This window comes from Dipodomys merriami, unplaced genomic scaffold, assembly GCF_024711535.1.
Source record: "Dipodomys merriami isolate MVZ:Mamm:240054 unplaced genomic scaffold, mDipMer1.0.p SCAF_11, whole genome shotgun sequence".
Classification (NCBI taxonomy): domain Eukaryota; kingdom Metazoa; phylum Chordata; class Mammalia; order Rodentia; family Heteromyidae; genus Dipodomys; species Dipodomys merriami.
This window is the reverse complement of record NW_027202382.1, coordinates 37,051,755-37,123,843: the sequence shown is the minus strand read 5'-3', so window position 1 is coordinate 37,123,843 and position 72,089 is coordinate 37,051,755. Positions and strand designations below refer to the sequence as shown.

Below are 72,089 nucleotides of genomic sequence, written 5' to 3'. Positions count from 1 at the left end.
ATCTTGAAAAAGGAAATCAACACAGAACTAAAAAAATGGCAAAGCCTCCCATGCTCCTGGATTGGAAAGATTAACATCGTGAAAATGGCAATACTTCCCAAGGCTATCTACAAATTCAACGCAATACCTATCAAAATTCCAACCTCATTCTTCAAAGAAATAGAAGAGGCAATCCAAAAATTCATATGGAACAATAAAAGACCCTGAATAGCAAAAACACTCCTCAACGGAAAGAACACTGCTGGAGGAATATCAATACCAAATTTCAAACTTTACTATAAAGCCATAGTAATCAAAACAGCTTGGTACTGGCATAAGAACAGACCTCAGGACCAATGGAATAGAATTGAAAACCCAGAAATGAACCTACAGTCCTCTAGCCATCTAATCTTCGATAAGGGAGCTAAAACAATAGAATGGAAGAAAGACAGCCTCTTCAGTAAATGGTGCTGGCAAAATTGGTTAACTACATGTAGAAAACTTAAGCTAGATCCTTATATATCACCCTGCACCAGAATCAACTCCAAATGGATCAAAGACCTTGAAGTCAAAGCAGACACTTTGAAAACATTACAGGATGGAATAGGAGAAACCCTAGGTCTCCTTGGCTTAGGCCGAAATTTTTTAAATAGAGACCCGGAAACACAACAAATCAAAGAAAGGTTGGACAAATGGGATTACATAAGGTTGCAGAGCTTTTGCATGGCAAAACAGATGGGGACTATCCTGGAACCCATGCAGCAAATGAGTCCAGCAGAGCTGAATTCAGGTGTATGTAGCTGACAGGTTTACTTCACATAAAGCTAAAGGGGTCCTGGGAAGAGGGAGACAAAGGATAGTCAAAAGGCATCTTTGAAGTCCAGTGCTGTGTAAAATGCAACCATTGCAGGGGTTAGAAAGCAGCATATAAGGGTTGGGCACAATCAGGTGTAAGGGATATTGGCAGCATTTACAAGGCAAAGGTCCTGCACAGGCCGAATGAGCCATTACTTTTAGAAGGGGGTATTCTAAGGAGTGCTAGTGGGACGTAACAACTCTTTTCAAACAGAATTTAACAACTGGTTATAGTCCCAGAAGACTGTGGCAAGGGAGGGAGTCCTGGGGTTGTGAAGGGAAGTGTTGGGGGTCCCTCAGGGAGATACAAATGGGAGGGTGGTGCTTCTCAATAGAGGGGTTGTGAGTACCCCAAACCTTGGGGTCACCTCAGAGGGTAGAAAAGGGAAATGCAAGGAGTCACTAGGTGAGCCTACTAAAGCAATCAACAAGGAGATTGTGGGGGAGGCTGAATCACTATCACATTGTGACAGCTGGGAAGGGCATATGTTCATAGAGCTCCAGATTTGGCCAAAAGCTCTCTGCCCAGCAGTGGAAGGGGACAGTGGGAATAACAAGGACAAGGGAAAAACACAAATGACAGGATGGGATTAGGGGTTTGTAAGCTGATATATTGCATGAGCACCTTAATCTGGACAAAGGAATTAAATTAGCTTATACTTGTATCTTTTTGTCCTCATATCCCATGTGACCCTCAGTTTTTCTTTGCTTGATCCTATTCTACGAGTTTGATGTTTTATTCACATTTTAGTGAAGCACTAGATGTGTTAAGAAATATTCATTTTTTTATTATTTTCAAAGTAATTACAGATGGCTTTCAGTTACATGTTAGGTAGCAAGTAAATTCCTAATGAACATTGTTATCCCATCCCTCAAATTTCTCCCAATTTCCTTCCTTCCAACACCCCTCCCCCAAGTTGTGCAGATAGTGTACAACATATTGTCTTGTGTAGATGGCTGTTGCAGTGGTTACATTATGTCGAAAAATGAACTTTAAAACTTTGGCTAGAGCGCAGGGATGAGAAAGGGGGGAGGGAGTGGGGTAGTGGGGTGGGGTGATGGAAAGGGATGGGAAGGGATGGGAAGGGGAAACAAAGGAGGAGGCAACAACGCTTGATAAGAAATGTACTCAATATCTTGCCCATGTAATTGTAACCTTTCTGTATGGTATTTTCACAATTTAAAAAAAAGAGAGAGAAAAAGAAAAAAAATTAGTATTCAAGTCAAAGAAAAAAAAAGATGGGCCTTGGATGCACCAATTCTTACCCTACCCTTTTTAGCAGTGTGCCACTTCCTCCCAGGCAGGATCCTGTTCAGCTCCTTTGGCTATAGGTTAACATATACAAATAGGCATGGACCATGGTCTCTCAGGAGATGCTGACCAAGTCCAAGAGAGTGAGCAGGCCAGAGCCAGGGCCCCATTGCCTCCTACCATTCAGGCCTCCACTGGGATGGAGGCTGCACTGGTGGCGGACACAACCTGCAGCCTTGTCCCACTCCCCTGAGGCTCTGAGCAAAGCCCAGGAAGGCACATTCTCCCAATGACAGCCCCTCGCACTTGTGGCCAGGAGAGCACTGAGCGTGATGGAATGTCATGGGCACTACAGAGGAAACATGAGCAAAGAGAGGCTACAAATGACTCCTGCTCCCTTGAGGACTTGGAAGAGCAAAGAGGCTTCTCCTGAACTGGGCCAGTTCACTTGTGGGAAGATTCTGCTCTTTTCTGGTTGCATACCACCCAGAATCCTACCATCCTGACTAACTCCAAGTAGATAGGATATGTGAAGCACTGAGAGAGTCCCTGGAGGGCAGGTCAGTGTCTGCAGTGGCAGGCATCATTGTGATACTAGTAGAAAACTGAGGATACATGATCCTTAGTGTTTTCCTGAGTACATTGCAATTGTCATTCTCCTAGTAGCAGAAGGTTTGAGAGGAAGGATTATGAATATGATCAGAATGTGGATTCATGGCAAGGTGACTTGTGGCCTGGGCAACATTACCACTGCCATGTGGACCTGAGAGGGGATTTGTAGATGCATATCTGATAAAAGTTTATTGCCTGGACCACAGAGTCAATTTCATCCTGACATCAGGAGGAGATTGTGCAGAAGAGATTCTGAGTGGTTTCAGGATTAGAAGTCACTGGAGGGTAGGGTGTAACCTGGGCCACTGTAGTCTGGGTGTTCTTTAGCCCCTCACCACCCAGACCAAGGGGAGGCATATTAAGTGTTTTGTCTCTTTCTCTTCCTGGAAAGAAGGGTGAAGCCAGCTCCACACTTGATCTAGCCGTCTTGGGGGGAGTTCCCCTTCTGGTGTTCAAACTTTTATTTTACCACAGAGATCATACTAGAAAACACATTAATGTTACCACGCATCCTCAGCTTTGGTGGAAGAGGGACAGAGGACTGAGTCAGCAGTACTGATGGGGACTAGGAGGCACCATACTTGAGAAGCTGCTACAATTTGAGCCAGCATGCTGCTATGCTAACACGACCAGCAAGGGCCTGGGACCCCCTGCTTGGGAACTGAATCTGTGCAAATCTATTTTGTCTTGCTTAGAAAAGAACTTGGGACCACAACTCAGACCTGCCCTGCCTAGTTGTAACCCAAGAGATTCCCATCCTGTCCTCACTGCTGCCTTGATGATCAGGACCTCCGGGCACAGCTTGCTTTCCAGCATGCACAGAAGCTCCAGGATCACTGTCCTACTGAGAACATAGAGGACTCACTCCATGCTGTACAACAGCGCAGGCCTGGACCCAGGCCCCCTGCATAGCATGTATTTCAGGGGCCTCAAACCTACGGAGCCCAACACTCAGGAAGATTTCCTTCCTGCCGGCTCTTTTTTCTCCCCAGGTTCCTCTGGCCGAGTCTACTGCCAACTAAGTCTAGACTGCACTCAACTCCTGCTCATATTCTGGCTGCTCATTCCTATTCAGAAGCCTCCATAGCCTCTGACTTCCTTTCCTGGGAGAAGGGAACCCAGGCCACCTACAAATAAGAAGAGTGCAGGAAGCTAGCAAGGCTTGATGACAGGCAAGGGGCAGTCAATGCTGATCCTTCAGGCAAAGCACCTGATTAGGTCTTCAACTCAGCATATAGACAAAAGAGCAGTGACACCATGCACACCTTGTGGTCCCAAATCACACGATTTCTCTCTCTGTATATGTCTGTCTGTCTCTGTCTCTCTATCCTTCTGTCCATATCTATGAGTTTCTCTCTCTCTTTCTCTCTCTTTGTCTCTGTTTCTCTCTGTCTCTGTTTCTCTCTGTCTCTCTGTCTCTCTGTCTCTGACTCTCTGTCTCTGTCTCTCTGTCTCTCTCTGTCTCTCTCTGTCTCTCTCTGTCTCTGTCTCTCTCTGTCTCTGTCTCTCTGTCTCTCTCTCTCTCTCTCTCTCTCTCTCTCTCTCTCTCTCTCTCTCTCTCTCTCTCTCTCTCTCTCTCTCTCTCTCTCTCTCTCTCTCTCTCTCTCTCTCTCTCTCTCTCTCTCTCTGTATGTCTCAGAATCCATGTATGTCTCTGTCTGGTCTGTCATCCCCCTAAGATGTTAGGTACTCTCCACTAATTGTGAGGAGGCGCACACTGGCAGCAAAGAGGTGGTCTCTGTGATCTCTCTAGCTCTATCTGGGCCTGCACCTAGACTTGTTTCTGTTCTGAATCTTCTTTCCACAACATTGTCTCTGCTCCCAGAAGTGTGCTTTTGCTGACAATGGCATGGATGAATCCTAATACCACTGGTGGACTTGGAATAGATTCTTGAGCACTGAAGGGGCATCTTCTTTCAGTTGTCTGGAGAAAAATCAAGGGTTTCCTGTAAGTTATGCAATTCTTTTTCCATTGATCTATACCCCAGTGTGAGATTCTCACAGAAGTCTTGCTTCTCATTGGAGTAAGACAAAGTGTCTTCTAGTGAGGGCTATTGCCACCCAGCAGCTGCATCCTTTGCCCTCCAAAGTGATGGTGTCTCTGCACTGCCTCTTGCCTCTTCAGACAGACCATGTAGGGCAAGGCTGGACAGTGCAAGGTCAGGCATGTCCAGCAGCTGATTGGACAGTGGTGGGACTGGAGTATGCAGTGCCCACTTGGGGCTCAGTACCCAGTGTCCACCCTTCTGCTGCTGTCTTTCCACATGGGGTGGTGAGCATACCCACCTACCCTCTTCTGCCATTTCCCTGACTGTCTGCTTCTGACTCACTTTGATCCTTTGATATGATCTGCATGAGCTCCCAGGCTTCTGGCTTCTCCCCTTGGAGCAAGTGTTTGCTCATGGTCTTGAGGTTTCATGTCTTGTCCTCACTGGGCACCTGGGTCAGAAGAGGAGAGAAACCACTGGACCTAAGGTACAGTGTGTCACCTTCCCACCAGCTAGTGACTAAGGAACCTCTGGAGCCTCTCAGTGCTCAGCAGAGGAATCATCCATGGTGCAAAGGGGGTGTTTCAACTCTTTCTTCCTGAGCATGGTCTCAGTAGATAAAACTGGGCCTTGGAGAACACAATGTCTACCTCATCCTTGCTAGCAGTGTGCCACTTCCTCCCAGGCAGGATCCTGATCAGCTCCTGTGCCTATAGGTTAACAGAAGCAAGTAGTCATGAAACTAGTTCTCTCAGGAGATGCTTGCCCAAGCCCAAGAGAGGGAGCAGGCCCAGAGCCAGGGCCCTATTGCCTCCTACTACTCAGGCCTCCACAGGGCTGGAGGCTGCAATGGTGGAGGAAACACCTGCATCCATTTCACGCTCCCCTGAGGCTCTGAGCAGAGCAAGACACATTCTCCCAGATGGCTGCTAATGACAGCCACTCCCTCTTGTGGCCAGGAGAGGACTGAGCATGATGGAATGTCATGGACTCTCCAAGAGGAAGCATGAGGAGGCAGAGCCTACAAATGACTCCTGCTCCCTTGAGGACTTGGAAGGAGACACAGGCTTCTCCTGAACTGGGTCAGTTCACTTGTTAGATTTTACTCTTTTCGGGTTGTGCATCACTCAGAATCCCACCATCGGACTGACTACAAGCCCACTAGGTGGCTTTTGCCTGGCTTGGCCATCCACAGTTTCTTTAGGATTGCAGCCTCCTAAGCAGGCCCTCCCTGTGTCTGAGACAGCCAGTGCTCTCATTCTTGGGAAATCCTCTTGATTCTGAAGCCCCCTCATCCAAACAACAGGCTCTGCACCTTCCTTCCTCTAAGGAAAGTCAGGAAGGTCAGTGTTGGACTCTGCATTATACAGTCAAGGACTTCATCTCCTTTATCCCTGTTTCCTCTTTCTTGACTCCTCAGGGGTCTTGGGATTTTATGATTCACGCCAGTGGCTGGTATCCCCATTGCCTTCCTCCTTACTGTCAGATCTGGCCATGAGCCCTGCCACTGCATTTCATCACTCCATACAAGAGGATCAATTTCAGGAGGGAAGTGAATGGACATGGAGGGAACCACAAGCCTAGGTCCAGGCTTGTTGAAGAGAGCAGGGGAATGCCAGATGGCCCCACTCACTGTGATGCTTTTGTAGACATTTGCTGTGTGCTCAGGCAGGCTCACCCTGATGACACCGGAATCTCGCACCTGCTGTTATACAGAGGCACACGGGAGCTGTTCCTGCATACAACGTTATCCCAGCTCAGGCTGTGGCTTGTGTTGGCCTCAGTGTGCTGGACTCTGAAGGGAAGGCTGTTCTCCTGGAATTCAGGGTCAACCCGGATGCCCCTGGAGTTGAGGAGGAGTCGCAGGACCTGACCTGGAGGGACAGCAACATGAGGAGAGGCCTGGACACAGATGGATGCCCCAGCCTGAGAAGATGGTCTAGGGCCTTCCAAAGACTCTGTGTGTGTGCAGGAGCTGGGCTTCCTGAGCCCCTCGGCTGCTCCTCCAGTGGATGAGGTAGGGATGACATAGGGTGTCAGTTTTCCTTTTTTGAGGAGATTCTCCTTTGAGGCTCCTGTTGAGGTCGAGCTGGGAGCTGGTCACTCCAGGGCACAGAGGGCCACTGTATGAGGGCCCTTCCATAGTGTCCCTGCTGATGCTGTCAGGGCCACGCTGGAGCTGCTACTTTGATGTGGGCTGGGAGCTGCCACTGCCACTGATGTCAGTGTTGTGAGTATGGCGGCTTCAATCAGGGGATGGCTTACTTGAGGGAACTTCCCAGCACACCCGTAGATCCTGCTCTCCAATACCCTGCTAGCATGCCACTCCAGTCTAGAATCTTGGACAATCTCCGATCTTCCAACTCGAATCTCTACCTGAGCGATGAATCCCAGATACAAACAAAGGGAGGAAACTTAAGCCCAGAAAGCTGAGGCCTCTGAGCCCAGAATCAGGGATGCTGTCAGTGTAGAGAAATCAGCGTCAGCCTCAGGCATCCCTGGTCCCAGCTCACCATCTTCCATGGCCCTTGCCAGCCAGTGCCCATCCAGTTTCTTCTTTCCTGTCTTTACAATGCCTGAGAGGTTCTTGCTAGAAAGGCTTGTGCTGTCAGTCTGCCTCTGGGACTCCCACTGCACAGACAGCTCACAGCTAGGACAAGGGGTGGCAGTGAGGTTACCAAGTGCCATGCCTGTTGATTGCCAAAGTAGCCTGGGACTTCAGAGCCTGGGGCCCTCATTAGTCTGTCCAGAGACTCTGTTGCCATTCACCCAGGAACAAACCTCAGGCCCTGTGGACTGCATTCTGGAGGTTTCCCCGCTCATTCAGCTAGTATCTGCCAACAAACCTGACATCTTCACTGAGCTGCTCCAGGCCTCCGAATTGGGCCAGAAAAATTTCTTCTGGTTTGATGTTATAACAGCTGCAAGTGTGTTGTAGATGTTTCAAGTGTTCAATTCTCTCATTTTCCTGAGAAAGCACAAGGGCAGTGACAGGGCAGGGCTGGCCCGGGCTGGGCTCTGCTGGCTGGGGAGGGACCCATCTCCTCTACCAGCTCTGCCCACCAACACTTCACTGAGTTGCCCAGACCTCTGTGGAGTCTCACAGCTGTGTCCTCACACTCAGTCCTGGGGGCTCTTCTAGATGTCCTCTCACACCTCACCCTGACTGAGGGTGAGACCTCTCTTTCCTCCATTGTACCCATGTAGACATCACAGGTGGTCAGGCCTGACTGGACCATCTATTTGGACCTTGCGGGTCCCAACCCATCCTGTCTCATCTGGACATCTGACACTCACCTTAATCCATTTCATCATTTGTGTTTTTCCCTTGAAGACAGGGGGCAATGGAGTTCGATTGGGGCCCCTCTTCTCTCAGGATCTCCAACCAGGCCTTCCTCTAGCCTAGGCAATGCACAGGAATAGGGCCAGAGTTCAGAGGAGGTGTGGGCACCTGGCATCAGGTCAGGATCAGGGATGGTGTCGTGTCACACCTGTGATGCTGGAGAGAGACTGCAACATCAGGTGACAAGGCCTTGCTGGGCCAGAAGTTGCTTATCTTAGGAAAGCTTGGCTTCAGTTGGGCCACACTGCCCTCCCTTGAGGAACCTGAAATCCCAGCTGGCCTATGTGCACACAGCTCAGTGTTCAGGCAGCTGTGGCCAGCAGCTGGTCAGAGGGTCATAGGACTGAGCTGTTAAGATGTCCTTGAGGCTGTGAGGAGTGCCAGAGCTCAGTACTCCCAGAGGACTTTGTTCTCCAGTTTCTAAGCCCTCAGCTAGACCCTGGCTACTCATAATCTGGACATTCTGATAGGCAGAGTCTATCTTCATTTTGTCTGTTCCATGTCACCTGTGGAGTGTCTTCTAACAATCTCTGGAAGTGGCAGCTCAAACCAGGGTGCACCTGCATGAACATGCGTTCCAATCTCCTTCTCTGCCCTTCACTCAGGTCTGAGCCTTGACTCATTTGCAAACAACACCCAAACAATTTTGCCATACATACAATCCACCGTGTGCACTAGCTGCGCCTTTTGTGGATTGTGGTGTCTAGAAGGACCAGGGGGCTACGTCCTGTGAGCCATTGTGATGTCCTCTCTCTACAGCTCTTCACTTGAGCCCTTCTGACCATCCCCTCTCCAGAGTCCCCTGTTCATGTCTTGTACTGACATAGCCCTTGAGCACCATTGGCCAGGATGACTCGAATCCCCCAACACACAGTCCCCTAGGTAGACCTGGGGGCAGTGGCGACCACCTTCAAGGAGATCTATACATGTAGGTTCATATGCACACTTCTCCCCCACATCCAGATGTGACCTGCAGCTGACATTGTGTCTCTCTTGGGCTCCCAATCCCCTCAACCCCATTCCTTTAGAAAACCCCATTATTAGACAGTTATAAGCAAAGACTTAAGGGAATAGACCTTCTCAAATCCATTTCAAGGGTACATATTTTAATTAAGACTTATCTTTAGCTTCCAAAATAAGTGCCTAGAACCATATGTAATTCATCATAATTTTAGCTGCATTTCAACTTCATTATCTAACCACTCATATCTTGCCTGAGAACCCTCATCTGGACAAATGAATTAAATTAGCTCATACTTGTATCATTTTTCCCCATGTCCTTGATGACCCCCCTCTCTTTCTCTTCTTTTCATCCAGTGCTCGTGAGTCTGATGTTTTATTGGCATTTTAGTGGAAACACTGGATTTTGAACCTATTCTCCATGACCAGCAAAGACCAACAGTATGCTGAGACAATAGAATTCAATGTATCCCCTGAATGGTTCGTCTAAGGACGTATGAGTTAGAGAGTTTGGGTATCCTTTACTTCTGGGCACCCATACTTTCTCATCCTATAGGGAAGACATTGCTAGGATGTCTCTTTTCCACCTGTTTTATAGGAAATTCCAGAAAATGGAAGCACTAATGTTGCTCCCCCAGTTTCCCTGGCAGATAGAATATGTACCTCCCATTGCGAATCTCCAGAGATAAAGAATACATGGACGGTTATTCCTGGAGGTGGTGGTGCCCATCTTTCAGGTCTGTGAGGGCTGTGTCCAGGGATTGAATGTTCTTGGTGCTCATTGTTGTGAGAGCTCAGTTTTCAGTTCACAGATTTTGGAGAGTGCAAGCGTCTTCCTCATTCAGTGTCTGGGATGTGATGTGGACAGTGGCCCTGACTCAATGATTTTGTCCACTTTTTTTTGGTCTGTTCTCAATACTATGTAATTGACGAACTCCCTATGGCCATTTGCAAAATTCATTTCCTCTATGACTCAGCCAACCTTGATTTCTGCTGCTGATCTCTATAAACGCTGTGAACCAAAACTGTTGTTGTGGAAGTGCAGGCCCACAGACCATGGTGCTCGATTATAGTTCAGTGTATGCTGGCCTTTCATCCTTAGTTCATGTGGGTCCTATTTTGTTTTATAGCTTTGGTGTAAGAGGTATCCTAGGAGAGTGTCTGATGAGGAAATCCATGAGATGTACTTAATTTGGATATTTCTGGGACGTTCTAAAGGTGGAAGATATATGAGATTAAAAAAAAATGAAGAATCACGATTTCTGTAGACCAAGTGAATACCCAGAATCATAATTTTGAAGTCTTATCCAAAGAAGGAAGTGTATATTCTTCTCATCCATTTTCTGAAGGCCCCCTTTATATCACTATTCCTCAGGCTGTAGATGAAGGGATTCAGCATGGGTGTGACCACTGTGTACATGACTGTTACAATGCGACCCTTGGCCACTGAATAGCTGGAAAGGGGCCGGAAGTAGACCCAGGTAAGGGTTCCATAGAATATGGCCACTACGGTGAGGTGGGAGCCACAGGTAGAGAAGACTCTCCACTTGCCCCTGACCGAGGGGATAGAGAGGACTGCTGAGATGATACAAGCATAGGAGGCAATAATGAAGACCAGGGCTCCGTTGATGATAATCACACCTTCTGTATGAATCACCAAGGTGTTGAGGTGGGTGCTGGAGCAGGAGATCTTCATCAGAGGGTAGAGGTCACAGAAGAAGTGAGGGATCCTGTTGTCTGCACAGAAGGTCAGTCGGCCCATTAGAAGGGTGTGCAGCAAGGCATGAAGATGGGAGAGAACGTGGCACATGACAACCATCTGTGCACACAGCACTTTTGTCAGGATCATGGGGTAGCGCAGAGGATGGCAGATGGCCACATACCTGTCATAGGCCATCACTGCCAAGAGGAAGTTTTCCATGGCTGCCAAGCAAATGAAGAAATACGTCTGGGCTAGACAGCCCATGTAAGAAATGGTCTTTGTAGAGGAGAAAATATTCTGTAGCATCTTGGGGATAGTAGTAGAGGTAAAGCAGATGTCTGCCAGAGCCAGGTTACTAAGGAAGATGTACATGGGGGTGTGAAGGCGAGGAGAAGAGACAATTAGCATGATGATGGCAAAATTTCCAGAAATGTTGATGGCATACATGAGTAGGAAGAGAAGAAAGAGTGGGATTTGTTCTTCTGGGTGGGTAGAAATGCCCAAGAGAACAAACTGGGAAATTGTGGTCCGGTTGGTATTGTCCATCTGTTAACCATGAGAACCAAGAGGATTATTTTCATAGAGTCGGAAATATACTGTTGCATTCTGTTATAAACTACACATAGTGCTGATAATCAAAGTGCTTCACCATTTACCTTACATGATACAGATTTATTTTTCATTTTCATTGACATCATTACCTTCACCATAGCTAATTTACCTTGAACGAGGAACCATAGGTACACTGTCATATGTAAATCTATAATTATACCCCAGGAAGCAATTGTTGTTTTGTTACCTATTACAAATTAGAAAACTGGAGCATGGACAGTTTTATCTGATAAAGGTCAAATTTCAATTTCAAGCAAGTTATTAGGATCTAAAAGTTATGCTGTTAATCACTTCATAACATTACCCTTTCAACTAAACCAAAACATCTTATGTATGGTAGTAGACCTGTTGGTGAATGACACAGCCAAGGAATCTACCTGCTGAAGGGAACGTTAAAGTTCCTTTGGTTCCGCAATTTTCAGAGACTGCATACCTTACTGGCACCCAAAAGTTCCTCAAACCATCTACATTGTTTTAGGAGAATAAATGTCCAGATTCTTCATTTCCATATATCTCTTATCAAAGTTCCTCTTGTCTTTACCATGTCTCCTTGTGCATTATCCTGCTTTACCTGTAACAAATGAAAGAGAACTAGTAATAGAATTGATCCTGATTTCAGGCTTATTGTAGTAATTAATAGGATCAAGGAAAATGAATTGCCTTCTTTTTCATTTAGTCATCAGAATTTTTTTCTATAGGAGAAGCTAAAGTATGATTGGCCTTTCATTTCTGTCCACAAGGATGAATTTGGTCCTCTATCCATTGCTGGGCACTTGAACTACTTAGGAAAACATTCCATTAGATGCCTTTAAATACGCTTTCTAATATATTTCTTGTATATCTGTGACTTCATTTGTGGATCTAACCAATTGAGGAGTAAAAACACTTGAAAGCCAAGTATGAGCCACCACACCTAGTTACTCTGGAGGTAGAGACTAGGTGGATCATGGTTCAAGACCAGTCTGGGCTAAAAGTTTATGAGACTTTATTTCAACAGAGCAATATTGGATATGATAATAGTGGCTATCATCTCAGCTATGATTGGGAAACACAAAAAGAAGGATCATGACCCAGGCTAGCGCAGGACACAAAAGGAAATATCGCCTTAAAAAAAATCAGAGTAAGAAGGGCTGGAGATATAGCTTAAGCAGTAGAGCACCTGCTTAGAACATGCAAAGCTTTGAGTTCAAAACTCCAATACAAAAAAAAAAACATGAAAAAAATCAGAAATCTCAAAAGAAAAAAAAATCTACCCTTTACTGTGTGCTGAGTGCTATACTGAATTCCACACAGATAAAATGAGGTGTGAGCAATATATAAATAATCTAGAAGTGATCTTAAAATATGCAGGAGGTGGTTTGTAAGTTATATGGAAATACTATGTCATTTTATATAAGGGACTTTAGGCTCTAAAGCTACTTATTTCTACAGGGGATCCTAGAATTAATTTCCTGTGGATACTACAGAACAATTGTTTCCAAGTTTAATTATTATGTCAAATGTTTACATTACTATATGAAATCATTTATGTAGCTAACAATAAATGATAATGTCTAATTTCATATAGAAGCAAATAATTAATTTGGTCACTTGTTAATTTCACTAATAACTACAATAGTAATTCAATTGAGAGACTTTTTTTTAATTGGTTGTGGGGCTTAAACTCAAGGCCTGAGCACTGTGTCTGAGTTCTTTTTGCTCAAGGCTAGCACTCTACCACTTTGAGCTACAACTCCACTTCCAGTATTCTAGTGTTTTATTTGATATGAGTCTTACAGACTTGCCTGCCTGGACTGGCTTTGAACTGCGATCCTCACACCTCAGCCTCCTGAATACCTAAGATTACAGGCATGAGCTGCCAGTACCCAGTGCAATTGAGGTGACTTTTACCTGATTATTTTTAATACAAATTTTATGGCCATGAGAAATTTAAAATATCTTCAATTATATATTCTTTACTGTACAAAGTCAGAGATATCACTATAAAGGAGTTTCAGCATAGACTATATTGCAAGATAAAACATGTATAGGGCAGAATGAAAGTACATGTTTAAATTGAAAGGGGTGTTGTAAAACTTGTAGCTTTTGAGGATGACCTTTTGCTTGCATTTTAAAAATACAACGAACTCTAACAGTTAGCTGCCACTAGATATATTCTAAGAAATAGTATAAAGTTTGTGTTTTAAAAGTCTTACATGCCATATACTATATTACACTTCTGAAGAACAATTTTATTTGCCAGTTTGGAAAAGGGCATAGATTTTCATTGAGATATATAATGAACAAGAACAATAAAGACCCCAGATTTGCACAAATCTCTCAATTAGTGCTTTGTTTCCTTGTGTAGGATCATGGAAAGTGAATTGCCTTCTTTTTCCTTTAGTCTTCAGAATTTTTCTTCTATAGGAGAAGCTAAAGTTGGCCTTTCATTTCTGTCCATGAGGATAAATTTAGTCCTTTAGGATTTCACAGAACGAGCCCATTTTTCTCTAATATGTTGACATGGAAGCAGCACTTAAGATAGGACTGTGAAAATTCTGTCATCTTATGTATATTGTGGGGTTGATGAGTGGAGTTCTTGGAAGCAATCCTCTACAAAGACCAAAGGAAGACTGTGTATGTATGTGTAAAAAATATATATCCAACCGTTTGTGCATATGCATGTGTGCTTGTATATGATTTGCATAACATACACTCCATTGGCTATATTTACATAATTAAAATATGTTCTATGTTATTGGCTAAAAAGTGATGTAAAAAAGATGGGACTTGACAAATTGTACTTCTCATAGTTGTGACGGGTCCACCTGTATCCTTAAACGACTTCTTTTCCTCATCTCCACAAAGCATGTTCACAAAAACTAAAAATTAAAAATTAAAAAAAGATGGGACTGTGTACAGTAGTAAAAAGCCCAGCCTCAGTTTTCACAGTTATGATATGGGGTTATGAATGATATATTGTGTTATGATGATTAAATGAGAGTACCTGTTGCCTGGGAAATCTTCAGTAAATCCTGGTACTTTCTCTTGCCAAACTTCTAGTCTTTATTAAACAGAATCATCAGGTTTTTCTGCCATCCAGCTATCTCTTCTATGAACCTTTGTCATTGTCTTTAAAATGAAGTTTCCTAAATGAGCAAGACTGAAGCCTGGGATCACAGGACAATCTGGTTTTGTCTAGCACTAAAGAGCAAAGTCACCTTATGGAGGATGGAATCAGAGACAGTCCACAGCGAAGCTGTGTCCATGACAGGTCAGTGAATTCTTAGACTGTGCAGTTTGGCAGATGGGAAAGCCAGTGCAAACAATTAAAAACTGACGTGGTGTTAGGCATTTTTACCTCCACAATGTCACATGGTCCTTGTAGTAAGCCCAGATTCCTAGCTATGTGTTTTGGAAGCAATCACCTGCCTAGACTGTGTAGATGAGAAACAAAGGCTAAAAGACATGAAACATTTTGCTCATCCTAGCTTCTTGTTGTGTGGCATCTGAAGTTCACACTGATCTACGTATCTTAAGGGTTCACACTTGCCTGACTCCATATTTCATGCTCTTAGTTTCCTTTAGGTGGATTTACTTATTACTCCTGATCTGTTTCCAGGCCTCAAGATATAGAATGCCATCTTACTGCAACTCAAGAGGGGGCAGGGAACCTTAGGTTTGTCAGTGACAAGAATGTGACAACTCATAATTTGATATTGAAATACCTTGAGCATTTCTCAGGTATGGTATGAACAGCAAAAGTAGCAGCAAAAGTAGCAGCGACATTTATTGCAATGCTGTGATATAAGCACTGTCATCTCATGTATCAATAAAGACATTGAAGTTCAGAGGGGTTCTCTGGTGTGCCCAAAGACAGAGTTAGGAAGAGGAAGTGAAATGTGAATTCAGTTCATGGATCGTGCATTTTTAGCTACCATCTATGCCACTCCTGAATCTTTTCCCCACTATTTCAGTTTTTACTTTCCTGTTTCTTCTCCATTGTGCTACACTGTGCATTGACCAATGATAAGTGCTCATCGTATGTATCCAGGCAGTTTAATCCTAAGCATAAAATGAAAGAGTAGATATTATTGCTCTCATAGATGATGAAACTGGAGGCCAGAAGGATGTGTTAAGTTTCCTCAAAGTCACGGAAGGTAAGGTTGGAGTTAGGTTGGTGAATCCTCTAACTTAGAAGCAATCCTTTTTATAACCTACTCACCCATTTGAGATCCTTTCTCTTCCTGTTTCTCCCCCTTGTAATCCTGTTATTGTATTAGACACATCCAATGAGAATTCACAACTCCGTTCTCCTAATGGGCATCAGCTGATTGTGGGTTCATAGTTTATTTAGAAAATGCTAGCTATCTCACCTTGGGTGTTAGGGAAGGTATATGAAAAGAGGACACTTAGCTCAGAAGTTACTCATATCTGTCACTAAGGTTATTTCTGTGGTAAAGCTTCCTATTAGGCATGAGACAGCCTCGGAAATGGTCAGAGGGTGAGCTTCCTGGAAACTTGGAGTCTTCTTGTCTTCCTTGTGGTTGGCATAGACAATCCTACCTGACTCACAGTTTAGCACCCCAACAAATCAGCCACTTATAGGTGGAAGAGAACAATGTAGTATGGGTGAATAGGGAAGTAGAAAGTTCAAAATCTTGTTTTATAAAAGGCAGGACGTGGTCCAGGAAATCGAACATCTGAGCTTTGTCTCAGATTTTCCATAACATTTTTCTGGGAAATGAAAAGCAAATGTACCTGTTTCTTCATACAGAACCTTTATTTCAAAAACAACAACAGGTGTGGCTATCGACATAAAGATCCCTAAAATGTCCTCGGAAATAGTGAATCTGTTTTAAATTCCTCTAGGACTTGTGCTCTCAGTCCCTGAAGAGGGCCTGGTCATTACTGACAATATGATCCTCAAATGGCCCTTTGTAAAATATAGGAGCCATTTGTACAACACAACTAAGACTGTTCTCCAAGATTCCCTATTTCATCATTGGTCCTCTGAAGTAGAAAGAAAAGTGTCAACTTATTGTTTAAAACGTAGGCAATCACATTTGGGCATGATCTCTGGGTCACCTAACCCTTATTATTCTTTAAATACTCATTGTTCTTTGTCTCACCATTTTGTGATTCTACTTTCCTTCCCCAAATCAGATAAATGTTTATCCAAGACACTGGGTACCAAAAAAAAAAGTGACAACAGGGATAAACTAAAGGAAAAAAAAGGAAAAAGAAACAACTTCACATGGCATATTACACAGCAACAACAACAATAAAATACTTTCCCAACTGACTGAGGCATTCCAGAATTCCATTAGCTATTTCTCTAAGGGAGATTTTCTCTGAAAGGCATTCATTTTGACTACATAGGTCACTCATACTTCTTTTATGGGTAGATTTTATTTTATTTTTATTACTTTTTGTCTTTTCTTTATTGGTAATGGGGACTGGAGCAGGAAGATGACAATGATGGAAGGAAGGGATACTATGAAGGGAAAGGAGATGACAGAGGTGTTGTAAGAAGTCAATAACAAACTTCAGTACAAAGCATTAGTTTTTGGAAAGAGAGTCCTCCCTATAGAACTCACAGAGAGCCTATGGAGGAGTTGCCTAGTAAGTCCAGAACCTTTCCTGTGGTGGGGAGGGGAGGGCAGCTCTCTAAGAGTAGATACGCACCTTAGGGAAGAGTCTTACCTGGACTAGTATGGGCTGGGACTGGTGTCATCTCCCCTTGGGCACTGTGTGTTCTCAGTGACAACAGAAGAGAATCACCCACTCAAGAAAGACAGAGGGAGTTGCCCAGCATAGAAGAAAGACATGAAATAAGAGCTGAAGGGTGAACATACCAGACTTCTGTGGAGCTTTTGCTTGACAGGGGCTGGGCCATGACTGGGGAAAGCACTGTGCACTGAGGTTTTATCACATCGCCTCTGCATGGATTCCATGCTCCTCACGAGCCTGGAGTCTCCTGTGTGTCACTGTCCAGACTTGTTGTCTTCTCTAGGGGGAAGGACCCATGAGGCTTCGTGTCCAGTGCCAGCGTTAGCGGCTGTGATGGGAAATATCAGGAAGCCCAGAGGCATGGCAATGCCAGGAACAGGTATCTCCCTGCCCTGAACTCGTTGAGACACACTTCTTGCTTTGCTTTCTTTGAAAGTAATTTTTAGAAGAAATTAGCAGCAAAAAAGGCCCCCCAAAGTGAGTCTGTGTAACTGTAACCCCTCTGTACATCACATTTACAATAAATTTTTTTAATTTATTTATTTTATTGTGAGAATACCATACAAAGGAGTTACAATTACATGGGCAAGATAACGAGTACATTTCTTATCAAGCATTGTTGCCTCCTGGTTGTTTCCCCTTCCCATCCCTTCCCATACTCCTCCCCTCCCCTACCTGATCCTCCCCCCACCCCCCACAAAGTTGTTAAGTTCGTTTTTCGACATAACAACTTGTACATCTCATTGTTGCAATGGGTCCACCTGTATCCCTAGTTAAACAATTTGTTTTTTTCCCTTCCCCTCCACAAATTATACCAACATCATGAAAGTTTGGTTATACTGTGGGGGAGGGACATACAAAGCAACAAAGAAATCATCTTATAAATATGATAGAAACAATTTACAATAAATTTTTAAGTGTAACTTTGTCTCTCATCCTTCCTATCCTCTCCAGTTATAATCACTGCTCATTTTTTTACATGAATCCATTCATACTGTTCTCTGGGCACTAACGAACACACACATATGCATATATATGTATATATATATATATATATATATATATATATAATCTTCTTACAAGAAATTTGATCTTATATTTTGGAGCTCTCATAAATATATCATGAATTTCCTACTTCAAAAATCAGTGCAATTTTTAATAGAATATCAACTGCACCACAACTTACAAACATTCCTCTTCTATACCACTTATTTTCATCTAGAATAAAAGAAAATGTTATAATTAAAATTTGTTCATAAGGTTTTTTTTGCCTGGATATATTTCTGCACAGAGAAAAATATCTAGGGAAAGTATACATACATTTTAAATTTTAATGACTAACACTAGATTGTCTTCCAAAACATTTGTACCAAACACATAATGTCCAAGATCCTGATAAATAGCATACTTTCTTCCTAGTCTAACAGGACTTTTTACAAACTCTACTATTTTCCAGTATAAGAAAGGGAAATGAAGAATGATATTCATGATGGCCTTACTTTGTATTTTCCTGATTAGTGATTACTCTGTCTCTCTGTCTCTCTGTCTCTCTGTCTCTCTCCATATATATAGATATATATAGATATATATGCACATGTATTATGGCAACAATAATAGTTCATTATTAATAATGCACTAATAGAATAATAGATAGCAAAAACATTTTCTGAGTGTTTGCTAAGTGGCAGGCATTCTGTTTAAAGTTCCAAATGCTTTTATGCCATTGAATTCTCACAATAGTCATATGAATTAGACTCTAGCATTATCTCAGCTTTTCAGACAAGCAAATGGAAGCTCAGAAAAACCATCTTTCTCTATGTCAGCTAGTGGGAGAATATTCCTGTTTAAATCTGGGAATTAAACTTGTAACTACACTATTCTATGATGCCCAAAAAATGTTTGGTAATTCAAACTTGACTTCAAATACCATTCATTGGGTGCCTATTATGTATGGGTCATATAACTTAATCTTTGTGTTTTCATGAAACCCTAAATCACATCCAGAGAAACTGAGAGTCAGATTAAAAAATTTGCTAAGATTTGCTAAAATTTGTCATAATGGTTTGGGTAAATTAAAGTCAGATCTTCTTCCCATAAAGTTGGGGGAATTTTCTAGTGTATCATGTTGCCTTTCTGCAAATTCTGTGATGATGGTGAGCTCAGGTCTTTGGTGTGAGATCAGTATCTATAAAAAACAGCAATAATAATTTGAAACAAAAAATCCAACATTATCAGTGAACTCATTCACTTATTCTATAGTTATTTCTTCACTAGGTTATCTAAACCTATAGATTCAAGGGAGGCTATAATAAATACAACAAAATCCCCATTTTAATGGAACTTATACATCATCGAATACACTGGATTACAAGCTTCATGAAGACTGGGATAAAGTATCTTTTTGCTCTCCAAAGATGGCCCCAGCCTTAGCACGGTGCTAGGTACTTAATGGCATCTAAGTGAATATTTGTAGAAGAAATGCAAGAGTAAATTGAATGGCTGCTAGGCAATGATTTATTGAAGGACACTGAGATGATTGCAAGAACTGCTTAGAGGAGTGAGAGGAGGCGAAGCAAGGTAGCAGATGAGAGCTTCCAGGGCTAACTCCATGAATGAGAAAAGGCAGGGGAACAAAGGAAAGCAAAAGAGAAGACGTATGGATAGTCATCAAAGTGGGGAGTGAAGAGCCAAGGTGAGTGAGAAGAGAGAGTCTGAGGTTCTAACCTCGGTTCCCCAGAAGGGAGAGAAAACTGAAGCCACAACAGAGAAGGTGGCCCGGTGGCCCTGGTAACAGACTGGGAGATGAAGCTGCAGAATAAGCTCCCTACTTCCCACAACTCTTGAACCTACAGCAGGGTTTTGGTACGACTGTGACAGCTCCTGTGTCACAGGACCTGGCTAGTGCTTTAAGAAAGACAAGTTGATGTTAGGCGAAATGAACCCCAAGATAAGGACTCAAATGGTTTTTCTTTCTTGCTATTGTTTCTAACGTATTTATAAGATGATTTCTTTGTTGATTTGTATGTCCCTCTCCCACAGTATAACCTCTGTTTTCACTGTATTTGATGTTGGTATACTTTGTGGAGGGGAAGGGAAAAAACTAATTGTTTAAATAGGGATTCAGGTGGACCCATTGCAACAATGAGATGCACAAGATGCTATGTCGAAAAATGAACTTTACAACTTTGGCGCTGGGCAGGGGGAGCGAGATAGGAAGGAATGGGAAGGGGAAACAAAGGAAGAGGCAGCAATGCTTGATAAGAAATGTGCTCATTACCTTGCTCATGTAATTGTAACCCCTCTGTATGGATTTTCACAATAAAAGGAGGGGGGAAGAAAGACAAGTTATTTCTCATATCTCACAATAGTGAGCTTCCATCTTGAGGAGCCTACGGTTTGATGTAGAGCAGTGTCTCATAGCTTTCCTCTTATGTTTTCTTCTAAAATTTCCAGTTTGGGGCTTTAAACTTAGGTCTCTAATGCAGGTTGAGGGGGTTTTTTTGTTGGTGTTGCTTATGGTATGAGATAAATTTAGTCCCATTCTTCTGCATGTACCTTCATTAATGGGGAAAAAAACTACCCTTTCTCATTGTGTGTTTCAGTAACTATGCTTAAAAATATAACAAAATAATAGACCATAATAAATAAAAGCCTTGATTAAAAATTGGGCCAGAAACCTAAGTATGGTCTTTCACTAAAAAAATATACAGATGTCAAGTAAGCATTCAGAGAGAAGATGGCCATCATATCTCACCAGGGAAATGCAAATTAAGACAACATTGAGATGCCACTCCTCAATTATTAAGGTGACTGAAATCTAGGACACTGACATGTTGTGGTGGGGAGGAGGCAAGGCAGCAGGAATTCTTGTTCTGTGCTGGTGGAAATGCAGCCTGGTACTGTCACTTTGGAAAACAGCTCAGAAGTTCTTAAAACAGTATTGTAATCGTACCATACCATCCAACCCAGCAATCAATCACAATCCTCAATATCCTTCTAAAGAAGTTAAAACTACCAAAAAAACTTGCACACAGATGTTTAGAACAGCTTTTATTCATAATTGCAAAATCTTGAAAGCAGTTCAGATATCCTTTAGTATGTGAATGGATAACCTATGTGGCATCCAGACAATAGATTATTACACTGAACTCAACAAAGATGTCAGCTGACCAAAATGACTATATACCTACACACACACACACACACACACACACACACACACACACACACACACACACACACACACACACATGAGTCAAATTAGGATCCTTTTGTACAACTATTAATAGAAAATATAAAAACTACATATGGAGAAACCATAGGTATATTAGTAAGTGAAAGAAGATAATGGGAAAGGGTAACACATATATAATCCAACTATATGACCTTCTGAAAAGAACAATTATTATGTAGACGGTAAAATGGTTAGTGGCTTTTTAAAGGCTAGTAGGAGGCAGCAACGAAGAGGCAGAACATAAGAGGTTTTTAGGACAGTGAAAATACTTGGTGCTGTCCAGACCTGTAGACTATAGAACACCAAGCATGAATCTTCATTTAAAATATAGAGTTTTGGATAACAATGGTGTATAAAGATAAGGTTTTTAAAATCAGTTTTAACCAATATACCACTCTGGAAGAGAATACTAAAGGGTGCGGCTGTCCATGAGTAGCGGTAATAGGATATTCTCTCTCTCTCTCTCTTTCTCTCTCTCTCTCTCTCTCTGTCTCTCTCTCTCTCTGTCTCTCTCTCTCTCTCTCTCTCTCTCTCTCTCTCTCTCTCTCTCTCTCCCCCAGACCTAAAACTGTTTTAAAAATAAAGACTTAAAGACTTAAAATCTTTTATAATTACATTCTTATTATAGGCAAGACAACTCAGAGGAGTTAAAAAACTTACTTTAAAAATCACTAAACACAAGCCAGGCACCGGTGGCTTACACTTGTAATCCTAGTTACTCAGGAGGCTGAGATTTGAGGAGTTCAAAGCCAGTTAGGGTAAGAAAGTCCATGAGACTTTTATCTCCAATAAACCACTCAGAAAACCTGAAGCGGCGCTGTGGCTCAAGTGGTAGAGTGATAGCCTTGAGCTGAAGAGCTGAGGGACAACACCCAGGCCCTGAGTTCAATCCCCATGACCGACCCAAAAAAATCACCAAACACCTAACTGGTGATGCTCTGACTTGGGATTAATAGGAAGGCTTGAAGGAGCTCAGTCAATACCCCACTTTTTTACACATCACTTTACTATTGGGTTTCAGGATACAACACACTGAGTATCTAAGTGCTTTTCTCAGACATAGGCAGTGATGGACTAAAAAGCGTCTCCTAGGGGGTACGTGTGTGTGTGTGTGTGTGTGTGTGTGTGTGTGTGTGTGTGTGTGTGTTCCTGGCTCTTGGACTTACACACCAGAATATGTGCTCTTTTAAGACTGGTTATAAAGAAGAAGCAGAGAGGAATTGGCTGAACTTGCCTAAAGGAGTTGATTAGACAAGGCAGACTGAGTCCTGACAGGTGTTACTTCAACGAGCTTTCTCCTCTTGAAAGCACAGAGCAAGCCTGGAAAAGAAGCATTCTTCCTAAAGCTAGCAAGCTCTTCCAACTACATTTCATTGACTTTTGGTAACTCTTGTGAAGCAAGTATGAAGAATTAAATTAATCAATCATAATTCTCCTTGAAGGATTTTCCAAGACTGTATCCAGAAACTTCCAAGAAGCAAAACAGAGAAAGTAATCACTCACATGACTTTTGTTAATGAATCAAGAACCCACTTGAATTGGGTTGAGAATACTATGAACCAAACTTCCATAGTGTGAGTTATTCCGAGTTGTCCTAATAGAAGATCGGCTCTAAGATTTATTAGGTAGGCAGTATCTCTCAAAACATTTAGTGTTTATTGAATCCTCACTTTGATCTAGTGAGTTCACATTTTGCTTATCACTCTGAATAATCCTATAATGTTCATATCGTTTTACGGGTAAAATAGCTGGAGTTGTATCAAGTTAGATAATGTGAAAGTGGTAGATTAATTTCTAATTTATAAATTCAGTTTTGTGTTCTTGTCACAATAATATACTGTCAGAACTGGAGTAAATAGTCCAATTACTTAAAGAAAACTAAACAAATGCAGAAGACAAAGCTTAGCATTGTTAAATGATTATACAGTGATTAATCATTTCATTCATGGAAAAACTAACCCTGGAACCTTGGATTTAAACCCCCTTCTTATTCATCTTTTGGTTACTTTGTGCGTATGTGTAACATATAAGACTATTCCCCTTGTACTTCATTCTACCAGACATAAGGAATCCTATGTTCTTGGATAGGAATGTCCTCCCTAATTTCTTTAAAACTTGAACTAGACAAAATTTAGAATTTTTCATTTAATAGGTATATAAAGTCCCTTACATATTGACTTTTTTTGGATGTCCAGAAAAAGAAATGGACAGAAACCATTTTGAGTATGGACAGCTACTCAGATCACATGCACTTCACAAAGATGATCCGATGTTATTGCTATCCTGGGCTTGGGCTCCATCCTCAGACATCAGAAAGTAAACAGGATGACAAAGAAGTTTCAGGTTCATGGAACACAAATTGTAGGGCTCTCCGAGACCGGTTTTTAACTCTCAGCTCTTAATTGGAGCCAGGACCCTGAATTGCTGAGAAAGAGTGTTAGGCAGGGTTTTTTTTTTCTTCTAGCTATATTTTTTACCATCCTCCCTATCTTTGTCTCTCAGGCTCGAAAAAAGGAGGCTCAATATGGATATGACCAGCATCTACAATACTGAAAAGATTCTACCTTTCCCAGCTGAGCAGAGTGTTCATGTCTGTGTTCATCAGCTATATCTCAGTAGGGTGACAGTTGTATGGGAAAGTTCTAAAGTGTCTCCTGAGTGTTATTTTTATTTTCATTTTTGTTTAGTGACATTTTAAAGAGGATGATCATTTAAATTTTCACACGCACATACAAAGAGCTTCAATCTTAGCTACTTTATGGCCCTTTTCCTCCTAAGAAGAAGTAAAGTAGGATGAGAGAGAGTGATAATCAGAGACAGGAGGTTAATTTGATCAGGGTACAATTATATCCATGTTTCTCCAATGAGTTACTGAAAAATCCCCTGGAGGTTGGCAGCATGTATTCTCAGCAGCCTTCCCTAGAGGAGATGCAATAATGAGATTAGAAATGTATATTTCTAAATAGTTCTAAACATAAACTGTTAGCCTAATGATACAGAATATTTTATCAGATAAACTTGGGAAAAGCCAAGAGAATAAAATGGTTGAACTCTAACCTTTGACCACATGGCTTGATTCATGAGTTATTCAGAATATCTGACTAGATTTAACCTCAAGCAGAGGGCATACTCCCCTGTGAAGATTACAGAATCTTTGTGAATTGTTACCTATTTTCTAGCTGCTTAATCACTTTTTCCTGAATCAAATCATGTTAACATTGAGACAAATTGTTTGAATGGTTTATGTATTCAGTGTGAGAGAATAAAGGAAACTAATGATGGAGGGGCTGGGAAGGTGGCTCAGTGGTAGAGCGCTTGCCTTGCATGCTCGAGGCCCTGGGTTTGAGTCCTCAGCACCACATAAGCAAAAAGAAAAAAGCCGGAAGTGGCGCTGTGCCTCAAGTGATAGAGCGTTAGCCTTGAGCTGAAGAGCTGAAGGACAGCGCCCAGGCCCAGAGTTCAGGCCCCACTACCGGACCCCAACAAAAAAAAAAAAAAAAAAAAGAAAACTAATGATGGAGATGGCTATATAGGTTCTATTCATTTATGAGGATCAGATATGTGGGTTGAAATTCTACCTCTGTCACTTGTTATCTGTATCACTTTGAGTAACTAATTTTATCTCTGGGAGTCTCTGGGTTTTTTTTTTCTTCTTCTGTATAATGACAAAGTGAAAATATTTACCTCAAGAGAATATGTTGAATCTTGCTATAGACATTGTGCATCTAGAAATGAGCACAAGAAAAGGAACAATCAAATATGCATACGCACACATACATAAACACACATATAAGCAGAAACGCATGATGTTGTAGTACGAACATAATTGTTACCCTGTTGTACGAAGTGAGGAAGTTGCAGTTCATTGATAGTATCTGCTTGCCCTGTCAGAAAGCTAATCAGATCCAAGAATTTAAAGTAGGCACAAAAATAACTCCACAAGTTGGCTTCCTCTGAATTCCCACAATGACATCTCATGAAGACCGCAGTGCCCTCCTGCTCAGGAGTCTTCCCAAGGCGCCCTTCATGTCTTTGTTTCTCAGGCTATAGATGAACGGGTTCAACATGGGGGTCACTACTGCATACATCACTGCTGCGATCTTGTCCTTGCTGACTGAATCAGAACCAGAGGGAATAAAGTAAACCCCGATGGCAGACACATAGAACAAGCAAACTGCTGAGAGGTGGGAGCCACAGGTGGAGAAAGTCTTCCATTTCCCACCTGCAGATGGGACTTTCACGATGGCGGCCATGATGCGGACATAGGAAATGATGATCAGCAAAGGAATCAAGATGGTTAATGCGCCTCCCCAGTACATCAGCACACATTGGTTGGCATATGTACTGGAACAAGAGAGCTTCAGCAGGGGAAGAAGGTCACAGAAGAAGTGAGGGATGGTGTTGTCTATGCAGAAGGATAACTGAGCCAGGAGAATGGTGTGGGTGAGAGAATATGAAAATGCAAGGATGAGAGACACAACCACCAGCAGGATACAGCATCGGGCACTCATGATCAGGGTATAATGAAGGGGATAACAAATGGCCACCAGTCGGTCATAAGCCATCACTGCCAGGAGGAAAACATCTAGGCCAATGAACCACAGGAAGAAATGGATCTGAGACAGGCACCCAGCATAGGAGATGGTAATACTATGGGCCTGGATGCTTGTCAGCATCCAGGGAACTGTGGTAGATGATAAACACAAGTCAGTGAGGGAGAAGTTCGCCAGGAAGAAGTACATGGGAGTGTGGAGGTGTGGATCAGAGCCGATAGCCAGGATGATGAGGCTGTTCCCCGCCACGGTGACCAAGTAGATGGTCAGAAAGATTCCAAAGAGAAAATTCTGCTGTTCCTCAGAAAACCCCAAGAGGAAGAACTCTAAAACTCTGGTGTGGTTTCCTATCTTCATGTTGCAGTGTGCCTAAAAGAATAAAATGGAGAATGACATTTCCAAACCTTTGTCTGTTCTAACGAATATTGTTCTGATGGAAACAAACTCATAAAAATGGCAACCATATTGATGACAACCATCAATATGGTTGTCTGTTATTTCAAGAGCCATAGGAATTCATTAAGGCTGACTCTAAGTAATTTTTTACAGCCACCCTGGTGCCTGTTACAGGATAGAGGGAGTTCTCCAGCCAGTGCTAAGAAGCCTAGAGGTGAGAGAGGCCATTCATTAAATGCGGATGGCATAGCTCAAGGTGATCTAGGAGGGCTCTCCTTCAGAGAAATGCAGATGTCATAGACTTATGAAAGCTTTGCACAGAGAATGCTCTGATTCTGTCTTGCTTACTTCCCTAAATGGCTTGAATCACCCACCTCTGAGTAGCCTCTACCATTTCCCCTGGACAGTTGAGGTATATCTTTCCTAGATGGAAAAGTTCTATTGGTACCTGAACTTGTACCTATGTCCAAATATGATCTGTGTTTGCCAAGGCTTGGTCTCTACCCCCAAGAATATGGTTGGTGTCTTTAAAAGCTTAGTGCAAGCTCTGTTCAGAGCTGCTGGTCCTTGAGACCAGCAGTTACCAGCCTGACTCCAGATTTGAGCTCTCAAAATGTGGCTTCTCTGTATTCTCACCACACAACAGTGTCACCAGAACAAATACCTGAAATAATCCACTGAAGAGAACAGGCTTATTTTGACTCACAGTTTTTGTGACTAGCCTGTGAGGAGCTGGTCCATCATGGCAAGAGGTAAAGCAAAACTGCTCCTCTTTGGGCTGGTACATGAAATGGAGAACTAGGAAGAGACCAGGGTCCTGAAATACTCTCAAAGATTTGTTCCTACCACAAAAACCTTCTCACTAAGCCTCAGCTCTGAAAGTTTACACCACTTCCCCAAAACATAAAGCTGGGGACCAAGCATTTCACACGCAAGTACTTAAGCACGAAAAGTGCTTCACTTATCTCCTTGGAGTTCCATTTTCATAAGTTAGAAATTTCTATTTTTTCAAATAAGAAGATGGAGACAAAGATAGGTAATTTGTCCAAGGTGATATGAGTAACTAGGAAAGCCTACACTCGATAGAGTCCATCTGATTCAGCACTTACCCAACTGATCTCAAGCGGTCTCAGGCACTGTGCAGCTACAGAGTTCTTTCCTTCTGAACAATTCTGGACAATTCACAGTACAGCTCCTTCTGGAGACTCAGCCTCTCTCCTTGTGCAGTAGAAATGAATTCCAAGTGGTGGGTTGCTGTGGGCAGGTTTCTAGAATCACCTATCCCCACATAAGTGGAGCTAGGAACCCCAAAGGTGGTATATATGGGAATATTTACCAGGTTTGGATACCTCAGGGTGCTAATTTATTAATGAGAACAAAGATTATAATTATCTCTGAATCTCTAAAGCAAAGAAAATGTACTGCTACTTCAAGTGGGATTTCTGTTCCAGTTGTAGACTCTCAAAGAGTATTGCTCTTGTCCATGTCCTTGGAGGTAGTGTTCTGGGCTTGCTGATGCCACCTGCAGCAGCTACTCCACATCTCATCTTAACACTGTTTTAGTTCAACTGTCTTGGCCAGTATTCTCATTTTCCTCAGTGTTATTGATATTGTTTATTCATTATTATTCCTTTTAGAAATTCACTTCATATATATGGCACATTAAAACCCATTGTAATATAGATGGACATTTTGCATATTTTTTCAGGGTCAACCTATGAAGAGTACAGTTGCTGTGAATATTCTTGTAAACATGTATATAGTTCTCTGGAACAAAATTACATATACATTTCAAGGAATGGAAATATTGGTTGGGGGAAATACATTATAAGTATTAACTGATGGTATCTCAGAGAGGTTTTTCTAGTACCCAGTCCCTTTTGTAGCAATGATGATTTGTGCTGCTCCACATAATTCAAATAGCAAGATTTATGTTTCTAGTCTCTCAGATTTACACACATTTACTTTGTGATGCTGAACACACTACCACTGAGCTTCAATCCAACCCCTCACCTTAAATTTGAGCTATGCTCTTATGTGTGTGTGTGTGTGTGTGTGTGTGTGTATGTGTGTATGTATGTGTATTTCATGATGGTTTGATTTACATTTCTTTGATATAAATGGAATTTGGACATCTTTTCATATGTCAATTGGTCATATGGAGATCTTCTTTGTATGAAGTGGCTATACAAAGATTTAGCTTGCTTTTTTCACTGTCTCTTCTTCTGTCACTGAGTCTCTTTTGCACTATCCAAATTATATAATTTGATGAGCAATAATTTTTAAATTTAGTCTAGTATATTATGCTTTCTTGCTGGAAAGTTTTTTTTGGAAGGGGAGTTGTTTTTAACTGGTCAGATTTATCAAGATATTCTCCTGTGCTGTTTTTTTAAAGCCTTGTTTAAACTTTTGTATTTATATCTATGATAATTCTGGAAGTATTATGGGTTTATGATGAGTCCAGTTTTCTTCTATATTGATATTCAGTTGTACTGACACATTATTGAAAAGAGCATCTTTTTCCTTGATGCATTATAGTTTCATATATGCCTCCTATCAAATAATTCTCTATGTGGAGTCTCAGTGAGTATTCTATCCTTCTAATAGTATATAGCATGTGGACACAATTGCAATATACTTAATATTAATTTTTCATTGATACATAAAATTATACTTAAGGTAGGCTACTTTCAGTTTTTTAGGATTTTCATAAAGGTTGTACCAGTAACATTTCCAACCACCAGTGTATGAGAGTTCCTTTTCCCCTGCATCCTCATTATCATTTTTTGTGCTAGTACTGGGGCTTGAACTCAGGGCCTCATGCTCTTGCTTGACTTTTTGCTTCCTAGTCTGGAACTCTGCCACCTGAGCCATGCTTCTAGTTATAGTTTTTGCTTGCCTATGCTGGTTCGAACTACCATCCTCAGATCTCAGCTTCCTAATAGGATTATAGGCATGATACACTGGTGCCTGAAGAAGGGGACTTTTGCACATCCCAGCTTGCTTACTGATGATTGATATGGAAGCATCACAGGAGAAGCCTTGTAGTCAGTTTCCTCCAGAGAGAGCAGAAGATCCTTCATTTTTATGTCTCCAAATCCCAGAGGTGCCCCCCCTCTATTGATTAAGTGAATGACCATCTTGAGATTCGCTGGGGTCTCAGGAAGCTGGTTGTGACTTGGACTCAGACTCATAGATTCACAGACATAGATCTACTTGGGAAGGAACGGTGTGTCATGCCATAGAGGGAAACTAAGGGCAATTGCATTGGGGAAGCTGCAGCCAAACTTCTGGTAGAGATAAAAAAGATGAGCTGCGTGAGTATGCGTGGAGGTATGAAGACAGAGAGCTTGCGCGTGATCACGTGGTACCTTCTGCCTTGTCTCAATAGCACAAACTGCTTTAGTTTGATTGCTTTATATATTCTCAGAGGAACAGAGAGATTGGGTGAAGAGTAGCCACTGCTTGAAGATTTCCCATGTAGAACAATGGAGAAGAGATACTAATTTTAGCAAAGGATACTTGAATAACTGGATACCTACATATAAACATGCTTTAAATCCCTCTCAGATATTAACTTAAATGGATCACAGTCATAACTGTAAATTTAAAGCTCACATAAGAGAAAGTCAAGATGATCTAAGATTTAGCGACGGCTTTTTTAGACAGAATACCAAATACATGACCATAAAGAGAAAAGTTTGACAAACTTCTCTTTATTAAAATTAAAAATTGATGTTCATGGAAGACGTTATGAAGAGAATAAAAATAAAGAACACATTGACTGAGAAGAAATATTAACATAATATATGTCTGGTGAGGGCAAAACATACTAAGAACTCTTAAAATTCAACAATAAGCCAACAAACAAAAACTGGGCCAGCTGGGTGTTGGTGGCTCATGCTTGTAATCCTAGCTACTCAGGAGGCTGAGCTCTGAGGGTCATGGTTCAAAGCCAGCCCAGGCAGCAAAGTCTGTGAGGCTCTTATCTCCAATTAACCACCAGAAAACTGGAAGTGGAACACTAGCCTTGAGCAAAAGAGCTCACAGACAGAGCCCAGGACCTGAGTTCAAGCTGATGACGGCCAAAAAAGGGGGAGAAGGGTGACAAATGCCCTGAGAGACACCAAAGAAGATATATAGGTGGAAATACAAACATGAAAAGATGCTCCACTTCGTATGCAATCAGGGTAATGCAAATAAGAACAGATATACTGATATACTACTGCACAACAATTTTAAGATCGTTTTGAAATTCCAAAACATAGCCAGGTGCCAGTGGCTCACACCTTTACAGTAATCATAGCTACTCAGGAGGCTGAGATCTGAGGATCACTGTTTGAAGCCAGCCCAGACAGAGAAGTCCATGAGACTCTTATCTCTAATAAACTACTTGGAAAAATCCAAAAGTGGTGCTGTGGAGTGGTAGAGTACTAGCCTTGAGGATGAAGAGGCTCAAGGGCAGTGACCAGGCCCTGAGTTCAAACCCCAGGACTGGCAAAAACAAAAACAGCCATCCAAAACATAAAAATATTCACCCACATAAATATGTAGCCACTCTTGATAATATTAGGGAAACTGAACCAAGCCCTTGAGAATTTTCAGTCAAGCTAAGGAGTTCTGAAATTAGCCTCAGCAGCTAAACAGGAAATCTCTGATGTCCTTTGTCCCCTGTGGTCAGCTGTTCTAACTGTGGTTCTCATTCTGCCCTCTCTGCTTAGAGCAATGATAGGAAAAAAAACTCCCCTGAGACATTACACCACAAATAACTCATCTTAACAAGGCTCCAGAGACCCAGAAGAACAGAACTCAATGCAACGAGGAGCTAACTGGGGTCCACAAACAAGAGTGTTCTGACTTCTTAGGGTCTTCTTAAAGGGGAGCTGTGAACGCAGCATCATACTGGGGGTCAGAGGCTAGGAATGAAGTGGAGGGTTGAAGACAGAGAAGGGAGATAAGTTACCTTTATTAAGTTTATTGTCAATTAAAAATGAGGTACAGAGGAGTTACAGTTATATGAGTTCTTCTTTTGAGAAGTTTATCAGTTTTTACCTCCTTTAATGAAAGGAGGCAGCTAACCAGCTAACCAGCCTAGAAATTTAGGACAGAAACCTGAGATTATCAGAAACTCATTTTCAGACATTGTACAGAATCTCAGCTTCTGGAAAATGTTGAAAGCAAAGAGAAATCTCTAGATATGGAGATGAGCTTTAGTAAACTGGTCGTCCAACCCAGTCTGGTACTAACTCTTTAATCTCCCTTTCCTAGTTAAAAAACATTTCATGGATTAAGAAGTCATGGGACCCGATAAAACCTTGCACTCGGTTTTTAGTCTTACGTCTATCCAGTCTGGCTTCTATGCCAGCAACAACATACGTTTTGGTGGAAGAATAGCCCATTAGGACATTTTTTTTTATTCCATCCTCATACACACACAATATGTTTTGGAAATTATTCTTCCTGACTCACAGTTCTAAACTTTTTTTCTTTTCTATTTTTCTAGTTATCAGTGATCTTCATACCTGGAACATCCAACCTCCCTTAGCACTAACTAAATGTCAATAATTTGCTGCATCCCAGATTATCCAGGAAACTTTCATGAATGAGACCTCTCTTACAGTTATAATAATGATTCTGAACACAAGATGAGCAAGTTGGTAAGTTTTATGGTTGGTGTAATTCACTGATAAAATTATCAAAGTGAAGAAAACATTGCTCCAATCCATGCATATATGTGTGTTTATGATATCTGTTTGTATGTAGTACATATGAATGTGTATACATATATCCATACCATGAGAAGGTGTGGCATAAAGCTAAGAGACTGGCACCATTGTGAGTTCAAACCATGGTTACTGTTCACTTTTTAATTGACCTTGGACAAACAACTTCATTGCTCTAAATTTCATTTCCCTGATGTATGTATAGGAACACTACATGACTTACAATCACATATAATGGAATTTAATGAACTTCTTAGCATGTGCCTTGCATTAATAATTTTTCAATAAATATTGGCTATGATTATTAACCTTCACCATGACCATTTCACTTAAATCATTCCATGCATAAACTAGTATTCCTCCTAAAAAATCTGATAACAGCCATGAAATTAGCCTGAGAATTAGACAGTGAAGGATGTGATCTTCTAAACATCTGAATTAATGATGTTTTAGAATATCCAGGAGTAGCAGATAAGGGATTTGAATACTCACATTATTCTTGTTCCCTTTTACAATCCTTTAAATGCACTATCTCTTTCTCATGACAATGTAGATATTTGCCTTCAGTTTTACAAATGAATAAATCTGGACTTAAATATGTTCAGTAGCTTATTAGGGAAACAGCATTTAATTTTTAAATAAGATATATATTGTGTATGTATACATATATATGGTATGAATTTGGTATGAATTTAATACCCAAAGGATTAACTGGTGAAGAGAGAAGAATTTATTTTGGCTCCTGCATATTCTGAGCCGTGATTGATTAGTCTCAATTAAGCCTCTGATAATGCAACACATCATGGTGGGAGCAGATGGCAGGAAGAAGAGCACATGATCTAGGAAGCAAAGAGGGAGCGTGCAAGGTCCCACAGTCCTTAGAGTGTACCCCCAGTGACCTCAGCATGTCTACCAGGTGTCACCTCTCAATCATGACACTCTGGGACTAAGCCTATATCATTTGGACCTTTGGGGACACCCCATATTCAACAGTAGCAATAAAATGGTTGCTACTTTAAATGTGTGGAAATTCCAGTGTTCATTGATAGCATGTGAAAGGATATGACAACTCTAAAGCAAGTATTTAAGCATTTTGGAGACACACAGGTATTTTTGTTGAAAATATTTTATGGCAGCCAAGAATATATGAATAATCATTATCTTAGAATGTTTAACGTATAATGTGTCTATGCACAAGGTATAGAGTCTAAAAAGGAATTTAGTTCTTTCTTAGTCTCATTTCTGAGTTTTTGTGTGGTTGGAGTGCCAAAATAAGTTCACTTTGATTTCCAACCCTAGGTAATTACTAGGAAAACATATACACTAAAATAATATGGATATATATGGATATTAGATGTATGGATATGTATTTGAGGATGAATAGGAAAAATCAAAATTGAATACTCAGTGATGAGTACCTATCTTGTACAAACATGATTCAAGGCAAAGGATTTTTATTTTCTAAAAATAGAAGCCTGAAGACTGTTAATGATGGCATGACATGGGTTAAGGAGTGTGACCCAATCATTTTATGCCCAGTGTACAAGTAATCAGGAAAAGAACATTGCTGAACTGGGTACAACAGTCCTCAGCTTTTTATCTGTTTCTTGCTTTGATAAATATTATATTTCCAAGCAATGAAGAGATAAACTTTCATATGATACAACTGTGTTTGATTTTGTAAGGAATAAGCATACTGGGATCTCATGCTTTAAAACATTCCAATTCTGTTTCCATTCTCATGCATTGATATATTTTATGATATATTTTATCCTATATTGTATTTATCATATATTATCATATATCATATATTAAGATGTATTTTATCCCTGTCTGATAGTATACTATATTGCTTGTTGATGATCTACTGTCCCAATTAGATGCAATCTCCACAAATGCAGGGATTTACCTCTTTATTGTTTCCTCCTTACTAGAGAAGCATTGATTTTCACAGAATAAATGCTAGTGGAATGGAAATCATTTTTTCTTTATGGCCAAATAATGTACTATAATGAATATATATGTTTTATATATATTATATATAAATTATATGCAAATATATTATATATATCGTACTTGTATGTAAAATACATCCATACATATATTTTCTTTATCCATTTAGTGGTCAATGAACATCTAGCTCAAGTCCATATTGTAGATAATTGTGAATAGTGCCACAATGAACATGAGAATGCAGTTATCTTTTCAGTATGCCAATTCCGTTTTCTTTGGAGACACAAACAGCTGGATACAAATAGCTGGATCAGACAAGCTACACTTTTTAGGTTTTTTTAAGTTTTAGTTTTTAGTTTTGTTTCATACTGTTTTGGTTTTTTCGGTCCTGGGGTTTGAAGTCAGGGCCCTGCACTTGTCAGCTAGGTGTTCTATTACTTGAGCCATACCACCAGCTCTTTTTACTTTAGCTATTTTTTTCAGATAGGGTTTTTTAATTTTTACTAAACCAGCCTCTATCCTGCCCCTCCCCCTTCTGAATAACTGGATGACAAGAGTGTGCTATTCCATTCCCAGGTAAGAACGTTCATAGCACTCTTAGCCTGAATGTATCATGGTGATTACTAGGACTGCATGTGGGAGGGGAGGATAAAGGAAAGCTAGATTTGATCAATGCATGTGGTAGGCTTGTGTTAAATTATTCGACATTCTACAAGGATGTACAATCTTAATACACAGTAATTTAAAAAAATATATAAAGGTAAACAAGTCTGACTTGAAGTTGTAGAAGTATCTAAAGGAAAAGTCTACTTCTGTCCCTCCAGCTTTCAATATAAAGTCGTGTTGATGCCCACAGAGGTGGGTGGGAAAACCAGAGAAAGCCTATGAGAGTGATAAACTATGCCAACCAGTAGCTAAGTGTGACCTGACAGATGAAACAAAGAATTCCTGGGTTCGTGGGATCTGGGTTATAAGACTGGATTAGGTACAAATGGTCTTTATAATGGAGACCAAGTCAACGGAAAGAGTCAATCAAACCAGGAGCGTCTCCGAGTTCATCCTCCTGGGACTCTCCTCTCAGCCTGAGCAACAAAAACCACTCTTTGTCCTCTTCCTCGTCATTTACCTGGTCACCATCGCAGGGAACCTGCTCATCATTCTGGCCATCCGCACAGATCCCCATCTCCAGACCCCCATGTATTTTTTCCTGAGTTTCCTGTCTTTCACCGACATTTGCTTCACTACGACTGTCGTCCCCAAGATGCTGGCAAACTTCCTGTCAGAAAGAAAGACTATTTCCTATTCCGGATGCCTGACGCAAATGTATTTCCTCTATGCCTTGGGAAACAGTGACAGCTGTCTTCTGGCAGTCATGGCCTTTGACCGCTACGTGGCCATCTGTGACCCCTTCCACTACGTCACCACCATGAACCCCCGCCTCTGTGTCCTGTTGGTGAGCTTCTCTTGTTCATTTCCTCATCTCCACTCACTCCTCCATGTACTTTTGCTGAATCGCCTCACCTTCTGTGCCTCCAATGTCATCCACCATTTTCTCTGTGACCTCAGCCCTTTGATGAAATTATCCTGCTCTTCCACATTTGTCAACGAAGTTGTGTTACTAATGGAAGGGGCTGTGGTGTTGGTGACCCCCTTTGTGTGCATAGCTTTCTCTTACTTACGAATCCTCATCGCAGTTCTGAAGATTCCCTCCGCTGCCGGGAAACGCAAGGCCTTCTCCACCTGTGGTTCTCACCTCACCGTCGTGTCACTCTTTTATGGAAGCATCTTCTACGTCTACCTACAGCCAGTGTCCACGTATACTACCCAGGACCACATGGCGACAATAGTCTACACAGTTTTCTCCTCCATGCTAAATCCTTTCATCTACAGCCTGAGGAACAAAGACTTGAAGCAAGGCCTGAGGAAACTAATGAACAGGAAGACCACTTAGGGAGCACACTCTTAACAAACTCACAAATGGGATCTGCTCCGTTTATACCTGGCCTCTTCTAGTTTCTTGGTGTATAAGCAAGCTGTCAGTAGTTAGCCGTTTTTAATCCACGACAGACAAACTTCTGAGGGCACTTACATCCTGCTTAAATCACCATGTTCTGACTCATTCTCACTCCTCCTTTTAGGGAGACCATATCCTTCACTTTCCCATCTCCCAAATACCCTTTAAAATGATCATTTTTTCTCACAAGTATTTACTGAGCAGCTTGATCCTCTACAATTCTTCACAGTTCAATGTACCACTGGAAACGGTCCTTTCATGTGTAGTGGTTGAAAAAGTTGACAAACACTTGAAGAAAAATGAAGAAATAGAGAGATAGGATGAGAGGAGAAAGCTTAAGTATTAATTCTCTCATCCTGAAGGCATTGTTTGTAATTACTTGCTTTTCTCTTACTGACATGTTGTTTCTCTTAAATTTGGTCTTTACTTTTCATTCTTCGCTTTTAATTGTATCCTCTCTCTATTATACTGTTTTGGTTCTGTTTCCTTCAAACTTCTTCTTATGCTTTACCATTCAATAAAAGAACAAAAACCAGACATTATAATATGGAATTTATCAAAAATCTTTCTTTCCTAAACTTGTTTTGCTCCTAAACTGTAGGTTTAAAATATACTATTTAATACCTTATTCCACTTATACCTTAGGACACTAGCCAATAGAAAGATTATCATAATTGTGTATTAACATTATTATAAATGTGTAGTAAAACAAAGATATGTATGTATACATGCAAAGATACTCTCTATATGTTTGTGATAAATAAAATAATAGCAATCTAAAATAGTATATAGTCAAGATTCTGAAAAAGTTTCTGTGACATATTGCACAGAGTGCAACCATATATAGCAGGAATAAAGAATCAAATGTCAATAACTGTCTCCAAAAGTGATTAAGAGTATCAAGATGTTGAACAAAGAGGCTGGACAAGGTTGCTCATGCCTGTATTCCAGTATACTTAAGAGGCTGAGATCAGGATTGTGGTTCAAGGTCAGCCTAGGAAAAAAAATTTATGAGTTGTTTTCTTGATAGCTTATTCCCTTTATTAAAATGACTTTCTTGACCTCTTTTGATTAATTTTGAAGTCTATTTTATCATATATGAGTAAAACTCTTTCTGTATGCTTTGGAATCCATTTCTTTCAAAGATCTTTTTCAAAATTTCATCCTTTCCCATAAGATGCATTTCTTGGATATAACAGATGGCTGTTTGCCTTTTTTTAACCTGATCATTCTATGTCTTTTGTTTGGGAGAACTGAGTATTAAAATTGAAAGATATGTAGTATCTCTTTCCATAAAAAAGTCTAGTGCTGATTCTTTGTTTCTGCTTTGTGCATCTACTAAATCTGTTGGAATGTGCTTTCTCCATTATTTGCATACTTCTGTTGATCTGCCTCCTTTGTGTGTAGGATAGTTTTAAATGTACTCTGTACTACTGGCTTAGTGGTCATAATTGCTTTAGTTTTTATTTATCATGTAAGGTGTTCTTTGCCCATAAATTGTGAATGAGGGCTTCACTGGGTAGAGTACTGTATGTTGGCAGTTCTTGACTTTCAGTGCTTGAAATATATTGTTCTAAGCTCTCCTTGCTTTTAAAAGTTTCTCTTCAGAAACCTGCTAGTATTTTGATACACTTTCCATTGACATGACTTTTTGATATTCTTTCCTTTTCCTTTATATTTTTTATTTTAGCTATAATATATTGTGGGGAGGTTCTCTTCTCATCTGGTCTATTAAGCAATTCTAAAAGCTTCCTACATCTTGATGGATTTGTGTTTTGGAAAGATTTTTTTTTTTTTACTGAATTTGTTTCTTATGCATTTAACCATCAATTCTTTACATTTCTCAGTGCTCATCATTCCTAAGTTTAGTTTTTAGTAGCATCTTGGAGTTGTTGAAATTCCTTTCTTTTTTTATTTAATTTAATTGTCAAGGAGATGTACAGTTACATATGTAAGATAGTGAGTACATTTCTTGTCGAACATTGTGTTATCCATTTCCTCATTTTTCTCCCACTTTCCCTCCCCTCAGTCCCTCCCCAACAGATGTAAAGTTCATTTCCAACATGTTATCATGTGAGTATCACTGTCACATTGGTTCATTGGTTCGCTCTTTTGGGGGAGAGGGGGACTTTTATTGTTAATAAGTTTTTTATTGTGAAAATTCCATACAGAGAGGTTACAATTACATGAGCAAGGTAAGGAGTACATTTCTTATCCCATCTCCCCTCCCCACCACACACACACCCCGCCAAAGTTGTAAAGTTCATTTTCAATATAATGTCTTGTACATCTCATTGTTGCAATGGGTCCACCTGTAACCCTATTTAAACAATTTTTTTTCCCTTCCCCTCCACAAATTACACCAACATCAAATACAGTGAAAACAGGGGTTATACCATGGGGGAGGGACATACAAAGAAACAAAGAAATCATCTTATAAATATGTTAGAAACAATAGCAAGAAAGAAAAACCATTTGAGTCCTTATCTTGGGGTTCATTTCACCTAACATCAACTTATCTGACCATTTCTGCTTGTCTCAGACATATACTAGTTATTGCAAATAAGGGAAACGATGGGACCTATATTTCTTTGGACCTGGCTTTTGTCTCACCATTTTGTTGTTCCCTTCCCTTCCCTAATTCAGATAAACGTATATACAATACACTGCACCGGGTACCAAAATCAAATACAGTGACAACAACAAGGGATAAACCATGAGGCTGGTGGGAGGAGGGGAAGGGGGGAGGGACACAAGAAAGAAGTAATAACTTCACATAGTACATTAAAAACAACAACAACAAAATCCTCTTGTTTCCATATCTTAGAGTTCATTTCACTTAGCATCATCTTATATGCCCAATACAGATGCCCCTCAGTAGATGAATGGATCAAGAAAATGTGGTATATATACACAATGGAATTCTATGATTCCATCTGAAAGAATGGCATTGCCCCCATTTGTAAGGAAATTGAAAGAGTTGGAAAAATATTAAGTGAAGTAAGCCAGACCCAAAGAAACATAGGCTCCATGGTTTCCCTCATTTGTGATAATTAGTATATGTCTAGGACTATCCTAGACGAGGATCACAATAACTCTAATAGCTATATACATATGACCATATAAGATGAAAATTCCTTTCTTTAACCTTTGTCTTCCTCAACCTTTTCTTCTATGTCTATTTGATCTTGTAAACTTCTGTTTTCTATTTGCTCTACTCTGGAGATGCCTTTTCCATTGTATTTTTCATAATCAGGGCTTTGCTTTTATTATTTTTTGGTATTCCTATCTCTTTATTAAGATCCCTTTTTAATGTTTTACAATAACTTCTTCATTTAGCAGTTTATATTGTTAACTTCAATTTTTTTTTAGTTGTGTATTTGTATTTTTAGCTCACTTAGCTCTTGATTTGCATTTACTTATCATTCATTTAGATTTACATTTAAATTATCTTTGAGATCATTTAATTGTTTTGAATAGACTGATTAATTTATAAATGTCTTCTTTAATTTCATTGATTTTTTTCTGGTAGTGGGACTTGAACTCTGGGCCTGGGTGCTGTCCCTGAGCTCTTCAGCTTGAGGCTAGCACTCTACCTCTTGAGCCATAGCACTACTTCCAGTTTTCTGAGAGGTTTATTGGAGATAAGAGTCTCAGACTTTCGTGCCTGGGGTGGCTTTGAACTGAGATCCTCAGATCTCAGCCTCCTGAATAGCTAGGATTAGAGACGTGAGCCACCAGCACCCAGCAATTTCATTGATTTTTTTTTTTATTATCATTCCTTTGAGCTCAGTATTTAGGCTTTCTTTAATTTTTGCTGTTATTCTGATTCTTTGATGTATAAGTTTTGACTTGATGAAGGGTTATATTCCTCATATTACTTTCTTTTATTTGGGGGTGGGTGGTGGTGGTGTCCGGTCATGGGGCCTGAACTCTGGGCCTGGGTGCTGTCCCTCAGCTCTTCAGCTCAAGGCTAGTGCTCTACCATTTTTCTTTTTGCTTATGTGGTGCTGAGGAATCAAACCCAGGGCCTCATGCATGCAAGGCAAGTGTTCTACCACTGAGGCACCTTCTCAGCCCCCCCCCCATATTACTTTCTACATCAAAACTTACTCATTTGAGGGCTGGGAATGTGACTTAGTGGTAGAGTGCTTGCCTTGCATGCATGAAGCCTGGGTTCGATTCCCCAGTACCACATAAACAGAAAAAGCCAGAAGTGGCGCTGTGGCTCAAGTGGTAGAGTGCTAGTCTTAAGCAAAATGAAGCCCAGGGACAGTGCCCAGGCCTGAGTTCAAGCCCCAGGACTGGCAAAAAAAAAAAAAACAAAAACAAAAAACAAAAAACAAACAAGAAACAAACTCATTTGAAAACAATTTGTGGTTATTTGAATGACCCCATACAGTCTCTCTCTCTCTCTCTCTCTCTCTCTCTCTCACACACACACACACACACACACACACACACACACACACACACACTCACAACTCACAACACAAATGCCTACCACACACCCACACCCACTGTGTCGAGCTGATTGACATTCCTGCAGAGGGCATAGATTATAGAATAGTTGTGGCAACACTTGTCTCCTGCACTGTAATTTTTGTGTTGGGAATGAAGGGAGTCAAAGCTATTGCTCAGTTTTACTTAATCACTAGGACCTGGGTGTGTGGATCTTTTCCCTACCCACTCACCTGAGTTCCTCCATGGATCAATGCATTTAGACCTTCCCTCCATGTTGGGCTGGTAGCATGGCCCTCAAAAGTGCTCCCTTGCTGTATCTCTCTTGCCCTGGGAAGAGGACAAAGATGCTGTTCCTGATTGTGCCTCTCCCTGGGTGGGCTTACTGATTTCTGTGTAGTTGATTTGTTTAGCAGGTGTCTTGGGTGGTTCTTTCCAGAGAGAAGGAGAGAGATGAAAGGAGAAGAAGGAAAAAGGGAATTATGAGCACCAGAATCAAGGGAGGAAACAAGGTCTCTGCCTGACTGAACATGGCTTTTCCTTCTTCCTTTTAGAGATTTATGATTCAGTCATTTTTTTCTTTCCACCAGCCGCATTTCCTGTCGACAGATTTAGCCTGTGTCCTTGCCTAATTTGGTTCTCTGCCTGCCTGTCTCTCTGCAAAGCTGAGTGCTTGCAGTTGGTCTGTCGAGGCTCGGGAAAGATAGCTGTCGGCAATTTGCCATTTTTCCTCTCTGAGAAAATCTTTAGAGAATTGTGTTGACTAGAAAAATGCCAATGACCTTACATTTGCACATTGCATGATTCTATTTATATAATTATAAAATTATGGAAGTGGAGAACAGAGTAGTAATTTCTAAGGCTTATGAACAGATGGGAGAAATGAATGTAGCTGTAAATGAGCAGTGTTACATAGCCTTGTGCTATGGAGATATTCTTGATCTTGATTGTATAAATCCCCAAATACTGGCTGTGATACTATACTATACTTTTGTAAATAGGTATATTTTAGGAAACGTGAATAAAAGGGTAATTGAGATCTCTCTGTTATTACTTTAAAAGGCATGGAAATCTACATGTTTGTAATGAATAAAAGGTTTAAAGGCAATACCAATTCCACAATCAAAAGATTAAAGTAGTTACAAAAGGGAAAGTAGAATGCAGAATTTACAAAGCATCACAGGAAGAATGACAGGAATGAAAAAGGAAAAATTACTACAGGAAGAAATGCTATATTTTTTAAAATATCAATATCAAAATTGTTCCATAAACATGGAACAATTCTCAATAGAATAGTTTTGTGAAAAATAGAGCTTTATAATATGTAAAACATCCATTGAAAGTAGAGAAAGTTTGCTTTTGTGACAAACTAGATTATTTGGATTAATATTCCCAATGAGGATAAGTTAAAAAAAATCTTGTATAGTGTGAAGTCAAATGGGTAAGTTCTAAAATTTGGACTTTATTCATGAAAGCATTTTTCAAACTTTGATTTTTTAAAAAGTGTGGAATTTGTAAGAACCCTGAACCTATTCATAAGGAATAGAAATAAAACACCAGTTGATTTTATGCTTCTATATAGAAAAACTGAAAATCAATACTTACTCTTCCACCTTAGAAAATAAAAGAAAGAAAACCCAAAGTAAGTAGTAGCATAGAGCAAAATCTATGCAATTGAAAAATAAGAAATCTATAAAACAGAAAAAAAGAAATTGACAGAGAAAATAAATGGGACCCAGAGCTAGTTCTCTTAAAAGATTGATTTTTTTTAAAGACTATTGCAACAGAGTCTTCACAGATAGGCAGCCCAGACTGGTCTTGAACTCACAATCCCTTAGGTGCTGAGATTGCAGGAATATGCCACCATACACAGCAAGTCTAGTAAACTTGATAAGGTCTTAGCCAAGGCTAAGAAAAACATACAAATAGTTAGTATCAGAAATGATTGAGGAGACATTTTTACAAATCTCATAGATACAAAAAGAATAACAAAGATATCATTTCCAACTCTATGCCCCTAACTTCCATAATCTGAGTGAAATGGACCAATTCCTTGAAAGCAACAGTCTGCTTAAATCTCCACAAAAAGAAACAGGTAAAACAAATAGGCTTGAATCTATTCAGTTAATTGATTCAATAATTCCTTTCCAATAATAAGCCTCCTAATCAGAAAATTACAGGCTTCAGTGGGTTCACTGGTGAGGTCTACCAAACACATAAAGAAAATTTATATTAGTTCTCTACCAATTGTTTTAGGAGATAAAAACAGAGGGAATACCATTTATTCTGTTGGATCATTATCTTAATACAGAAGTCAGAGACATAGGAAAAGAAAAATCAAAGACCAATTTCTCTTATGATATTTGAATACAAAAGTGTTCCATGCAATACTGACAAATTAAATCTGATACAGTACATAAAAATTATACTCCAGGACCAAGTGTTACATATTTGAGGTATGCAAGCATATTTAAACATTTGAAAATCAATTCTTGCAAACTGTCACTCAATGGGCAAAAGAAGAAAGACTGCACAATAGATTATAGCAAATACATTTGAAAACATCAGATTATCATACTGGATGCTAAGAAAATAACAGCTTTTCCATTAATATTGTGAGTAAGGCACAACTGTCTCCTTTTATCACTCTTATTCAGCATTATTCTGGAAGTCTTAGCTAATTCAGTAAGACAATAAATAGAAATAAAGCATATCACCTTTACAATAAAAACTAAATTTAAAAAGATAAAAAGTATGCAGACTTGGGAGGAAGAAATGAAACTGTTTGCAGCTAATATGTTCTATATGGAAAATGTAAAAAAAACTGTAATTACTTAGAAATTCTAGCAAGGCTCACAAATATAAAGTATTATATATGTTAATTTTTTCTGATAGACCAATAATGAATAAGTAGAACTTGAAATGAAAAGTGTTTCCACATATACAAGCACCCACTGAAGTGAATAGGTGTAACCAAAACAAAATATTACAAGATGTAAAGAAAAACTCCAAAATCAGACAATAGGGACCAAATAATTACATAATGAATATAAATTCCATTTTCTTGGATGGGAAGATTCAACATTATCCAAGTCAATTCTTCCCAACTTGATTTACAAATTCAACTAAACTGGGGTTAAGGCAGCAAGTCATTTTTTGGAGACTGACCGTGTTTCTGAAGTTTATATACAATAGCAAAAAATCAAAAATAACTAACACAGTATAGAAGAAGAATAAAGACTAAAATTACTATCAGGCATCAAGATTCACCATGAAGCTACAGTAATCAGGACAGAATGGTCTTTGTGAAAGAATATACAGACCAAATAATGGAATAAGATCGAGAACCCAAAAGTGCATGCTCATAAATAGCAACTAAGTTGACAAAGAAACAAAAGCAATACAATGGTGAAAAGATATTCTTCAAGAAATGGTATTGAACACTTGGATATGTACATGAAGAAATGAAAGTGATACAGATTTAACATCTGACATCGAATATTCCATAGAACAACACATTACTTTACTCAGCCATAAAAAGCTATGTACATATGACCATATAACCTGATGCTAAGTGAAATAAACCCCAAGAGAGGGACACAAGAGATTTTATCTTTCTTGTTATTCTTTCAAATGTACTTATAATGTATTATGTGATTGGGGGGGGGGGGTTGTATGTTCTTCCCCCATGGTACAACCCCTTTTGTCACTGTATTTGATTCCAGTGCCCTGCATCTTGTATATACATTTTTCTAATTTGGGGAGGGGAAGGGAAATAACAAAATTCTGAAATAAGGATACAGGGTGGCCCATTGTAACAATGAGATGCACAAGATGTACTGTGTTGAAAACGAACTTTACAACTTTGGGGTTGGGGCAGTAAGGGAGGGAGGAGTTGGGAAGGTGGGGAGGAAAGGGATGGTAGGAGAAAAACAAAGGAGGGGTTAACAATGCTCCATAGGAAATTGACTCATTACCTTTCTCATGTAACTGTAACCCCTCTGTACAGTATCTTTACAATAAAAAATATATTTAAAATAAAAAAGACATAAGACAAAAAATCTTAAATGCATATTATTCAATGAAAGAAGCTAATCTGTTAAGGACACACATTGCATGATATTAAGTATGTGCCTTGCTGTAAAAGACAAAACCATGGAAACAATAAAAAGATCAGGGATCCAGGTGCTGGTGGCTCATGCCTGTAATCCTAGCTACTCAGGTGGCTGAGATCTGAGGATCACAGTCCAAAGCCAGCCTGGGAAGGAAAGTCCGTGAAACTCTTATCTCCAATTGAACACCAGAAAACCAGAAGTGGTGCTGTGGCTCAAGTGGTACAGCCTGGCCTTGAGCTAAAGAGCTGAGGGACAGCTCCCAGGCCCAGAGTTCAAGCCCCAAAACTGACAAAAAAAAAGATCAGGGATTGTCAGGGAGTAGATAGGAGAGAAGGAGGAATGAGTTCAGCACAGAGATTTTCAGGAATTGCAACTCTTCTTTTAGGCTATGTGAAAGAGAATATATACCATTATAGATTTGTCAAACCTATAGAATGTCTAACACCAGAAAGCAAACTTTAATGCATGTTATGGATTTTGAGAGATAGCGATGTGTCCCATTAAGATCAATTGCCTGAAACACATGTTGACAATGGATGAGGTTGGGAATCGTTCATGACTATAAATGGATGGGAAATTTCTGTTCAATTTTGCTGAAAACCCAAACTTGCTCTTAAAAATGAAGTTTGCTGGAAAAAAAGATGTTGGGAAATAGCAATGTTCAACAACAATTGTACTCATTTCCTTATCTAACTGTAATCCCTCTGAATATCACCTTTACAATAAAACTTTTTTTAAAAGATTGTTAATTTAATTCTGGCTTAAACTCCAGCCTGCTGATTGCCCTGTGAATTTCAGACTCTCCACAATTACCTTGAGATAAACATCTTTATAAATACACATATTATAAGAGGAATCGTGCACTTGGGAGACAGGAAGGGAGATGTAGGACTGTTAATAAAAAAGAGAGAGAGATACTATTTACACACACACACACACACACACACACACACACACACACACACACACACACACACACATATAAACTTTGCCTTTTCTGACTTTTGCTTTGGTAGTAGAAATTGTACAGGAATAGAGTGTTGTGGTTAGGAGCAAATAATTTAAGACCAGAATCTTTTTTATAATTTAAGACCAAGATCTTTTAATTATCTCATTATTCCTATCCTTTATTTATCCAAGAGAAAGAGACAGAGGAGGAAGGTAGAATGCCCAAGGGTGATGCATGCTAGTTGTTTGAGTTCCTTCCTTTAAAAACAAAATCTGTTTCACAACACCCAAAAGTCATACTCTCTTTGAAAAACAATGAAAATGACAAAAATTTAGCAAAGCATAAACTTTGTCTTATGATATCAGAAATATTTTATATGTTTCTCTCTCTCATGTGGTGCCAAGAATATTTTTATACCAACCTCCAAATTTACTTTCCTTATTTGAAAAAGTATGTAGCTATCAAAGCAATTATCTTTCAAAAAGATAGCTATCACTAGTCACTTTTGTTTGTGTGCCAGTCCTGGGGCTTGAACTCAAGGCCTGGGACTGTGCCTGAGCTTTTGTGCTCAAGGCTTGTGTTCTACCACTGAGCCACAACCTCACTTCTGACTTTTTGTTAGTGAATTCAAGATAAAAATCTCACAAACTTTCTGCTTGGGCCAGCTTCAAACTGTGATCCTCAGGTCTCAGCCCCCTGAGAAGCTAGGATTACAGGCATGAGCCACTAGTGCTGGTGCTAGTCACTTTTTGCAGCGTTAATTTCTACCAGACAGATTTTGATAAAAATTATTGCTCTAAAAATTGGCAACACACTTGACTCGTTATTTTTAAAAAATAGAATATATTTTAGGAAAAGAACCCAGAGAACAATAAAATTGGCACATAGCAGACACTGAACAAATATTGGATTCTTTTGACCTCTCCATTCCACTAACAAAGGAGTGCCTTTTATGTTACAGACATAAAACGATAAGGAAATACCACACCATAGCATGCATATTAATTTAATTCATATGCCTTGGTTTCATTACTCAACATTATCCTTAAATCCATAGTCACACTTTCCTTGTCATGATCACCACAATGTGATAAATAGAAAGAGAACACATGTTGGAATTAAGTTCCCCTGGTGTTAGCAGGTTATTGATATCCCAAGATTCATTTCTCACAATTCTTCCTCAAAGAACTAGTGTGTCAAATAGCAAGGAAATATTGTAAATGGTCAATAAATTTTTTCCCTTTTGTCCTTTGACCTCATTGCGGGGTAAAATTCCTTCACTCCAGATACCAACATTATAAGATAAGCTTTGCAAGGTTTGCTGTGGCCAATAGATGTTGTTTTAGCAGTGAAGAGTGTAGAATAGTATTCTGCTGTTAGTAATGGTCTCACTGAAATCAGGAAAGGAATGAAGTGTGTGTGTGTGTGTCTGTGTCTGTGTCTGTGTGTGTGTGTATCTGTGTGTGTGTGTGTGTATGTAATGAGGAATCGCTGAAGTGATGGAGGGAAGGACTGAGTGTCACAGTCATGGTAAGATGAATGCTCTCCCACCAAAAAGTCTCCCCAAAGCCTCCTTCATGTCTCTGTTCCTCAAGCTGTAGATGAATAGGTTCACCATGGGAATGACCACCATGTAGAGAACAGCAGCCCTGCTTTCCCTCTCTGCAGAGTGGGTGGATGGGGGAAGTAAATACACACCCATCAGGGAGCCGTAGAAGAGCAGAACCACGGTGAGATGAGAACCACAGGTAGAGAAAGCTTTCCATCGCCCTCCCGAGGATGAGATGCTCAACACAGCCTGGGAAATGCGGGCATAGGAAAACACGATCAGCATGAGAGGAACAGCCAGGAACAGCATGCCCATGGCGATGATCATCAGCTCATTGATGTGGGTGTCAGAGCAGGCGAGCTTCAGCAGAGCACTGGGATCACAGTAGAAGTGGGAGATCACCTTCTGGCCACAGAAAACCACCCGCGTCAGCAACAGGGTGTGCATCAGGGCAGGACAGTTGGTCAACACCCAGCACAGGCCCAGCATTAGTGCACAGAGGCGAGGACTCATGGCTGTGCTGTAATGGAGCGGCTGGCAGATGGCCACATAGCGGTCATATGCCATCACGGCCAGGAGGCAGTTATCCAGGCCACCGAACATAAGAAGAAAATACAGCTGTGTGAGACACCCGGAATAGGAGATGGTCTGGCTCTGCCTGTGAATGTTGGCAAGCATCTTGGGAACGGAGGCCGAAGTAAAACAGGCATCCGTTAAGGATAGATTGGCCAGGAAGAAGTACATGGGCGTATGGAGATGTGGATCGGAGCTGATGGCCAGGATGATGAGCAAGTTCCCCAACATGGTGACCAGGTACATGCCCAGAAATACACCAAAGAGAAGAGACTGCTCCTCTGGCCACTGGGAAAGACCTAGGAGGAGGAAGTCTGAAACAATGGTTTGATTCACTCGATTTGGTTTTCCCATCCTTCGTAGTTCTTGTTATCTGCACACAGAAAACTTTGCGACTTCTCAATATTTAATTATTACATCAGTTTACAAATAGTTATCTCTATGTCCAGAACTATACTGGGAGGAGAGAACCAGAATATAATACATATATTATATTCTCATTGACAAATTGCACATAAATAGATATTTATATAACAAATATATGTTCTATATATTTATATGTAAATATATATTATATATATAAAACTTGTCAAGGAGAATATCTAAGTCTCATCAGAGATGTAAAAAATACTTATAAAAGGCTGGGGTTTTTGCTCAGCACTAGATCATTTGCGTAGTACAAGGACCTTTGTCCAAACACTTTTTCAGAAATAAACAAAAAATAGATAAAGCAAAGCAACCCACAAGATATTTAGAGAAGAGTTAAGATACTACTCATTCTGATTTTTTTCTTTTTTTTAATTTTTCTTTTTTATCAGTCATGGGGCCTGAGCTCTGGGTCTGGGCGCTGTCCCTCAGCTCTTGAGCTCAAGGCTAGCACTCTACCACTTGAGCCACAGCGCCAATTCTGGCTTTTTCTGTTTCTGTGGTACTGAGGAATCGAACCCAGGGCCTCATGCATGTGAGGCAAACACTCTACCACTGAGCCACCTTCCCTGCCCCCAATTTTTTTTAATGTGCTTTCAAATGCACTAACTGGGTTCAGAGATAAGAGACCAGTTTGATCTGAGTAGTAAGTACAAGCAGTTTGCAGGAAGTAAGAGCTGATCATGGCACTGCTGGCAAGGTTAGAAAAGTAATTTATGATGTGCCTTAGAAAGGAGATGCATCATCTCCCTTACTATCCTTCCCCTTTCTCAGTCACACACGAATGCATGTGTGCATAAGTGGGTGTGGGTATGCGTGCACATGCACACACACACGCCACATGCATGCTCACGGGCAGCCTCTTGTGTAGGGGTTGAAAATGATCTTTCGTTTTCAGAGGATCAATTCTAAGTATCTTCAAACTTTCCAATTCTCACCTCTAACATGGACAATTCTCAGTGAGGAAATTTCAGAGCTTTCTGACTTGAGTTGGTCAAGTTGGGGGTTTACGGAGCGCAGCGTTGGTGAGGAACATCTGGAGTGTGACACCATTTCATCCTCCCCAAGCCAGAGGAGGACAGCATATATCTTAGGGTTATAAACACTCTTGGCACAGCATCTCTCACAGCTCATTAGAACCAGCCTCAGTGTCACTGTGCAGCCTGCTCTTTAGCCGGTTCTGGCTGGGTCCCACAGAAGCTGGGGACATCTCTCCCCCAGGGGGACTGGGTGCTCAGCTGCTGGTCTCCAGAGTATACTTTGGATTGTCTTGTTAGAGTACAATGCACTTCAGCCTGACTAGCAAATTCCCTGGGAACTCCCCCTCGTTAATGCTGGACAATTTAACTCCTATACTGTGCTTTAGTTAAAACTAGATAGAAGGAAAAATGAATGGCATGTTTTGATAGGGACCTTTCTGCTTTCTCCAGAGGAATGCTAATACAGAGCAACCCCCTCACAAGTTCAGATGTCTCAAATTTGGCAGTTTCTATGAAGTACAGCAGCTGCTAAAACGTTACTCATATCTTCCATTTTTATAGCTCTTCTTGAACACTTTCATATGATCACAAGTACTACAACAAGCTTGGGAGACTGGAACTATTATTATCCCATTTTACAGATGGCAAACACAGTCAGTGAGGACAATAACATGACCAAGGCCAGGGCAAAAGAATTCCTGTCTGTATGATTCTAGAGATTACTTTCTTAAACACTACACTTCATCTCAGTATCATTTTGGGATGACTAGAGCTATGCTCAAATGATTAACAATTTTACAGATGCAAAGTCACGCTATGTTTTTTAAAAAGCTTGCATTTTTTCTTATTAATAAGAAATGAAATATTCATTTCATTTGATTTGTTTTGCAATGCTGGTTATTGAACTCGGAGCCATTCACATGCTAGGGAATTGTTCTGTCACTGAGTAACATGCCCAGTTAAGTTTTGTCTTTTTTAAAAAAAATGTTTTGCTGTTACTGTAATTTGAACTCAGGGCTTTGTGTTCTGACTTGGCTTTGTCACTCATGATTGGCACTCTACCACTTGAGCTACACTGATTCTGGCATTTTGCTGGTTAATTGGAGATAGGGTCTCATATAGTTTTCTACTCAGCTGATGGGCTGGCTTTGATGTAGATCTTCAGCCTCCTGCCTAGCTAGGATAATAAGTGTGATCCCCTGGTACCCAATTTTATCTGATTTTAAAGTGTAATTGTTTATCTAATTGTCTTTTTTCTGCTGAATGTTTATCTTTTACTATGGATATTAAAGAAAATAAAGAAAATAAGACATTTTATTCTAGGTATTTTTTCTATTCTAGCCATCCCAATATATAGAGAGAATTTTAAAAAATTCTTGACCAAGCTGATAGGTATTTTGTGATTCCCATAAATACATTGTCTTCATAATTAAAAGCCTATTTCTATGAATAGATCATGGTAAGTTCACTTAGCTTTTTCTCCTAAATTTTAAACATCATATTCAAATCTTTAAACCCATTGCCTAGGTTACTTCATACAGTAATATTTGATTTCTAACTCTATCACTTATAGAAAAAGTATTATCCCAAAAAAAATCAAAAGGAAAACATAAAGATTACAAGACAAAGCAAATGGGGTTACATTGATCAAGGACACATAAACTGACACACTGAATTTAAAAATTATTAAAACACTTTTGCAAAACTACTTAAAGATAATAAGTTTAAAAATCTATCATTTATGTTATGAAATAGTGAGAGTAAAGCATCTGCCTGTATTCTTAATTTTTTACAAACAACTTGCTGTGCCAATACCATTTTGTGGTTTTTTACATTGCATCAGTATACAATAATTGTATTTCAATATTTCATTTTGATATTTCCGTATATACATGAAACGCACATCAATCAAATTTACTTTGTCTATTACTTCTGGACTAACCCATGGAACTTTCTCCAAAGTTATGGAAGCACATTTATAACACCTTATATAAGTTTGAAATTATAGGTAAAGTGATGTAAGAGACAGCTTAAATTATTTTAGTAATAGAGAAATCAGTGGTTTGTTGATTTATTTAGATTAATTCTGGCTGCAATAAATTCCTTTTTTACAAGCATAATAATAGGGATAAAATTTGAATAGCAGTTGAGATATAGCATGTATTCCTGAACTATCAGACTTTCTTTCCTTCTCTACATAGAAAAAGGACATATAAGATACCACATACATTTCATATTTTGTGCTACTATGCTAAACTTTGTGTTGTGTAAAAATGATGCCAAGGTTTTGAACAAAATGTATCACATGTTTACTATTGGCTTATTATTTCCATTAATCTTTGAGAAATTTTGATGTGGCTTATAATTTTGATAATATTACTCAATATTTGAGAGAGAGAGAGAGAGAGAGAGAAAGAGAGAGAGAGAGAGAGAGAGAGAGAGAGAGAGAGTCTCTGATATCTAGAGATATACTTTCTCTCTAACTTTTAGGGTAGCCTACCTTTGAACCCAAATCCTCCTGATCCTACCTCCAAAGTAGCTGGATCCTTTTTATTTCTTTCTCTTGGCTTATTGCTTTGGCCAGTATTCTGGTGATATACTGAATAAGAGTAGAGAAAGTTTCTTGACCCTGCTTTTAGAGAAAATGGACTCCATTTTCCACCATTTAATATAATGTTGACTGTACATTTGTCTTATATAGACTGTGTTATGTTGAGATACAATTCCTTTACTCCTAGCTTATCCACAGTTTTTATTGTAAAAGACATTGGATTCTGTTACAGGCTTTTTCTATGTCAACTGAGGTAATCATGTGATACTTGTTCCTTATTCTGTCTATGTACTCTATTGTGTTTATTGAATTACAAACCTTGAACCAACTACACAAACATCTAGTGATACCAAATTGAGCATGGCACATGTTATTTTTTTATTAGTTGATGAATTTGGTTAGCAAGTGAGGTTTTTTTCACATCTATGCTAATCGAATAAATTGATCTATTTTTTTTTATTTTCATCTTTGTTCTCTTTTGAAGCTTTCTGTATTCTTTCCTTGTTTTCTGTATTTACTATTTCAACTTTCTGGTTCTTTTCTGGCCAGGTCTGTTAAGTTTTCTAAAAGCCCCCCGTACTTCAATAGATTTTTCTTTTCCTTTGGAAGTTATCTGCTGTTATTCATTGAATACATATCCTATTCCTATAGACATCCTCTCTTCTTCATCAATGCCCATAAAATGGAAATTTGTTCTTCTTAGTGGAATCTTACTAAAGTTTCTGAAATTTTTTTTTCTGTTTTCTTCTTTTTTATTATATTGGTTCTGCTTTCAAGCCCTGAAATTCTGACTTCCTTATCTATTCTGCTAGCAAGTCTTTCCACTTTATTATTTTTAATATTAAGGTGTTGCCCAGAGGCATTACTGTTTTATAAGTCAAATGATTAGCACACTTCTTTTTGGACAATGTCACCCTGCCTTTGCTTTCTCCCAGTTTCCCTCTCCCATCCCTGCCCACAAGTTGCATAATTCATTTTCTATATAGTGTCTACTAAGTATCATGACTGCATTTGTTCACCCTTCCTCCCTCCATTTCTGCACTGCCCACTCTACCTCAAAAGACAGATAAAAGAACAAACAATACAAAGCAAAAAGGCAAACAAACAAACAAGCAAAAACAATATCAGCTTCATCACCACCACCAATAAAACCCATATTTCCATTTCCTAGAATTCATTTAAAGAAATAGTATTTTAAATGTTAAGAGGCATTGCGCCTTTGAGTTCCTATCCTAAAAAGTATTTTCTGTTAGTCTTACTGTTTCCACTTTATTTTTATTTCTCAGCCTTCAGTTTGTTTTCCAGGAGGTCTCTTTATTGAGAACCTCTATAATATCCTAAATTACTTCTTTATAATTTATCTATGTTTCCTTTGATATCTTTTAACTGTTAACTCTATTTTCTTTCAGCTCATTCAGCTGTATATTTTCTATACTTGAAATTTATTTAGCTCTTAATCTGTGTTCTCCCTGAATTTCTTTTCTTTGCTTGTATTCTCTTTTGGTTTATGTAGCTGCTTATAGATATCCATTTTCATTTTATTGGATATTCTTACTACCAGTCCCTTGAGCTCATTATATAAGGTTTCTTTCCCTTTGCTGACATTTTGGCTTATTTGTATAATTGTTGATTTCTAAAGGTACTGTATTTCTCTTCTTTGTCATTTTTTTATATTTTTATACTGATTTTTTGCTCATTTGAAAACTCATTGAAGTTTTGGCTTTTAGTTGTCTGAATTCTTCTGGGGATCTTCTCTATATTCTCACTCAACTGGGTATTAGCTGGGAGAATGAACTGCTTCTCATTACTGGTTTAGGGATGCATCTCTTTTCCAATTCAAAATAATAAACATTTACATATAGTTAGATACTATTGATAGCTCTATCTGCACAATCACTCATGCTGTGCTGGGAGTTGGATTTGTGTGTGTGCGTTGTGCCACAGGGATTAGAACTAAAGCTGTTAAGAGTAGAAAAGGTGAGAGAAGAACTATCTAGGAAGGGAGATATGGTTTGAAGGGAAATGTTCAGGGAACTCTGAAGCTAAGCTGTGAGACCTGGAAAAGGTTTGAGAGGTTGCAACGCCACCTTGACAATATTTGGAATTCTGAGAATTGGAGATGGAAGGGTTAAAACAGACAGCTCTGGAGAGGGTTAAGAGGCTGGAATGCTACCCCTTTCCTTAGTGTTGGACCTTGAAAGCTAGATAAAGTGAAACACATGTTTGGATTTTGCCTGTATTGCAGTCTTCTCTCTCAAAATTATAAGGGAGCTAGTAGTTCGTTAAGTAGCCAAACCCTGTTCCAAGGTGATCATCATAACAATACAGTTTGATAGATTTGTTTTCTGTACATATCTATGGTAACTTTCCCTGCAGGAACTCAAATAAATATGCTTACTGGTGGGAGCGTGGGGGTTCAAGAGCAGGTGAGCCTCAGGCTCCCTGGTCTCTTTATGCCTTTTTCTCGTTTCTTCAGCTCCAGAGTCCCATCACTCTGCCTCACCTTGTGGTTAGCAACAGAAATGGGATGTGATGGGTGCAGGGATCCAATATACTCCTGTGTAGGTATATATTTCAGTTGCGGTAGAGAGAGGTGGTGATGTTAGAAATTGCAAATGTGTAAAAAAGATAGAAATTACAGGGTGAAGGAAGGGGGAGTGGAAGAATTTACCAGTGAAACAAAATAAGGGAGAAAGGAAAGAAAAAGAGAAACAAGGCAAATGAGTAAAGAAAGAGTACTTAAATAACTATAAAATAAATAAATCCCTAGATAGTTTTCTATCCTAGGTGAGAATAAGTTTGTTGTCAGCTGAGCTCTGTCATCAGAATAGATCCACACTTCAGTCTCAGATCCCACTAGATTGAACAGAAGTAATTCCTCTCGTCAGGTGGGGGGAGGGGTGGGGGGAGGAAAAGGGAGAGGGGTGGGAGGGCAGGAGAGCACACTCTGCCTCTTTTGAAAATCAAGTCCTTGCCTTGTTCAGGTTGTGTTTCCTGGCAGTGTCCCAAACAAATTGTTTAAATAGCGATACAGGTGGACCCATTGTAACAATGAGATGTACAAGATGTTATGTGGAAAAACGAACTTTACAACTTTGGCAAGGGGGGGTGAGATGGGAGAGCAGGGATGGAAAGGGGAAACAAAGGAGGAGGCAACAATGCTTGATAAGAAATGTACTCATTACCTTGCACATGTAATTGTAACCCCTCTGTACGGTATTTTCACAATAAAAACTTATTAATAATAAAAAAGATAAAATGCAGGAAGTCTCTAAGCTTCTCTTTGAAGGAAGAAGTAACTGTTCCAACAGTCCAACTCCCCCCCCCAAATGTGGGCTGACTAATGAGGTAATGCCTCTCAGCGGTACTACCTGTCACAATGGAAATCCTCGGATCTAAGACCTTCTGGGTCAACACAGACAGGTGTCCTGGGGAGAGGAGCCAAATATAGAAGAGTTCATCAGCACTTACTTTTCTCTGGGAGTGTGAGAAATTGCTATGCCACTGTACAAAACACTCACCCACCACAGAGTTAGGAGTTTGTTACCTGTCACGGAGCTTCATGTTCCGCTGTTCTTCCTTTTATTTTGAGCTACAGCGATGCCCTCAGCTAACTGCAGCCTCCAGCACCACTATACCCAACTATCAGTTGAGAATGGGTCCTAATAAACTTTTATGCCTGGGCTAGTCTCAAACTTTGATCCTCCAGATACCAGCCTCTCAAGTACCTAGGATTATTATAGGTGTGATTTATCAGTGCCCATCTCTGCTCTCTTTCTTGCTGGGATTTTAAAAAAATGTGTTTTAAGCCTTTGAGAAAATATATCCCTAGTCTCTAACACACATAAAAGTCTAAGAGAATCTCTGTCTCTGTCTCTGCCTCTCTCTCTTCCTCCTCTCTCTCTCTGTCTCTCTCTCTGTCTCTTTGTCTCTGTCTCTCTCTCTGTCTCTCTGTCTCTCTGTCTCTGTCTCTGTCTCTGTCTCTCTCTGTCTCTCTGTCTCTCTGTCTCTCTGTCTCTCTGTCTCTCTGTCTCTCTGTCTCTGTCTCTGTCTCTCTCTCTCTCTCTCTCTCTCTCTCTCTCTCTCTCTCTCTCTCTCTCTCTCTCTCTCTCTCTCTCTCTCTCTCTCTCTCTCTCTGAGTCCAATCTCAAGCTTGCTAGGCTAGCACTCTACCAGATGAACTATGTCCCTAGGCATTTTTCCTCCTATCCTTTGCTTTGTTTTGTTTTCCAGATCGAGTCGTGGGCTAACTTTGCCCATGCTGACTTCAGATTTTGATCCTGCTACCTTCATTTTCCAAGTGAGTGGTTCTGTAGGAATACGTCACCATGCTATACTTATTTTTCAGATAAAGTCTTGCTAACTTTTTCTCCATCATGGCTTTGAAATACAGTACTCTTGTTTCTGCTTACACAATTGTAAAATAGGAAATGTATTCAATACCTTGCTCATGTAACTGTAACCCCTCTGTACAGCATTTTTACAATAAAATACGTACAAAAAATAAAGTAAATATAAGGAAAAGTGAAAATAGGTGCCTATAGATGGGGGAAGATCCTGTTTGTAATTATTAATTAACACAAGGCCAACATTGGACTGTCTTGGTTATTGCTTCCTGAATCATCTAACTTTCAACTTCTGAAGTTTGTCATTACTATTTGCTCTCATTGCTTCTCTGTCTTGTAGGCTTTAATGTTTTTATTAAAGATTATTTACTTTTGGTAGAATGTGGTAGAAAGAGTAAAATTTTAGATGCCTGAGATTACTACAACATCTTGAAGTTGAAGTGTGAGTATTCTTTAAGAAAGATATGCCCAATACTATTAAATGGTCGGTAGAAGTGGCCATTAGAAACTTTGAAATTTCTTTAGAGGAAGAACTTAAGATGCAGGAAGGTGGCTCAGTGGTAGAGTGCTTGCCTTGCATTCATGAGGCCCTGGGTTTGATTCCTCAGCACCACGTAAGCAGAAAAAGCTGGAAGTGGTGCTGTGGCTCAAGTGGTAGGGTGCTAGCCTTGAGTTGAAGAGCTGAGGGACAGCACCCAGGCCCAGAGTTCAGGTTACATGACCGGCAAAAAAAAAAAAGAGCATATAGAAAAAAAGAGCATATAAAGACAGAAATTTATTTCAAGGAGACAGAAGATATATTTGCATATAAAGTATATATTTTTAATGACAAAATGTAGTTACAGATCAATACCAATATCAGATCACTTTAATGCTATCACCTAGCATAAAGGAAGAGATAAAACATCTGAATCTTGGGCTGTGATGTTGGCTCAGTGGTAGAGTTCTTGCCTCACATGCATGAGGCCTTGGGTTTGATTCCTCAGCACCACATACACAGAAAAAAAGCTGGAAGTTCTGCTGTGGCTCAAGTGGTATCGCGCTAGCCTTGAGCTGAAGAACTGAGGGACAGCGCCCAGGCCCAGAGTTCAGGCCCACGATGGTCAAAAAAAAATCTGAATCTTAAAATGAACCAGTGGTTTGCTAATCTGATCTGTTATAATAGGGACATAGGTAAAAATTGGTCAATTAAATGTGTTGGCACTAACAAGGTTCCAGGGAACTCTTTCCCCTGACTCTGTCTGTAGATAATCCAAAGTGGTTTTGGTCTGATGATCCATTCCTTGTTTTTTAATCTATCAGTTCAAGCTTCAAAATATTCATCTAAAGTACCTAAACATTTCCAAAGACCTGGATTAGGTGAGATCAGAAACCTAATTTCTTTGAGTCATCTCAGATATTAAGTACAAATACCCCTCTGTGTGGTCCTTCCTGTTCTGACTGATGAATGCAACTCTGACTGCTCCAGGCTCCTGTTCTGATGTCACCTCGCCTTGTCTTTTTCAGTTCTGTGTTTGTTTATTAAGGCGTCTCATTTGGAATCCTAATCTTCTCTCCCTTCTTTCATTTTCCTTGCACTGTATATCTTAATTTCGTAGTAATCTGATTTTGTTTCTGACTGTTTGCCATTTGTCTTTACTCTTCTGGATTCTGAGCCCTAATTCCAGTGAAGCTCATCAGGAAAATTGTCAGGAAGAATCACCTCTTTCCCACCCTAACTAAACACATTTGTGGTGCCTTGTCTATAAAAAAAAGAGTATAAAGAGAAAAACAGATCCACACAGTTGCCAGTAGATAGGTCCTAACTCTGGAGATGTTGCTACACTATGTTGAAGCCAGGTCTTACGAGTTGACTGACACAATAGATGATCAGGTAGGGAGGTAAGTGAAGGGTCTTTAGCATCTTGCATGGGAGAGGGGGAGAATGTCCTAAAGTCCAAAAGCAAGTCGTTGCAAAGATCAACAGAGTTTCCGGAGGCCACAGATAGCATGAAGGATGAGAAACCCCATTGAGGAATGGAAAGGCCAATTTACAGGCAAGATACACTGGCACAGAATACAGGAGTAGGATAAATAAAGGACAGTGGTAAATGTGTTCTTATGACGGAGAGCTTTGAACTTTCTTTTGAAGGGAGAGATTTGGAGAATTTTCTAACTTTAACTCATTGGTACCAAAGACCTCAATAGCAATAGCCTAATGAAGGCATTATATGCTGACATTCCTAACGAGAAATACTACTCTTCCCTAAAATAGCTTACAGCCCCTTTGAGAGTCTTAACAGGAAGCAAAGGCCTTCATTGCTGAAAACAGAGTTCGCAAGTCCGAAAAGCATCCAATTCTCTGCTAATCTGTACCCTCTTATTTTGATGAGCTGCAAAATCCTACTTTTAAGAAAGCTTGTGATGGGCATTCTTACTGTAATGTTATAAATCACAGGACTCCAATCTTTGTGAAGCATCACAGGACCCATCATGAACTGGAGTAGGAAATATAATAACTTACTCTGTGGCTCCTTGAAACCTCTCCAAAAGGTGATATGTTTCTGAGATGTGTGTTATTTTATATACTTTGTGATTTAAAGGTAAGCCAGTATATAATAGTTCTTCATGTTCCTCTTTTTGGAGTTTGAAGCATCAATTTCACAGTATGGAACAATACTGCAGTTTGTCTATTGACCTGGAAGTGTTTTTCTCTTTAGGCACAAATTCTGATTAGTGAAAAAATAGAACGTAAGTTGATTTAATGGGCAGGGCACTGGTCCTTGACACCCTAATTTTCAGACCGTATCTTCGTCTCAGGCAGAGCAAAAACTTATTCACCATTTCACTTATTTGAACCTTGGCTAATGTATCCGTGAATCAAAGAGAAGTTCTAGGATAAGTAAATCTAAACCAATGCTTCTTAATCCCAATTGTGAGTCAAATTACCAGAGGAGGATGTATTTTTTGTTTTCACCAAAAGGTTTCAAGACTGTTTGCTAGAAAATTTAAATTTAATTGATGTGACTTAAGGGAGGAGATTCTATATTTTCTATAAAGACAATTAATTTTGATAAACTAATTGTCTCTAAAATAACACCCGGAAATGTTAGCCAGGTGATCTTGTAGGTTCTATCTAATTATTGAATTTCATTATTATTCTACAAAACATAAGGACAGAAGGGAGGAAGAACAGGTGGCACTAAAGATGCTAAGCTAGGAATCACAAGGGATTGAATAGGAGGTGATCATTAAAAAGTTACTTTGGTGTATTGATGAGAAGTGTAATGTCTGCAGGCCAGTGCTAGGGGTTTGGACAATGTATCAAATGTTTGCAAGCTATGGGTCTCTGTAAAAATTACCCAGCTTGAGCTCAGAGTTATTGTAGGCAATAAGAATAATCTCCACAAGGTCATGTGTTGAAGGACTAAAGGAGAGACTGTGCACAAATGTTCTGTGGTATAGCTAGTGGCTAATGAATGTTGGCTCGAGGGTAAGTAATTCAAGTGCCCTTCAGTTAAAAAAATGAGGTTTATCTAATTAAAATGAGGTTTATTATGAAGGGTTTTTTTCGTTGAAAGAAATAGTGTGTGTATATGCTTTGGAACTATCTCCTCCCAAATGAATGAGTTAGTTCACCTCAGACTACTCGTGAATATACTACATTGCAACAATGGAATTGATATAGAGCTGGGAGTCCTATGGCCTCATGATACCAAGGATGAACATTCCTGGAACCTCAATGGAAGAGTGTTCACTGTACAAAAGATTAGATTGAAGGGGATAGAGGGAAAACAGAAGGTTCCTGAAAAGAAGAAGGAAGCAGGGTTAAACTGCAAGGATAAACAGGATTAGGACCCTTGCATCTTTAAGGGATATCCGGGAGTTGGAAATTCAGGAGCCAGCGCATGTGACTGGACAATCAATACAGTCTCCTGTCTTCTACATCTCCAGATGCCCCCAGAGTCATGGAAAATGGGTCCAGTGCTCTGAATTTGCTCTCCGAGGAATCTCTGAGTTGCCAGAGCAACAGCAATTACTCTTTGGGGTTTTTCTGAGTGTGTATCTTGTTGCCTTGAGCGGGAATGTGCTCACCGTCCTGGCGATCGGCTCTGACCCTTACCTCCAAACACCCATGTACTTCTTTGTGGCCAACCTGTCCTTAGTGGACCTGGGTTGGATTTCGTCCACAGTTACCAAGATGCTGGTGAAATGTATAGTCTCAGCATGACAGCATCTCCTATACCAGCTGCCTTACATGAATGTATTCCTCCCTGATATTCGGGGGATCTGGACACCTTCCTCCTGGCTGTCATGGCATATGATCGCTAGGTGGCCATTTGCCACTCTCTCCACTCCTCTACAGCCAGGAGCCCCCCAGGTGTGTGTCCCGCTGCTTGCATTGTGTTGGGCTGACTCACACGCTCCTCATGGCTCAGCTCTCCTTCTGCATGGTGGGGGAAGGTGCTCGCTTTTTCTGTGACATAGCTCCTGTCCTGCAGCTGTTATGTTCTGACACTCACATCAACGAGGTGGTGGGGGGGGGGGGTTGCCATGGGATGCACAGTGCTCATTGTCCCCTTCGCATGCATTGTCCTGTCCTACATCCTCATTGTGTCTGCCGTCCTGAGGGCCCCCAACCCTGGTGGGGTACCTAAGGCCTTCTCCACCTGCCGCTCCCACCGCTGTGCTTGTCCATGTGTTTTATGGCACGCTCTTTAGTGCCTACCTGTGCTCTCTGTCACCTCTGCTGAAAAAGACATTATTACAGTAGTAATATATGCAGCGCTGAACCTGTTTATCTATAGCTTAAGAAACAAGGACATGAAGGGGGCCCTAATGAGGCTCTTCAGTCACAGCAGAGATTTTTCCTCTTAGATATAGAAACAGCAATAGTGAATGAAAAGGCACTGTCCTGGAATCAGTCAAATGGACTTCGGTTTAGGGTCTGGTACGCAACAGTTATAAGCCTGTCTTTAGTCACTTTACCTATCTGAACTTTTGTTTTCTTGTCTAAAAAGCAGAGACAATATTTTCCTTTGTATCATTCCTTCCATCTTTCCTTGAGATCACTTCTCCCCTCTCCCTCTCTCCTTCTCCCCACCCCACCCCTCTTTCAGGCTGGTCCTGGGGCTTTTACTCATGGCCCAGGCACTGTCCCTAAGTTTCTTTTTGCTCAAGGCCAGCACTGTACCACTTGAGCCACAGTTCCACTTCCTTTCAGCTTTAGATGCTCTATTGGAGATAAAGTCTCACAGAGTTTCCTGCCCCAGCTAGCTTCAAACCATGTTCCTTCTCAGCTCTCAACCTCCTGAGTAGGTAGAGTTACAGGCATGAGCTACTGGAGCCTGGCTTATTTTTTTCTCTTGATCTCTGTCGCTGTCTGTATTTCTTTCTTTCTTTTTATTTGGAGACAAGGTTCCACTACTTAGTCCAGGTTGTCCAAGAACTTGTGATCCTCCCACTTCAGCAAATTGAAGGATGTGATTATAGATATATGCCACCACACCTAGTTCAATAGTTTAAATCTGTAGTGTACAAGTTTTGTTCCATTATATTAATATTTTTTCCTCTATTGAGAATTACTGGCCTTTAATTTGATTAATTGCTTTTTTATTTTGTTTTGTTTTGGGGGGAGCAGGGCCTTGCTTTGTCAACCCAGGCCGGCTATGAGCTCATTTTTCTCCAGCTTCTGGATTCCAAGTGTTGGGATTTTCCACCTGCTCAGATGACCTGTAATTTTCATCTGCCTTTTGAACTGAGAGAAAAACTCCCTCTGTTTCTCGTGATCATCTTTTTCAGGAAATGGCTCATGTTCAGAGTTCGAAAGTCCTCTGAGGACACAGTTAGCGGGCCTGAGAGAGGCTGAGATGTGTGATGACCACATACAACCTCACTCTGTTCCCACAGCCTGTATCTTCTCTGGCATCACAGACAGCGGCTCAGGATGCTTCAGCCAGCCCCACGTGGAGTGGGAAAACAAAAACGGTGTTTTTTTCTAAGAGTCCTTCTGTCTTCTGGCTCCATTGCTATTCTCAGAGACTCTCCATCTACACATTGTGCAGTACATGTCAGAATGCTTTTAAATGAATTTGTCATTTCTCACTCTCTGTAAACAAAGTAGATGTTGCCGAGTACCCACTTTGGCTTTCCCTATGTAACTTGGAGGCAGTTAGGAGTTGAGTCAGCTTCAAAGGCTTACCAGGGATCACTGTTGCCTATCATTATTCAACATTCTAACACCCAGCCAAAGTAGTTAGATCATAGTCAAAGTTCCATTTGTAGTCCTCCCTCCATGCGTTCCATTATGTTTATCTCTGATCCCCAATAAGGTCACATAATACAAAAGAAGGACAGTGGGATGTTATATTTATTTATTTACTCATTCATTCACATGCTGGCCTTTGCACTCAGGGACTGGAACTTGCTAGACAAACACCCTACCACTCCAGACATGCCTCCTGCCCTTTGCTTTAATTATTTTTCAGATAGAATCTTGCAATGTCTGCCCATGCTGGCCTCAGATCATAACCCTCTGGTATAAACAGAATTACAGGCAGAAGCCACCACACATTTAAATAATATACATTAGCATTCAGATTGCTTATAAATCTTTGTACCTTGATGGTTTAATGTGACTTTATTGAGGATCAGAGGTAGGTAATGAATGTCTTCTTGCCCCCTTGCCTCTTCAGGATATTCTAGCTCCTCTTCCTTAGAGTCCTTTTTGAAAAAGCAGATGACCTGCAACTTGCTCCTTCTCTTTCCTAAAATTATTAAATTTACAGCTGTCCAGCCACCAATCCTGTTCTTAAGTATCTGCCTTCAGGGCCAGAAATAAAAACATATCTTCTTCCTGCTTCCCACCAATCATCAAGATCAGTCTAGTGTACCTTCAATGTAATCTCTTCTCCATCCTCATGCCATGATGATCACTCAGACACACATCAGCTGTTACTTGGATTTACAACACACTTCCAACTGAATTCCCTGACTTGAGTCTCTCAACTGAGAGACTGTCTCCCAACTATCTCTTGCATTGAGAATCATTACCCGAGAAATCAGTTCTCAAACACAAGTTCAATCTTTCCCATTTTCTCCTAAAGAATGACACCAAGTCACTTGTAGGGAAAATTCTAAACTGCTAACATATTATTCCTATACAATGTAATCCTTGACTCTTTACCTAGATTAATTTTGTTGATGTTTCCTTGATTCATATATACTTGTACTTGGAAAACACCTAATTCTTTTTACTTGCTAGAAATATTTTTATTTTGAGGTAGGTGCCAGTTGCTTATGTCTATAATTCCAGCTATTGGAGAGGTAGAGATTGGGAGGGTCGTAGTTTGAGGCCAGACTAGATAAAGGTTAGTAAGACTTTGTTTTAACCAATAGACAAGTGTAGGCATGTGCCTAATACCCTAGTTATAAGGGAAGCATAAATAGGAGGAAGGAGATTCAGGCATAAACATGAGACTTTGTCCCTAAAATAACCAAAGCAAAAAGGGCTGGGGCATAACTCAGTGGCAAAGTGCTTGCCTACAAAACATGGGGCACTGAATTCAATCTCCAGTACCATCAAAGACAGACAGACGGGGCAGGGAGGGGAGAATATAAGCAGGACCTCACTAAAATATTTCCAAGATGTTTATCTTATTTCTATTTGGTGAGATTAATGGTGTTTTTCCCCTGTCCTGGGGCTTGAACTCAGGGACTGAGTGTTGTCCCTGAGCTTCTTTTGCTCAAGTCTAGTGCATTTCCACTTGAGCCATAACACCATTTCTGGCTTTTTCTGAGTAGTTTATTGGAGATAAGTCTCCCAGAAGTCCTACCCAAGCTAGCTTTGAACCTCAATCCTCAGATCTCATCCTGCTGAGCAGCTGGGATTACAGGTGTGAGCCACTGATGCCCAGCTGCAGTGGGCTAACACCTAATTTTTACAATTTTTCCTGAATATAATATGCTATTTTAATGCTCTCTGTCCCTCCTGCCTAGACTGTCATGTGTCCTTTTGTGTATCAATCCTGAGCATTCTTCCAAATGTAAAGAATCACTGTATAAAGCAATTTCTAGTTTGCCAGAAAGCATATCTTCATTTGGAACAGTAGCTATGTCTAACTTTGGGCTACAATCAAATAAATATGTCATTTCTGTTATGTCTCAACCTCTTTGACTCTAAAATAGGAGGTAATAACGGTGCCTGCATAAGAAATAATACAGTTAGGGCTTTTGATACACTGCTTGACACACAGTAACCATGCATAACAAGCACAATTATTTGTGGTGGTATTGTATTAAGGCACTTTTTTGTATGCTTACATGTCTTCAGTCCGTCTCTCTCAACATTCCTACATGAACACTTCTTTACTAGGACATTGTGTCTTTTTTATTTCATGTATGATGAGGAGAGACTGCCTGGCATAAAGCAGGTACTGTGTTAGATAGCTACTGTGAGCTGGAGGTGAGGACAAGAAGTGCTATATCTTATAAATTTTGATTTCTACAAGCTTCCTATTTCAAGGGTAGTCTGTACCCAACATCTTTGCACAATTAATAAGAACAAATGTGTTTCCAGGAAATTAGAAGGGAAATTAAACCTCTATTAAATATGCGATTACAAAATCTAATAGACTCATTAATCAAGATATATTACATCCATAAACTCCTCTGTACAACTACATAAAATGATGATGAACTAAAACAGTCTAATAGGCAAGAAAAATAACCAATAATGTGAACACACAATCACAATGTACCCAAAAGTTGTGCTGAAAATGGAGAATAAGCAAAACAAAAATGCAATTCACGGCATAACATACCAGCAGAGCGGTTAGCCTTTAAATGTGAGTCCATGTGTTCATTATAAAAAGAAGAGAAGGTCATTGAGATGTGATTTTCACCCTGTTCATAAGCTTCTCCAGGGCCCCTTTCATGTCTCTGTTCCTCAGGCTATAAATGAAGGGGTTGAGCAATGGGGTGACTACCGTGTACATCACAGAAGCAACTATGTCTTTGACATGGGCGGCACCAGACGAGGGGATAAAATAAACTCCTATAATCGTGCCATAATATAAAGACACCACGGAGAGATGGGAGCCGCAGGTGGACAAGGCTTTCCAGATTCCTTTGGTGGACGGGATTTTCAGGATGGTGGCCACAATGCATCCATAAGAGATCAAGGTGCATGACAGCGGGATGGTAATGACAGCCAATCCAACTGTGAAAATGACCAGCTCGTTGAGGGAGGTGTCTGAACACGAGAGCTTGAGCAAGGCGGCAAGGTCACAGAAGAAATGGGGAATCGTGTTGTCAGCACAAAAGGAGAGCCTGGCCAAGAGGAGGGTGTGAGACAAGGCACTGGCACAAGACAGGACCCAGGACACAGCTACTAGTAATGTGCACAGCTCCTCTTTCATGATGGTGGTGTAGTGCAGGGGGTGACAGATGGCCACATACCGGTCATACGCCATTGAAGTGAGGAGAAAATTGTCCATGTCGGTGAAAAGTATGAAAAAATACATCTGCGTTATGCATCCTGAGTAGGAGATGGATCGATCCTGAGTTTGCATGCTCCTCAGCATATTTGGAACAGTGACAGATGAAAAGGAGATGTCGGTGAAAGCCAAGTGGCTGAGGAAGAAGTACATGGGGGTGTGGAGGCGGGAGTCCAGCTTGATGAGCAGGATGATGAGCAGGTTCCCCAGCATGGTGGTCAGGTACATGGCCAGGAATAGAGCAAAGAACATGCCCTGCTGTGCTGGCTGGATGGGGAGCCCCAGGAGGAGAAACTCCAATGCAGTGCTCTGGTTCTCCCCTGGCATTCTCCTCTTCTTCCTGTTAAGCATTGAAAGATGTGGAAGAAGTCAGAAATAAACCAATGTGGATTTACAGTAGCCATATAAAATTAAAGCTCTTTCTGTTGGTGATTGTTGATCATGTCTGTCTGCATTACCATATTCCTACAAAAAAATCTTTTAAAGTGCATTGTATATAAAATCATTTACCAATAGAGATGAGATTTGAATGTGCAAGAGAATATAGCGCTCTCGTGTTTTTCACCATGTAGAGGAAGGACAATAGAGACAAAGTTATAATGTGCAGCCATCTGTAGTCAGTAGGGAAAAAGGGTTCGTGGTCTTAGCTTGTCTTAGCAGAGGTAAGGTGGGAAGCATATTAAAAGCATCCAGTTTCTATTCTCCTTCTGTGCTTTAAACAATAACATTATCTGTCTTTCCTCTGCCTGGCTTGTGTTTCCAGTGCGCCTCTGCTCATTTAAGCATATTGATGCTTCTCAGGTCGACCCTAAGGATTAGAACCCTGTATCTGATGGTAGTGTGGTTTATTGAGAATCACATTGCAGTTAGGAACAGATTTGAATTCTGGAAACATCAGTTTATATTTGTGAGTTCTGGATCAACTACCTGGTCTGGGCCCCTGTTTCCTAAACTTGAGAAAAGACTATGACTCTGAGTTGTAAGAATATTCTGAATACTAATATAATAAAATTTAGGAAGCACAAATAACAAAAATTGGAAACAATATGTTGGTTTTAAACCCTCCAGTTCATGAGGACCATTTCTTTCTCATGACTGCAGAGGGCAGTCATGAGGAAGAAATAGCTCAAATGCACAGGCCACAAAGTTATTTCCTTATCAGATTAGAACTGGAATGAGCTCATTATCAGAGTCTGATCATATCCCACAAATTAGAGAATGATAACTCTGATTCTCCAGTGTTTTGAACTCCTCTCTCTCTTTCTCCATCTTCAGCTTTGCTTCAGAATCTAATGAGAAGTTGCAATATGAATGCTGCAGTAAGAAATGGACCAAACTATCTAGCTTGAAGTATCCTTCAAATGAACCTACAGGTAAAAGCATCGAAGCCTACTAAAAAGAAGGGGGTTGGAACTTCTAGGGAGAAATGTGAGAGAGGGCTGGTTAACACTACATATAGTAAACAAGCACACCTTCTGATGAATTAGGACTATCTGCTTGGATTAGGAATGTGTCCATTACTTTTATGTAGGCATTCGGTTCCATTCATCTTCCTTAAGTCTTTGGGTTAAAGGCATGACAGTTATTGGTGAGTGGTGATTGCTCTTTTTCTGCCTTTATGAATTGATAATAAGAAAGACGTCAGCAAGAGCCCAGATATGTTGCACATCCAGACACACAGACACCCCCTACACACACACAGAGAATTGCTAGTAAAGAATATTCTGCTCAGAAGTGTATAGCCAGATTATACAGCTCCCAGGAATGTATCTGAATGGCTCAAGTTGACTCTACAAGAATCAAATTTAGTACACAACTCCTGTTTGTCTTTGATCTTTTGTTCACAGCAAAGAGAAAGGTCATAAACTTACTTGAAGCCTGCTCTTCTCAAACCACCACCACCCTTCAGAAGTGGAAATGTGAAGACTCCACTCCATACGTTTGGGTGAGGTCCCAATGGAGCAGGACACCAAGCTACTGCTTGGGGACATTCATTAAATGTGCATTTTTCCCTGTACTCCCTCTAGGACACAAGCCCTTGGGCAGTGGTCCCTAAACTTGGATGTTCAGCAGAATTACCTGGGGATCTTGTTAAAGATGCGGATCCCAGCTCCACCTCCAGAGATGTTCATTCATGAAATTTGAGGCCAAGTGACATCTAGGCAATTATTCTGAAGGGAAGACTTGGAGAGGTCTCTGTCATTAGGAAGATTAATAGGACCCACACCTGTGGATATGAGCCCAAAAGGAGATGGGGAAAGAGCTATCTCCTCCCCCATATTCAGGTTTGTTTTGGTTAGGTCATCATTTGGAATGTGCACAGGGATTCTTCTCAAAAATGAAATGGACTTTAGGTGTGCTGTTTACAATATAAATTCTCTTCATGGATGAAAACCAAATAATAGAGACATGGAAACAACAAAAAAGGTCAAAATAATCCCCCTGTACATTTCTTGCCCTTTTAATGCTGCCCAAATGTCCTTTTCTATTAATAATCATAGGGATGGTAGGGGAATAACAAGAGGAGACAACAATCCTTGATAAGAAATGTACTCATGGGCTGGGAAGGTGGCTGAGTGGTAGAGCGCTTTCCTTGCATGCATGAGGCCCTGGGTTCGATTCCTCAGTACCACATAAGCAAAAAAGAAAAAAGCTGGAAGTGGGGCTGTGGCTCAAGTGGTAGAGTGCTAGCCTTGAGCTGAAGAGCTGAGGGACAGTGCCCAGACCCAGAGTTCAGGCCCCACAACCGGACCCCAAAAAAAAAAAAATGTACTCATTACCTTGCTCATGAAACTGTAATCCTTCTGTACAGTATTTTCACAATAAAAATGTATTAAAAATAATAATCATATGTCTACATAGAATTTTTATAATATTTTACAGCTCCATTTTATTCATTGTGACCACCTTTCCATTTCAATATCTACACATATCACTATATTTAAAGCATAATTAAAATATTTGAGTCATTTTATTCTTCAGCTAATACAGTTTCCTGGTGAAACGTTATCAAAAAGACTCTATGAGGTCTTAAAAGTCACTCATTGTGTCTAATCAAGGCTACTTTAAAAACCATCCATTTTAATGGAGTTCTCTTTTTTGATACCTCAGAACCTGTGGTTTGCTTTTTTGAAAGGACAAAAATTGATATGAAATACATGAACAATAGAAGTCCAAGTTGAAGAGTATAGAAGGAGTAATGGGAATTATCTCAATTGTTTTCACTATATTTGTCTGTCATGGGGCTTGAACTCAGGGCCTGGGTGCTGTTCTTGAGTTTTTTCGCTCAAGGCTAGCACTCTACCACTTTGAGCCACAGCACCACTTCCAGTTTTCTGGTGGTTAATTGGAGATAAGAGTCTTACAGGGACTTTTCTGCCTGAGCTGGCTTCAAACCACGATCTTCAGATCTCAGCCTCCTGAGTAGCTAGGATTAGAGATGTGAGCCACCAATGCCCAGCTAAATATATATATATATATATATATATATATATATATATATATATATAATTTTCTTGATCCATTTATCTGTTACAGGACATGTTCATTTTTATTGTTGTTATATTTACCATAATCAGTATATAGAAACAGCTCAGATGCCCTCAAGATCTTATTTGGCCTTAGTCACCAGGCAACCTAAAGGAAGAGGCTTTGAGTTTCATCCTAGTGGTCAAAGTTCCTCCTAGTTACCAAAGTGAAGAACACACAGGGATAGCATGCATTTTTGAGGCTTTAGTGCTTTGTTGACAGATTTAGCAATGGGTGTCTGTCAAATAAAAATAGTTTTCAAGTAAGAAAGAGAACAAAAGAAGAAAAAAAGAAATAAAAGATGAAAGGAAACGGTGGAGGGAGGGAGAGAAGAAAAGAAAACAAAGCAAACAAAAATATGAAGAAACCAAATTTGCAAATAGAAAGAAGGTTGATATAAAATCTGCTGATGGTCTACAACAATATGTTGTAAAAACTGTTGGTTGAAGCTGGGTGTCAAATTGCAATAACTAGTATATGTCTGAGACAAGCAGAAACAGACAAGTTGATGTTAGGTGAAATGAACCCCAAGATAAGGACTCAAATGGTTTTCTTGCTATTGTTTCTAACATATTTATAAGATTATTTCTTTGTTGCTTTGTATGTCCCTCCCCCACGGTATAACCCCTGTTTTCACTGTATTTGATGTTGGTATAATTTGTGGAGGGGAAGGGAAAAAACAAATTGTTTAAATAGGGATACAGGTAGATCCATTGCAACAATGAGATGTTCAAGACGTTATGTTGAAAAAGGAACTTTACAACTTTGGCAGGGGTGGGGGGGAAAAGGTGTGGGGAGGGGGGAGGAGATGGGAGGGCAGGGATGGTAAGAGGAAACAAAGGAGGAGGCAACAATGCTTAATAAGAAATGTACTCATTTCCTTGCTCATGTAATTGTAACCCCTCTGTATGGTATTTTCACAATAAAAAAATTAATAAAAAATGAAAAAAAGAAAAAAAACTGTTGGTTGATAATCTGTTGACTATCCTGTTCCTGTAAACTTTGAAAATAAAAACTTTAATTCCTTCTCCCCTTGGAGCCTCAGTTTTGCTAGGTAAGCACTCTAACTTTTGAGCAATGTCCAAATCCAAAAACATCTTCATTACCTGATTCATGTAACTGTTACCCCTCTGTAGATCAACTTTACAATATCAATCAAAATTAAATTAAATTTTTAAAGTGTTAGGAAAAATATCTTAATTTCTTTTTTTTGTCGGTCATGGAGGCTGAACTCTGGGCTTGGGTGCTGTCCCTCAGCTCTTCAGTTCAAGGCTAGCACCCTACCACTTGATCCACAGCACCACTCCTGGCTTTTTTCTGCTTCTGTGATGCTGAGGAATCGACCCAGAGCTTCATGCATGCAAGGCAAACACTCTACCACTGAGCCAACTTCCCAGCCCGATATCTCAGTTTCTTAATTGGTTAGTATATCTACTTTAAGAGTAGAATGGGAACTGGCCCACTGGTAGGTCCTGTTTTGTTAGATTATGTCACCTGCGTCATAGTTTCCTTCTCTCTTATCAATTAATCCTCAGCATTTGCACAACTAAGTCATTCAAAAAAGTGGCAGTTTTATCCTTTCATCTCATCCTCAATGACTTCCATTACATTTTAGGCATCTCTTCTCATGGTGACAAAAGAAAATAATAACTTTTTTATTGCCATCAATTGTTGAACAAGAATATTTCATTCTGACACGTCCAAATTTACATACAATGTACCTCAGTCTGTCTGACTCATCTCCCTTTGTCCCTCTCCCTCTTCCCCCTTCCTACTCATTCTCAATAAGCTTCATTGCCCCACTTTCACATACGTACACAAAATATGGAACATCAAACTTAAACACTCAATTGCTCATCTTCCCATTCTACTGTGCCAATGGTACAAATGATTCTGTATAGTGCCCATTATACAGGGTATTTTGTTTTATGAATCTATCTAGTCTCGCCTTAACCGCATTACCTCTTCAGAAGCTATAGTTTATTCTTTATTCTACTTAGCCAAAGTCTTTTCCATAGTGGCCTTGTATCTCATTCACATAGCTATGCTTCATTGTTGGGTTAATCCAATTAGTTATTTTTGATACTTCCCTGATATAACCTCCTCAGTATTATGATCAATATCTCTGTGGCTTTCCATTTTTGAGGGGGGGGGCGGGTAAAAGTGAAGACTTGAACGTAACTCCCTACAATCTACATGTTTCATTCTTATTAACATCTCTTGACTCATCCTAAATTTCTTCTCTTATTGAAGCATGCATTTGGGCTCTTCTAACTGTTCTAATAATATTTTTCAGACTTGATATCTTTTTTCTTCTTTGGCACTTTCATACTTCTCTGCTCTTCTCCCCTCTAAATGTTCCACCTGTGTGTCCTGTCACATTGTCTTCTATTTACTTCAATTGTGGTGAGTATCTGCTTGACAGTAACTTCCATCCAGACCTCCTCAGTCAAACTTTTGGTTTGGTTTTTTTTTTGAGTCTTCAAGTGCATCCTTTCTGCTCAAAGCAAACTCAGATATTTCCTTCCATGCTGCAGTTGCTACTCACTGTCTTGTCTATTAAGCCCACTCAGGGAAGTATTCTTTGAAAGGAACTGTGCTTCAAGTCATTACTCACTTTGTCTCTTAAAATTCTTGTCATATTTTATGAATGATGAGTGGAAGAAATCATGAGCGCAGTGTTGTCTCTTCTCTTGATTCCTTGTCTCCTATTTCTTTTCCAATCTGAATGGAGTAGTCTTTTGAATGTTCTTCATACTTATTTCTATGGTCAAAAAGTTGGGTACTCCCAAGAGGAAGGGAGGGGCCAAAGGGAGAGGAATAGAATGAAGTCTAGAATTCATTGTACAAATCGCTAAATTAAGGGGGAAAAGGGAATGGATGGGTTGAAGGAGGAGTGAACATATTAAAGGGGTGATACAAATCAAAATGCATTGTGTTCATAAATTGCTTTGCTAAATGACAAAAATATTAAGAACCGTGAGGGAAATGGTGGGTTGGGAAGGATGAATGAGAATGTGGAAAGGGGTACCAATGATCAAGAGGCACTGTAATCATAAACTTCATTGAATGACACCTTTGTACAGCTACTTAAAGATAAAAATATGTACGTATGAATTATTTGGTGTCATAATTGACCCCCAAAAGCCTTGCACATATTCACATTTCTGTGGAAAGGAATTTTTTAAAAAATTCTATTCCTTGGTAAGTGTTTATATTCCCAAGAGACTAGTAGCAACCTTCCTTC

At 40.1% G+C, this 72,089-nt stretch overlaps 5 protein-coding genes and 1 pseudogene across 6 annotated transcripts; 2 read left to right on the top strand and 4 right to left on the bottom strand.

The window, feature by feature from the left end:
* Window positions 1-10,292: 10,292 nt before the first annotated feature.
* On the bottom strand, window positions 10,293-11,237 carry LOC138815657 (olfactory receptor 1Q1-like). Its single transcript, XM_070005086.1, has one exon. The coding sequence runs from the start codon at window positions 11,235-11,237 to the stop codon at window positions 10,293-10,295; it is 945 nt and encodes a 314-aa protein (XP_069861187.1).
* Window positions 11,238-25,223: 13,986 nt separating this feature from the next.
* Window positions 25,224-26,159, bottom strand: LOC138815652 (olfactory receptor 1G1-like). The gene has a single exon (XM_070005070.1). The coding sequence runs from the start codon at window positions 26,157-26,159 to the stop codon at window positions 25,224-25,226; it is 936 nt and encodes a 311-aa protein (XP_069861171.1).
* An 8,706-nt stretch (window positions 26,160-34,865) lies between these two features.
* On the top strand, window positions 34,866-35,825 carry LOC138815641 (olfactory receptor 1L8-like). The gene has a single exon (XM_070005061.1). The coding sequence runs from the start codon at window positions 34,866-34,868 to the stop codon at window positions 35,823-35,825; it is 960 nt and encodes a 319-aa protein (XP_069861162.1).
* An 11,113-nt stretch (window positions 35,826-46,938) lies between these two features.
* LOC138815633 (olfactory receptor 1N2) lies at window positions 46,939-47,889 on the bottom strand. Its single transcript, XM_070005048.1, has one exon. It carries the CDS (start codon window positions 47,887-47,889, stop codon window positions 46,939-46,941), a length of 951 nt encoding a protein of 316 aa, XP_069861149.1.
* Window positions 47,890-57,651: 9,762 nt separating this feature from the next.
* Window positions 57,652-60,695, top strand: LOC138815625 (olfactory receptor 1N1-like; annotated as a pseudogene).
* A 4,004-nt stretch (window positions 60,696-64,699) lies between these two features.
* On the bottom strand, window positions 64,700-65,873 carry LOC138816518 (olfactory receptor 1J4-like). Of its 2 annotated transcripts, XM_070006320.1 has the most exons (2): window positions 65,865-65,873; window positions 64,700-65,629 (listed from the first exon to the last, which is right to left on the bottom strand). In XM_070006320.1, the coding sequence occupies exon 2, from the start codon at window positions 65,564-65,566 to the stop codon at window positions 64,700-64,702; it is 867 nt and encodes a 288-aa protein (XP_069862421.1). In that variant the 5' UTR covers window positions 65,567-65,629; window positions 65,865-65,873. The 2 variants fall into 2 exon arrangements, with proteins under 2 accessions (XP_069862421.1, XP_069862412.1); XM_070006311.1 differs by lacking the exon at window positions 65,865-65,873 and having other exon boundaries at window positions 64,700-65,641.
* Between the last annotated feature and the right edge of the window lie 6,216 nt (window positions 65,874-72,089).

Coding starts and splice junctions, on each gene's coding strand:
- LOC138815641 (XM_070005061.1), top strand. CDS start 34,866: ATGGTCTTTATAATGGAGACCAAGTCAACGGAAAGAGTCAATCAAACC.
- LOC138815657 (XM_070005086.1), bottom strand. CDS start 11,237: ATGGACAATACCAACCGGACCACAATTTCCCAGTTTGTTCTCTTGGGC.
- LOC138815652 (XM_070005070.1), bottom strand. CDS start 26,159: ATGAAGATAGGAAACCACACCAGAGTTTTAGAGTTCTTCCTCTTGGGG.
- LOC138816518 (XM_070006311.1), bottom strand. CDS start 65,641: ATGCCAGGGGAGAACCAGAGCACTGCATTGGAGTTTCTCCTCCTGGGG.
- LOC138815633 (XM_070005048.1), bottom strand. CDS start 47,889: ATGGGAAAACCAAATCGAGTGAATCAAACCATTGTTTCAGACTTCCTC.